A 72,089-nucleotide genomic window follows, 5' to 3' on the forward strand; every position below is an offset into this window, starting at 1 on the left:
ATGTTTTGAAATAATAGCCCTGAATGATTGCCAAATTTAATTTATTTTCATTTTATAGTATCAGAAAAGAAGGTTCTGTCGAACTGATTTTGTTCTACTTGAAAGCAGTTTTGTCTGAATGCTCTCATCGGTATTCAGTAAATCATGAGATTCTCCTCTTCTGTTTTGGAAGAAGAATTAAGTACAGCTATAGATTTCCAACCCACTATTTTTTACATTCCGGTTCAGTGCTTCTGTCTCAGGATAGGGAAAGTGCTGTCATGCGCACACTCTGATTACTCCAGTGGATACTGGAAGAGATACAGAGGTCTTCTGATGATGCCTGGAATTCTCTGCTTTCCCGGTCTTCGCTTGATATAGTCTTGCTGCTAGAAGGTTCAGATGCACGTTTCAAGCTATGACTAAAAGACAATACTTACTATTGTATTAAATAACAAAAAATAAAAATAGACATTTGGAAAACTGAGCATTGACAGATACAGTTTTGTGAACAATGTACATGAGTAAATGCTCAAAATGAAGCAAACTCTACTAAAATAAATGCAGACTCAAAATACAATCCTGCTTTAAATCACAGGAATTAGTTTCTAAGAAAAATGTTTATGAGTCAAAATTATTAAATAGTGGTGTGCATATTTTGTTTATTTGTGTAACTCTATTAAAGAATACTGTATATGAACAGTTTAGATCTGCCACAACTTTAATCGCAGTGCTCAAGAGGCAGAAGCTGGTGAATCTTTATGAGTTCAAAGCCAGTCAAGCCATCATAAAAATTCCATGTAAGCATGGGTGACACGATATGATTTTGTTTGAAAACCAAAAATCAACCAACCAATCAATCAATCAATCAATCAAACAAACAAACAAACAAACAGAAAACTCAAAACACCACCACCACCAAAAACAGCACCACCATAAATTGAAGAGATTGGGATAGAGATGTTTAAACTGTTGCTTTTTATTTAACTTTGAATTGATCGGGATGATTTAGTAATGATTCCAAAGACACAGCAACCCTAATCTTTGAAGAATGTATGGAAATTAGTGTTATTTTAAATAACTATTAAAAGATCATATAAATGATGGATAATTATATTTTCCTTGAAACAATAATAACAAGATGAATAACATAGCTTCAAAGCATAATTTAGGACAATTCTTTTAAAATAAATACTTTGGCAGGATATAAATCAAACCACTATTAATAGCTTTATCTGTCAGATTTCAGTCTGGGGAATCTTTCCTAGGAAAATAAACTAAAACGAAGAAAGACCTTGATGACAAACATTATGTTTATTGCTAGAATGTTGTTTTATAACTGCATAAACTCAAAGATTCTGCCTCAAGAAATGCCATGAGTTAAATTAATTGACTCATTCATCCATTTGAAGCTTGTATAATTACTGAAATATTTATAAGGTAACTGTAACATGAAGGCCTGCTTGTTTGTGTTTTCTGTCCTGTCCCATTCCCCACAGCCAACTTGTTGGTGTTTTCTGTTTTGCCTGGTTGCCCAGCTGTTTAGTCCCAGAGGAAAATTACACATAGATCTCCATAAATTATAAAGCTGATTGGCCCATTAGCTCAGTCTTCTTATTAACTAATTCTTACATCTGTTGGACTAGAAGTCTAAACATCAGGAAGGAGTTGCTCCAGACACCACTCTCATAACCACAATTGATGCAAAAGCAAGAGAATTTTTATTCTGTCATGACAGGGCCCTTCAGGTTTGGGATATGAAGGACATCTGATAACTGTTACAGTCCATCTTTTAAAGCAAAAAACCACAGACACAGGGGGGAACCTGTAGGTTGTTTTCCAACTTATTAGATTGGCTTATTTAAAAGGTCACTAGCAGTGATTGGTCTATTCCAGGGCAGGAGAATAGCTGCATGGTCAGGTGAGATAAAGGGAGCATCTATGGGCCATCCTATCCTTGTTCTAGTGACTAAATCAAACATCAGGAGCTGAGTCAACATCTGTGGGTTGTCTTTGCCTTAATTCCCAAAATGGAGTTATGTTTGAAGATTATTCACAAGGACACAGGAGGATGAGCAGTCCAGCATGTGTATGTATGGGGGGTGGGGGGTGACTTTCCCGTTTCCAAGAGAGAGTGAGTGTAAGGTTTTAGAAAAATGTCTTAGGGTTGAGGGGGCTTACAAATGCATTTGGAGTCTTTCACATCTTATGGTAACCCATAATTCTTGTCTGTGTTAGCCATGTGGCTCAGTACCTTTTCCACTGGGCAGGTTACATCTTGCCTCTCTGTGATCTGGGCAGGAATGGAGAAGGGAGCTTCCTGCTTCCCAGAATATTCCTGTTCTCATCACCTCACCTCTACTTCCTGTCTGGTTGACCCACCTATACTTCCTGCCTGGCCAATCAGTGTTTATTTAAAACATGATTCACAGAATACAGACAATTCTCCCGCACTAGGTAACCACTTTGAAAATGTTGGTGAGATAATACTAAGTCAATTAAGAAGGATAACACATTGTCTACTATATTATGTTAATTATATATTTGTTTATTTATGTGTGTTTGAAAGAAACAAAAAAGTAAGGAAGGAAAGACGGAAGGAAGAAAGGAACGAAGGAACAAAGGAACGAAGGAACAAAGGATGGCAGGCAGATAAATAGATCATGTGAGCCCCAAAGTGCATCTGTTCAGGAGAAAGGACAACTTGTACAACTTGGGGAACTCAATTCCCTTATTCTACCATGTGAAACGTAGGCATCATCACAGGTTGCTAGGCTTGATGGCTGATGCCTTTACCCAATGAACCCTCAGGCTAACCTACTATAACTCTTAGTAAAAATTGTGCATAAAAGGAGCCAGCAAGCAAACATTAAATCCACACATACACATAGATCTTTTAAGAATGATCCAGTGATGGATGAAAAGCAGAGTTAAGAAGTTTGACATAGACTCTCAATGAGTTTGCATATCCTGGCTGTGTCTTTGTTAAATTCAACTGATGTGAATTAGCTATGTGATGCTCATACTTACTTAACTTACTTAACTTTGAAAAATGAGGAAGAGTATCAATATTACTTCATCAGATGGCTAGTTTGAAAAAATGAACTCTCATATACCATATACAAAACAATTAGGGTATTGCCTGGGAAAACTCATGGTTCTTTAAAGAGTAGCTATTAATTAGATAATGGGTGATCTAGACTGAAGCCAAGACTGAAATAATTATTTTTATCATATTTGTGTCATGGATTCTCAAAAAGTAAATAACTGAAAGACTCACTAGTCATAGTATTTTTTCATTTTACTTTCTATTTTCAAATCAGTGGGCATAAAGAAGCTGGTAGGAAATTTTATTTTCCCAATTTAGCCCCCATGGTATGAAGGATGTTGAAATTTCATGCTCAACTTGATAGAATTGCCACATGCTTTCTTCCCAACTCACATGAGGTACTTTCTTTCCCCATCAGCCTGCTGTTTTGAAAAGCAGCAGAGTTTGTGGATTTTCAGTGTCAATTGTTTACTTTATGGTAAAATAAATCAAACATCAAAACTGTCTTTCAGTGTTAGGAAATCAAATTTTGATTCATCAATTTCATCAATGTGTATGCTAAATATTCAATAATCTAACAGTGACTTTTCCTATATTATGAAAAATAATATGATCTCCAAATAATTTTTCCCTTTGAGTCCTAAAGTTTGACGCATGGGATTATGACCTTAATGACTAGGCAAGGAAAGCGTAGCTTTTAAAAATAGGCATGTTTAGATACGTTACTGTGACTGAGAAAAAACATTCCTTCAAATCACTAAGGAATTGGTCTGGGATCAATTTATGAATCAAACTATCCATCTTATTTACAACAGTGTACCATTGTTTAATCACTTTCTTTCCACTAACAACATTTACTTGGAGCTTTTCAATATTTATAGAGAATGTAATAATAATATATAGACACACATATATATGTGCATAAAATGGAAATATATATTGTAGGTGGGAGGATATATTATTTATGTCTATTGTAAATAAGAAAATACTTCTTCAAACCCTTCTAAAAAGAAAAGTAACACATCAGTTAATGTAACCTAAGTTACAGGAATAATTCAATTCCCAGTATAATGGAACCTAACTATCACCAATAATTTCTTCTTTCCTTAATTTTAATATTCCTAGCTTTTAGTTATAACTATTGTCATTTAGTAGTCCTTATGTGATAACAAGATAAATTCTCAGTATTTCCAAGCTAATAGGCAATCTCCTGCAAATATATTGGGCAAAAGTTTATGCTTCCAGAATATCAGAAATTGTCTTATGCGTAGTCTTACTTGGGACATAAGTATCCTACTAAATAATTACTATGAGCAAAAAAATTAAGGAATATTTGAGACAGAAATTTGTCAATGTTTAAGTTAGAAGAGAGCCAACTTATTCAAGCTCTATGGACAGAATGGAGATAACATTTGCTTCCCAGTGGAAGTTAGGTTACAGTTGGGAAGTACTGTTAAAAAGGGAACTATAATAAGTTAGTGAAATAGGTTTACATCATCTGTATTGATAGCATTCATTTCTACTAAATAAATTGGTAGACTTCTAAATATGTTAATGCTCTATACTTAGATATATACGAATGGGACTGAATTTGGGATCAGAGGGTATTTTAAACTTTGAGTTAATTGGTCATTGAAACAGAACATTTTTGTCAAAGCTAGCAAACTTAAACACACACACACACATTAAAAGGTTATGTAACTTGGCATTATCAAGTAGTATATATTGTAATCTTAGATATAATTCCAGAAGATTTTTTCTTTTCTTTAATCACTACCTTCAAACATTAGCTGTCACATTCACTTCTGTCTGTTACTATCGTGGAGTCCATGAGTTTCTAGTGTTGTTTGTGTTTAATGGTTTAATGATGTCTCAGTTTAAGTTTTGAAATCTAGCCTTAACTATTATGTATGTGTGTATACGTATGTAAGTACATATTTAGCACACACACACATATATACACACATACTGTATGTGTATATTTATGATCGTGTATATATGTATATTGTATCCCAGCTCAGGTCTAATCAATGACTTGAATGTCTGTGTAAAAAAGAGAACTAAAATATTAAATGACATTTGCTCTTCAGCCTTCACTTCTTACCTCCTGGTTAGGTATCATTAGAGTCAGGGAGATTAGAGGAAACGTGTCTCATTGGGAGGACACTCCTCGGGTAACATATCCTCTGTTAGCCTCCTGGTTGACTATTCAGAGGTTCTCTTTGGAGAACACCAACTCATGCTATATACTTCACAATTAGGAGTGTCACGCTTTAACTAATATTCTTTCTAAAAACTCACTTTATTATTGCAGTACATCCACTCATAAGCACTGGATCTATGTCTGCCTACTTCCTGCTATGGCCGCTTCTCTATGAAGTGGTTGTAACAACCATTCATATCGCTAAGAGCAATAGAGATTGCCTGGTGTGAAGGACGTACTAAACATGCCCACTCTGACTAAAGGTATGGACTGTTCCCTTTTTGTCATCCCAGCTCTTTGCACTGTCTTGCCGTCTGTCCACTCCATCCACGCTTGGCCATTGGTTTCTCCAAATGAAAAGCACCAACCCTATCTCTCTTCTCTCGATTATTTTATATTTGAGAGCAGTCACTACAATCCATTCCTTTAATATAATATGTGCTCATGGTTATGCAATCATAAAATGAGGTGGTGTTACAAGGAAATACTCCATCTCTAAGACTTTTGCTTTGTGAACTCTGTTTTGGCTCTGAGTACGAGTGGGTCCTGCTGCCTTCTTCGGCTTGAATGAATCATTTACCAAATATCTCTTTTATTTTTTCTTTTCTCTTTTAAATAAATGTTGTCACCAATGTTTTCAAGTTTTTTTAAAAAATATTTCTAGTAAGTATAGCCTGAGTATGTTTAATGCATTTATTTATCAATAAAAATATTTATTATTGATTGCTTCTGTCTCAGGTTAGAAGAGAAATTCTGAAATAATATAAAAAAGCAGTTTTACACCAATTTATTTATGTGTTATTTTATTTCTATTTAGTAACATATTTAAAACACATGATTTTCTTCTGTAGGCTTATTCCAAAAGCAGTTTGAAGCAAGAATTCTATTTCTATCAGCAGATTTTTAAAAAATGAGCCAAAAAAGAGTAACTTAGAGAAGTGTTTTTATATTGCTGCCTCTGGGACCAGAGCCAAAGCTATGACCTCCTTACTTCTAAATGGTACTTTTCTCCATTCAAATATTCCTCAAATATTTCATGCATGAGTTTGTTGATAAAGTTTAAGTGATGCAAAATTTACACCCATGTTCATTTCTACAATCTTGCCCTTTAATCACTGTCAGTTCTAGGTGCATGTGTTGTGTGCGTTTATGTGCATGTGTGAGTGCTCATGTGTGTGTGAGTGTGTATGTGTGATTGTATATGTGTGTGCTTGTGTATATTTTTATGCAACTCGTTCACATTGTTCTGCTTTTATTTCTGCTGCTCAGGAAACGTTTAGCCACAGTAAAGCTGTCAGATATGTGATAAGGACTCTGACAAATCATTCACTTATTTTGTAACTAACATTTAGATTTAACCATTGTCAGATCTTTGGCAACATTTTAATTAAAATTCACGAGTGAAGATGGCAAGTAAAGAAACACAGACCAAAAAGAGACATGACTAATGCCTGGCGGGTTTAGAGGCACGGCAGAAAATGAACTACGTTTTTCTGTTTGCGAGGCAAAGCAGATGGGAAAATATGCCCAAAGTAGTACAGAGCAGGACCTTTGCTAATCCCTCCCTCCAAAAATCCATCCAAGGCTGAACTAAGTCAGCAGAAGCCAAGCTGACTGGGCAAGTCAGCTCTCTGGCAGGTTACAGAGTCACAGCACCGGGGTTGATGAGACATCTCAGGGGAGCTTGTTTGGAAGGGCGGTGTCAACCTTGCTGTCACATCAAAGATCTGTCAGTCACAAGCATTGCTAGATACCACAGCCTGCATCCTCACATTCTTGAAATTCAGGGACTGCTGCGGTTTTACTCCATTGAAATCCTTCTTCCACTTGTTTGTTAATGGAGCAATTGCTGGGCCAAAGAGAATCCTGAAATTCTCGTCATCATTTTGTGTTCTGTTCATGGCATCTAAATTGAGAAATGCATTGCTGTTTTCACAGCTACAGCTTACCCTGCAGCCCATACTAGAATTTTTACTATTGTACTTTCTTGGCTTGCTTCTTTTCACAGTGATCTTTGGAACTGAGATGTGTATGGTTCATTGTCTTCTCTGCTGGAAAGTGATATAGCTCTGTGGGAAATCCTGGAAAATATTGGATATTAGCTGTGTCCTGTGAACCATGGCACATATAAATAATATTTTGAGTGTATTGGTAATAATTAGAGCAAGAGGGAGCACAATCATATGCAAAAAAAAGAAGCAGAGAAGGAGTGGTCGCATTATTATAATGCAAATTGGAGACTAAGGAAGTCTCGCAACTGTACTTCAAAGTTAGCGATGGAGAAAAAGCTGAGTTGGATAAATGTAGAAGGACATAAGAGATATATTGCAAATGCTGAGAGAATAGATATTAAGTTATCTAATGGAGTATCCTGATGCCTTATGTTGTGAGATATCATGGGACAACTGTGCAGTTCAACAGTTTGTAATTGGGGTGGGAGTTTAGGAAATACTTCTGGAGTGTGTGTGCACATTTTTCCTGAATCACATTCTGCTGAACCAGTGAAGCATCTTTAAGTCTGTGTAAAATGACCTAAAATTCGGAGATGTTCAGTGTATCTGCAACTATGCTATCATTAAATAGCTTTGAGCAGGAGTATTTTACATACACATGTATACTATATATTGTTGACACTATCACACTACATTATAAAACATATGTAATATACATGATATACATACTTATATGTTCACATTATTACATATTTTCTTTCAAAACCTACCATCATTCAACTCAATTCATTTCAATGATCACTGATTTATTTTCTCATATCAATAAAAACCATCGTCTCTAATATCCATAGTGGCAGGCAAAACATTAGGCACTAATATTCTTCACAGGAGAAAATGAAACTAAAATAATTTATATCTAGTTTCATGAGTAAAACTGGCCTGTCTACTCAGTATTACTCTGGAAATGGAAGAGTCAGTTTGGGAAACATTGGATTTTGACCGAACAGCTCATGGTACTCATTTCTACATGCCATCTTGTTTGCAGGGGAAGCTCGCACTCCCGAGTTAGCTCCATAGATTGAGAACACACACACATTGTCTGTGTTTTTTTTTCTCAGTCCTTTGGTGTTCTGTTCTGTGTCACAAAGTCAGAGTAGAGAGTTATTAGTACAGTATGAGAAGCATTTGTTGCTCATGCAAGAGAACCTTAGTTTGGATGCCCAGAACTAGCAAAAAATCAGGCATGGCAGTGTCTGTATGCAACCTTGGAGAGGAAAATGAAGATGACAGATCCCCGAAGCTAGCCAGCCAGTATAACAAAACTTTTAAAGTTCAAGGCTTAGTGAAGAGATGCTGTTTCATGAAGTAGGGTAACACATGATTGAAGAAGATCCCATCACATGGACCTCTATCTTCTACAGGCAGATACATATCATGTGCTTCTGTACATACATGTATACACCCAGGAATATATACATATACCTTTATCATATACACATATACTCACAGAATTAAGTACAGTTATGAGTGTGGCAGTTTTGAAAGACTGAAATACTCATTCTTTGGTTTTAGCTCTGAATTAACTGATCACTTATGAATATTAAAATTAGTTGTGTCGCTGTGATGACTAAGTTTTATTTTAACTTGAAACAATATAGAGTTATCAGAAAGGAGGGAACTTCAGTTCCTCTCTTGACTTTCTTCAGTGATGAACAATGATGTAGCTATGAGGCAAATAAACCCTGTCCTTTCTAAGTTGCTTTGGTCATGGTGTTTCAATAAAGCAGTAGTAACATCAATGAAGATAGCTACATATCTCTCAATTTTGGAAAAACATCTTAAAAAGAAAAAGATAATCAAAAAATTCATTTGTTGATTAAAGGATATTTAGGTTGTGACTCCTAGTTAAGAATATCAGAAACTACAACCATGAAATCTCACCAATATGTTTGACTTAGGGTTTCTACTGCTGGGAAGAGACACCATGACCATGGCAATACTTTTAAAAGAAAACATTTAGATGGGTTACTCACTTACAGTTTAGAGTTTTAGTATATTGTTGAGTCTCCATATCTGATGTTAAGATGCTCTTCAGATCTCCAACTCCATTCAGTTTTGGAAGCACATTTCTTTTTGGGGGGGCTGGTTCTACTCCATATTAGCAACTTTTCTTAGAAGACATCCCATGGCCCTGATATCTCCAGGATCTTAGGGTCTCCATGAATATCCAGGCTAAAACTTCACAGCTTTACTCAATGGCCTCTCTAGGCCTACATTCAGGATACCCTAATACATGGTGGAACTCAGTAGCTTTCTTTAGTCCAGGTGGAGGAAGGTTCGATAACATCTTCCAGTTGTAGTTCACTTTGAAGCCGAAAGCACATGGTTGAAGATGCCAAGGTTTTCTGTTTGTTGGAGCTGGACCACAGCCTGATATCACTCTCTGTACTGCATTTCTAAGTCTGTTTATCTCCTTGAGGCACAAGCTCCATTCCACTTTCTGGTGCTTCAGCTTACTACTTTCCATTATATATCTTCATTAGAGCTAACACTAGTAACCACCCAATAGAGTTATACTAGGCTGTTTTGATATTTCTTCTGCCAAAGGAATTAATCCAAAAAATATTCACGTTAGCCTCAGGCAAACTTTTTTTAGATAAGGGCAAAAAGCAGCCACATTCTTCACCAAAATATTACAAAAATGATTTCTAGGTAACATACTAAAATTCGTCTTCTCTGAAATCTCTTGAGACAGTGCCCTCCCCCATCCACCACCTGAGTTCAAATCACACTTAGCAATACTGTTTTCCATGTTGCTACTTACATGGCCCATTAAGCAGTGCTTAAGGCATTAAGCTACTGTTGCAGGGAGGCCACTTGTTTGTCCCAGCCACCCAGAACCAAAATAACTACACAGAAACTAATTAATTAAAATACTGCTTGGCCCATTAGCTCTAGCTTCTTATTGGCTAACTCTTACATCTGAATTTAACCCATATCCATTAATCTGTGCATCACCATTAGGTTGTGGCCTACCAGCAAAGTTTTAACATGTCTATCTCTGGCTGTGGATTCATGGGATCTTTTAACTCTGCTCTTCTTTCTCCCAGCATTCAGTCCAATCTTCACTGCCTACCAAAGTACTGCCCTATAACAGGCCAAGGCAGTTTCTTTATTCTTTAGTGGTAATTACAGCACACAGAGAGGACTCCCACATCACCTCCCCTTTTCTGTTTAAATAAAAAGGAATATTTTAACTTTAATGTAGTAAAATTACAAATAACAAAACAGGTATCAAACAAGAATTACAGTTACAATATTTATACCTACCTTATCTTTTATCATAACTAAGGAAAACTATAACTGTAACTGTCTATCTATTCTTCAACTCCATCAAAGACCATAGAAGGATATAATAGTTTCTAAGTAAACAGGAAGTACATTGTAAGTGACTTCCAAAACTCTAAAATTGACAGAGACATCTCACTGCCTGGACAGTCAACCAAAGGTTTTCTGTACTATTAGGGCATCCATCTTTAGCCTACGGGCCCATAGTATCAAGTAGACTTTTCTATGAAGCAGGAAATTTCAAAGACAGTTCAGTCACTTTCTTCTGTATCTTGCAGAACGTCTCGCAGACTCTTTCATGAAGCAGGAACCCCAAAGGATTGTCTCACCTTTAGGCAAGTTGAGCAATCATTTCTCTGCCGGTTCTGCATGTCCAGTCAAGCAGTCCAGTCAAGAGCAGTTTCTTGCCCAAATGGCTAACCAGCTCCATAAGGACCCTCTTCAATGTCCATCATCCTTTTGAAGTAGCTTGGTGCTGCCAGGAGCAGATGTATCTCACTTTCATGGAAAGTTTTAAGTTCTTAAACATTTTAAATGCCATATTCTGAAGGTCTCTGAAAGATTTGAAGAATACCTAACTGAAATGCAACTCAATACATCTAGAAAATCTAACTAACCTGACTGCAAGCTTGACTATTATAGATGATTATCTATTAACCTATATTTCTTAACTATACATTACATTTTTTTAAATGAACTACACAATCACAACACCTTAATCAAGATCAGAAATATACATACAAGAAAATTGACCTTAAATTTGTATCAATAAAGCAAGACCCATACCAATGCAAATCTCTGTAGCATATGCCCTTTAAAATGTAAAGAAACATTTATAAACAATATTTGGGAATATGAACATAGTATTCTCCATACTGCTTCCTGCTGTTTGGGGGCATTGTTAATCAGGTCTTTCATGGTATATCCTGTGTGCTAGGTTCATCTTAGTCAGTAGTTGGGTGAAGTAATTTTTCAGGGGTGATTCACTGCGACCTTTGAGGGGCGGGTCTTGTTCCATCATACCATATTGGTCTGGAAGCAATCCACAGGTCTTATCCTCTGTGGAGACAAAAGAAGAACCTCTTTTCCAAAGCAACATATCCCTAGATTCAAATTTTGGAATAAAGATAGCTTTATGTTGGTTTAACTTAGCAATCCATACAAAGAAATATCTCTCTGTAATTAACTCATTCACTGTGAAAAAATTTAAAGAAGACACAATAATATACATAATCTAGACTCTCTGTATATAGTTCATCTTTATGTGGCTTATTTTTTTTTACTCCTTTTAATCCATGACTGTCTGTACTCTGTCTCTTTAAAAACTTTAAAAAAACAGTTTATTTCTTTCTCAATTCTCTATACTCTTTTTCTTCTCTCTTCTAAGCCTACATACATTTATTCAACACTGTGACCCATTTAGAGTTCTTTTATGCATGAATCTGTCTTTACTGCATTATCTGTAAATCCCTACTATCTTGAAGAGCTTTTAAAATGGTAAGCAGCTTGGTTGGAGCTGCTCTGGATGCTGGCTCCACCTCTCTTCAGTTTTAAAATGGTGGAGGCTCTGGGGCTGCAGGCAGGAGAAGCACTCAGCAGTCCAACCCTGAAAATGAGTGTGCAGCACATAAACCCTATTTATCTGAGTAATAGCTAAATCTGTCATACAGAGCACTGCACAGTCTGGAAATAGCTCTGTGTATGGTGACAAGAATCCACAATGTTCTCTTGTCCGTGCAAGCCTACTAGACCTGATTCTGCTAGGGAGGGCTAAACCATGAGTATGGTCTCAGCTACTTTCCTCCCAACCCCAAGTGGTCTCATAAATACCCCAGCCCACAAATGCCATTCAAATGCAAAATAGCCGGAGTTTGAACTGGCAGCACAGCCCAGGAGGCTGCATTTTAAAACTGCAAGGTTTTTTTTCCTTCTGTGACTGAATCAGGAAAACCTCTCTTAAAGGAACTGCAACATGCTGCCAGCAAACAGCAAGAAGAAGTGTTAAACTTTATATTTGTGTGTGTGTGTGTGTGTGTGTGTGTGTGTGTGTGTGTGTGTAGAATTAAGATCTATTAGGTTTTTAAGTGGATTTAGTCTACCACATTGACACCAATTCACACTCCAAAGTCTATATTCCATCAAACAAAAACAATATCTGGCCTATCACTACAATATCCCAGTCCCTGGTAGGCCATTGAACACTGTTAGTTCCAGGGTGCTGAGAAGTCAGGCAGCAAGGTCCTGGGCAACAGGTATAAATGACCCAAAATACTGTTTCAGTGGACAGTTTGTTTATTGAAATGGTATGAAACTAGCTTATATAGATTGAATCATGGGGGAGGGGATGGAAGAAGTCAAGGGGTGAAGTGCTATAAGGGGAGAAGGGGCTCTCTAAGCCTATCAGTCGTATTAGCAGACTTCTGGTCACATGATTTCTGAGAAACTATTTTCCTGAGCTGAGGCAGAAGCTTGTGTGACTTTACCATAATGTAGCCTTTTTCTCTATGGAATTGAGTGGCCCTAAGCCTGATTTGGATAGGCAGAGGCTCTACTCCTGCCTTGTTTCTCTGAGAGATATCTGGGTATGGGTGATGCTCTGTGAAGAGACACCATGACCACAGCGACTCCTATAGAGAAAAACATTTAATTGAGGTGGCTGGCTTGCAGTTCAGAGGCTTAGTCCATTATTACCATGAATAGAAGCAAGGGAGCATGCAGGCAGACATAGTACTGGAGCTGAGAGTCCTTAAATCTTGGTCTAAAGGCAACAGGAAATTAACTGACTGACTTACTGACTAGGCATGGCTTAAGTATATAATGAAACCTCAAAACCTACCTCCACAGTGATACACTTCATCAAACAAAAACCACACCTTCTCCAATGAGGCCATACTTCCTTTGGGGACCATTTTCTCTCAAACCATCACAATGACTCTCTAAAGAATACCTGAACAAGGACAACACAATTAGGCATACTAAATGAATGAGGAAGGCTCAGGAAGTCTCAAACATAAACAAAGAACTATGGGCAACCAAGGAATGCTGAGAGTAGGAGAAATAGTCTTCCCTAGAGAAGAACACAACAATTAGTTCAATTAGTTATCTAATACCCAAGAATCAGTACTGAAAGCATAATAAAAGTAATTATATACATACTGGACAGAGTGTATATATGCATTTAGGAATACATATGTATATACATTAGCATATTTAACAACAATTATTGAAAAAGCAAGTCAAATTTGATAGACAGCAGAGAATGGCATGTGGAATAGCTTGGAGGGAGTTAAAACATGATAGAAATGATATAATAATATTATAATCTCAAAAAATAAAAGAAAAAGGAGAAGCAATAGCAATTTTTATCTATCACAGTATAATAACTCATTATTAGAGACAGAATACCTTTGAAGCTATTTTTAAAGTCATGAGGTTAATGTGTCTTCTTAATTTTGCATTGTCAAACATTTCTCAGAGTCCATAAGAAAATGCAGTAACTAAATTACTGGAAATTAAAGGTTATAAAGATTAGATTCAGTCCCTTAACTCAAGAAACCTGCTGGATTTTTAACCTTTCCTTGCTACATTTAATGTCACTGGGATGCTACCCTCAGTTTGTTATTAGAAGCGTTTTTTCTAGTCCATCGTGTTTCATCCTCAATATCTCTGCTATCAGGTGATTTTCTTCATGCTCCTTTTGACTTGCCGCATATCTTTCTACTAATGTTCTTGTCTGTCAAAGGGTAAGGATCACTTTCTTTTTCTCTGTCTCTTCATATTCTTTATAGTGGTTAACACAGGGCTAGGCATGAGTAAGAGGTTCTAAAATCTGTCAATTTGCTGCAATTGATTTCAGTAGTCTTTGTGGAAGGCTAAGTGGTCTGGGTCTTAGAGTATCCTGTTGAATGCTGGCTTTGAGATCACAAAATTCTGTATCTCTTGGAATTGTTTTATTTTAAAAAATTGTAGATTACAGAGAAGGCTCTCAAAGGATGCATTTAGCTTTAACTATGCTAAATATAGATAAGCATAGACACAAGGGATGAATGTGGTGACATGTGTCATTAACTTAGTGCTTGGGAAAAAAAGGCACATATAACTTTGATTGTGGAAGCCCAGCCTGGTCTAGAGGAAGAGTTCCAGACCACATAGTGAGACCTTGTTAAATCACAGTGGCCCAAAGTATATGAATAACTAATGAAAGGAAAGCAAAGACAGTAGGGTTTGAACAGTATGTATAAAGCCTGATTTTACATTATAAGACAGGACTTCCTAAAGAAGAATCCTCCAAACACTGATTGTGCACAAAGGATATACGCTTCTTGTAAAATTTTCTAGAGCATTAACTTTATCTTTACAGTTACTCTGAGAATGGTAAATTCCTTGATGTTGATACTATAAATCCTCAATAAAACAAAGGAATTTCAGTCAATAAATACTTGTCAATGGTATAAATTATGTATGAGAGAAGAAATGAGTACTGTGGAACATCACACAGTATAATGGGTATGTTTACAAATGACATAGAGACTAAACTTCCTGATCTGCAAATGAAGGCTGCCCCACATGAGATGAATAATGCTTACAGAAGGTACCCTCATGGGTTTGGGGGTGATTGTCAGAGAGCTGATGGGTGATACGTATAAAAGCCATATGGTAACTGTAATTGAGTTTTTCTGAAACAGATGATCTAATACACACTCTTAATCCTAACTCAACTTTAAAATGTAAAGCAATTGCAGTACAGGAATTTTAATCAGAGTCTGTATCTTATTCACTATTTGAAACATCTTTAATGACTCTTACTATTGAGATTCCGCTAGAAGTTATTCATTTGTCTTTTAATACTCAGACCCAATTTACTGAATAAAGACTACTAATTGTTTCCTGGAAGCATTATTTTTAGTAGTTTAGCCGCAAAGTAATACAGAGATAAAATTGTAAATAATGTGTGGTTTCAAGAAAGAAATGCTATGGAAAGCGCGCAGTTACTGTTGTACAGCCTGTTTGTCTTTTCTCTGTGTTTGCTTCTGAGAGATGCCAAATTATGAACTCTAAGAAGAAACATTACCAGCTATGATCAGTTTCTTAATGTGGAAATTTTTCACTGAGGATGCAAAGTCAGCTTTCCCCTAACAGCCCCTAATTCTGTAGTGTAAAAGTCATAGGGAAAGAGTCTCAGGGAAGACAGGGTGACATGAAAATGGTGTATTATCCCTAAGTTGAAGTGCCAACCTTAACCATTGTCAGCTTTAAATGGTCATAGGATAACATATTTTTTTTTTTGGAAAATTAACTTTAGCAGGATGTTGTATTCATATGAATTATATACATTGATTTTATGTTCTAGGCAATTGCTCAAATTCCCTTTTTACTATGAATGCTTAAAGGTAGGTATTGTATATCACTGAAGCAGTATCCCAATAGAAACCATGTTGATTCCTCTGTGGCTTCCCTTCTCTATATATTGGCAGAATCATTCAGCCAGAAAAAAAAAATAATATCTTAAAAAAACTAGTGTAAACCAAATTACTAAAGGGTCTTATCATAAACAAATTGTGATTCTTAATATGTATAAAGAGTATGTGGAATTCTCCTTTGTCTGCTGTGAATGAAGAAGCTGCTTTGGCCTACAGCAGGGGCATAGTATAGCCAGGCTGGAAGAAATAGAGAGAGCAGGTGGAGTCAAAGAGATACCATGTAGCTGTTGAAGGACAAAGATACCAGTATGCTGGGATCTTACTGGTAGGCCATGGCCTTATGGGGATGGATAGATTAATAGAAATGGATTAATTTAAGATGTAATAGCTAGCTAGGAATATGTCTGAATCATTGGCCAAGTAGTGTTGTAATTAATATAGTTTCTGTATGATTATTCAGGTCTGGGAGGCTGGAAAATAAATGAGTAGTTTTTGTTTACAAGTTATGAGTTCATTCACATTAGTTATTTAATTCATATGTACGTCCATAACAAATAATTATATAATACACGATCGAAGGCTAACAGTATTGCAGTATTAGCTAGGAATTGTTCAACTGCTGCCAAATTCAGTATAGACTGTTTTTGAAATTTAGTTCTTGAAAAACAGGTATGCCTATCAGTTGATGTGAGGTCTGCAGCTGCTGTGGGTATCCAATGATAGAGCTGTATAGTGGCTCCATCTTTAATCATCTCATCCTTTAACACTCACTCTTCAGGACTTTGAACTGTTTGTCTATATTGGTATGTAATAATGAATTTATAGACTGTAAGGGATACAGAGACGGGAAATGGTGGTACTACAAACAGCTTCCACCCAAACAAGAGAAGACAGGCTCACAATAGTAATTTGTTTAATGAAAACAAGACTAATTATTCATTCACTTTGTCTATAGAACAGTTTCTACTGCCTAGATCTGGAATCCTTGTCTCCTTTTTTGCATTGTGAGAAGTCTGCTTTTTCACTCAACTGAAAATATGGGGGTTGCCTTTGTGGTTAGCACATGCATGAAAACTCACAGAGACTAATGTTCTTGCAGAGTATGATGCAGCATGCCAATGACATGTTTAATTATAGTAATTACATCAATTCCTCTAAGCTTTGTCCTCTTCTCCTTTGGATGCTTACTCCATGCTTCCTTTGTTACAGTTTACGTGCATATTTTATGTAAGTTTCTTAGTGTCTTTTTTTTTTTTACAGAAGAAAGACCAAGTTATAAGTATTTGTACTGCTAGTGAAATGTATGCCACTATATTTCAAAAAATGATTTCCAGGAACTTCAGAGAAACTGTGAACATTGTTTTTCTGTCATTTCCAGTAATAGGTTAAGTGTGATGTGGGAGAGACACGTGGCTCTCTATGAGTTCAAGGTGTGGTAGCAAACACCTTTGAGCCCAGTACTGGAGAGGCAGAGATGGAAGGATCTCTGTGAGTTCAAGGACAGCCTGGTCTATAGTGTTATTCCAGGACAAAGATATACAGAGAACCTGTCTCAAAAAGTAAGAGTAAAAATAAAAGAAATAGAGGTTAAAATAAAGCCACATAAAAATAAAAAATAAACAAAAAATCTTGATACTATATGCTATTATTCTCTCTTTAAATTGTTTAAATGCTAAGAAAGGAGCAACAGCTACTAAAAGACTTTTATTTATAAATGCTACTAAATTAATCCAATATAGATATTTTAAAAATACCTTGGCTTCAAAATTGAAGTCAAAAGGTATGCTACTTTGGAAAAGAGATTCTGCTTTTGTTTCCACAGAAAAGGAGAGGCTCTGGATTTATTCAGAGTTAAGAAAAATCATCTTTGACCAAGGGAGGCCACCTAAAAAATCTCTGACAGAAACAGATGGCCCAGATGACAGAATTCTACTTCCAAAACAGATTCAAGACTACTACCTGAGATGATCAAGACTCACAGGATGCTCCAGTCTGACTTGATTATAACTCTAAATTTTATTTAGGTCCCCATAAGATCATCAGCGCCCCCAACCAACAGGAAGTAGCCTAAAATACTACGCCCACATTCCCAACAAATGGACTATGGATATTTTCCTTTGTTTAAAAAAAAAAAGAGGGAAATGATGTGGGAGAATTGTCTGTATTCTGTCAATCATATTTTAATAAAACGCTGATTGGTCAGGCAGGCAGGATAGGCGGGAAAGCCAGACAGGCAGTAGAGATGGAGCAAAGAGACTGGGAGTATTCTGGGAAGCAGGAAACTCCCTCCGCATTCCTACACAGACCACCAAAGAGACAACATGTAAGCTGTCACACTGAGAAAGGTACTGAACCCATGTGGCTAACATAGATAAGGATAATGGGATAATATATGTTATAAAAGTTAACAAAAAACCTGACCTAATGGGCCAATCAGTTTATAACCTTATGGAGTCCTATGTATGATTTTTCTTTGGGCTTGCAGACTGTGGAATACTGGGTGGGACAAAAACCCCAACAAGCCGGCCCCTCATGTTACATAAGTGGGTATTCATCTCAATCTACTTTTTAAAACAAGACCCCAATCAATGTTTCATGAGTTAACACTTACAGTCTTCCCATTCTGAATGGACGTGCAAGACTCCTTTAATTAAAAGAGTCAGTATCAGAAATTCTTTTGTATACCTTTCTAATAATCATCATTGATTTATTGCTGCGGGAGCTCCTTCTGCTCCTTCAGCCAATAGCCTTTAAAATAACAGCCCACTTGGGCGTGGTCTCTTTTGCTTTAAAAAAGCAGTGGTAGCCCTGCTTTCTCTCTCTCCCTCCCCCCATCTCTTTCTCTCTCTTTTTCTCTTGCTTCTGGCTCCACTTCTGGCTACTAGACTCTGTTCCTGGTCATGCAGAGGGCTGTTGTCTAGAACAGTGATCTGTAAGTTTTCCCCTTAAATAAATAACCCTTTTATTAATCATAATTCCAAACTGGTGTAGATTATTTTGTGCCTTATGTCTACAATTTATGCAGTTCTTGTCTTTGTAACTCCAACATACATAATGATTTGCTTTGAAATTTTTAAACCCTTAAACTTTGGGTAAGTAAGAAATGGGTGTGCTCTAGGCAGCATTAACAGGTGGGAAAAAATGATACAGGTTGCTTTGTTTGACTCTTTTATGGTCAAACTGAAAAACCTACAGCAGATTAGGCTAAAAATGTATGACTCCTAAATTAGACTGCCTATGTTTCAGTTACATCTGTTTAAATTCCCAAACAAAACATTATGGTTTTAAAATTTATTTGTATTTGGTTATCTAAATAAAATAAAATTAATGTTTACAAGGTTTTAATAAACTACTTGAACTAGTAACTTTTATTCAAAGAACAGTCATATCTCTATAAGTGCATACTCTATATATGAACTAATTACAATAAGTTTAATTTGTTTTACCTGTTTATACATAGAACAAACATGCAGAAAAATCAATACACACATGAACTGACATAGACATTATTGTATACAGTTCAGTGATTTACCACATAGTCTGACATCATTCTAGTACCCAGAATCTTTCCCATTCTCCAATTGTAGATTTAGGTCAAGCAGAGCATGTTGTTGGTTCCTCTTTGGTTTGTGCAGATGACTTTTCTGAATCAAGGACCAAATGGGTTGAATTGTTCTGTGAAAGTCAGTGATGACTGCCTCTGAGGTGTGCTGTCCCAGGACTGTGAGGAAAGTTTTTCCCATCTTCACTCATCTTCCAGGGAATGCCCACCTTCGAATAATTGCAGAACTAGTCCGAGGCAAAGGAACTAAAATAATATGGGGCATGAGACTTTCTAATCAGTACATTTTTTTAGATTTGCAAGAGTCAGAATATCCACGACCTATCCGTAACAGAAGCCTATGCTTCAGAAAAGTCGGATACCCATGGTCTGCACCTGTGCTGTTATCTGGTGTTCTGATATTCCTTCCCTCCACATCCCATACATTCCATGTGAGTTCATCTCCAAGGCAAGATGGTCTTTGTTGAAAAAACCTCCATCCTTTCCGATTTGCTGGCTTTCCCGATTTGGTTTTTGTTCTTCCTACAGAAACTTCTTCCCCAGTCATTGACCTTTCCACGTTGCCACTCCCAATGAGCACGGGTTAACTGTTACACCAGGAAGCTGAATTTAATAGCACATTAAAAGGATCATAGACCAAGTGGAATTTATTAATGGGGTACATGAGAGCTCACCATGAAATTCAGTTAACATGATATACCACATTGATAGATTAAAGGATAAAAGTGCACATGGACACCTTAGTAGATGAGGGGAAAGCATGTGATATAGTTCAAGGTCTTATGATAAAACTCTCAACAGATCATTAAATATAATCAAGGATATAAATGAAAATTCTGCAGATGACATCATATTCAGTGTGGAAATAACTGAAAACCAGAGCCCTAAATTTGAAGACTAAGCAAGGGTTCTACTGTTGCCTCTGTAGTCTCTATGACAATGAAAACATTAGACTGAAAACGTTTGTCTGAGTGGATGCAGACAAAAGGCAGCAAAACAGAAGAGAAGGCTCTGAATTAAAAAACAAACATGCCGGGACTACTGATGTCTCACATGTGTTCTAAGAGTACAGTGAAGGAAGGTTAACATCTTAATGGGAAGCTTTGGGAAACTTATCTGCGTACAAAAAAGAATTGAATTTGTTTTCCACTGCATGCACAAGTCAACTGTAAAACCCATAGAAGAAAATAGAGGCCAAAAATTTTATGGCATTGGTGTCAGCCACAATTTCATAGGCAAAAGCACAAATAACAAAAAATGTACTCAGCAAAGAAGACTGTGCTAAACTGGAAACTTTTCCATACAGAAAAGATACAGTTGTTGGGCGGTGGTGGCGCACACCTTTAAACCCAGCATTCAAGAGGTAGAGATCTGGGCTGGAGAGATGGCTCAGCAGTTAAGAGCATTGCCTGCTCTTTCAAAGGTCCTGAGTTCAATTCCCGGCAACCACATGGTGGCTCACAACCATCTGTAATGAGATCTGGCGCCCTCTTCTGGTCTGTAGACATACACACGGACAGAACACTGTATATATAATAAGTAAATAAAAAAGAAAGAGGTAGAGATCTCTGTGAGTTTGAGGTCAGGCTGGTCTACAAGAACTAGTGCCAGGACAGCTAATGTTACACAGAGAAACCCTGTCTCAAAAAAAAAAAAAAAAAAAGAAAAAAAGAAAAAGAAAAAAAAGCACAGTCAGTATAGTGAAAAGGCAACATATACAGTGAAAGGATAGTATGTTATCATCCCTGTCACACTCTATGGAATTGCTCTCCAGTTATTGATAGTACCATCATATGATCCATCAATCCATTACTACATATTTTTCAAATTAAAATGTTGAACAGACAAGAGTACACCCATTTTGACAGAAGCATTATTGATAATAGCTTAAATAGCCATCAAAGATAAACTTATTTAAAAATATGATGCTTGTGTGTGGTGTATGCACACACATTCATGTATGAGTTACACACCTGTGCACTCTTGCAAAGTCCAATGTAGGACATTGACATTGTGTGTACTGCTCTTTCAATTCCTGCCTTATTTCCCTGTGACAGGGTCTCTCGGTGTATCTGAGCTATACTGCTGACCAGCAGGCCTCAGAGAGCCCCACAGTCCCTTCCCTGGGCCCAAGCAGTGGAATAAAAGACACATGTGGCTGTACACACTTTACATGGTGCTGGGATTTAAACTCAGATCTTCATACTGGTACTTCAGATACTCACAATTGCTAAGTCATCTCTCTAGAATAGTTCTTCCATCTTTTAAAAGGAAAACGCCACAATAGGTAACAAAAGGGAAGAACCTTAATGACATCGCGCAATGAATACACTAAACTAGCCAGGCACCGAGAGACAAATACTACAAAACCCTACTGATATAAATCATCTAAAATTATCAGATTCATAAAAGAGTAAGATAGTTGTCAGAGACTGAGAGGGTAAGACCAAGAGGATGTTCTAATTGGTGTACACAAGGCTTCTATCAAAATGCTTATGTTATATATTGTGTATGTATACTAAAAGTCTTGTTAGACTATAGAGTTAATGGTATATATTCTTCCCATGGTAAATTCTTTCAAAGTATCAGAAAATTGTCTTATATTATTTCAAAGCACAATACAACCTTACAGACTTTGCTCTAAATAAACTTTCCACTGAAGTGTGATTTGTGTAAAAATAAGAACAAAGATTTCATGTAGATTTGTTTTTACCTGATGAGTGGTCTCAATTAATGGATAGGTTGGGAAAACTGAAAGAGCCCTTGTGGCCTAGCTAGTTATTGGTATCCACAAAGGTAACATCTTTTCTTGTCCATATCACTGCATCTTTAGCTTTTTCTTGAACCCTGACATGGGTGTCTGTGCCTTGGCACTACTACCTCTGAATTTTGCCTGGTTAATATCTGAGCTACTTTGATTTGTGGGTGGATGCCTGTGGTCACATTTGGAAAAACACCAGCCTTAATCTATTAGCCATACAAACACTTAATATTCTTTGAAATTTTAATATTCATCAATGTACTGTTATTCTTGCTATGTCTCATATGCTTCAGTTTTTAATCACTCACAAAACCAATCATTCTCATCTCATTTATATATAGCAAGTTCTGCTCTATTGCTATGGGTTATCATTTATATTTTAAGACTTCTAAATGCATAGTTGCCACTAAAATCTTTCTGTGGGTTATATTCATTTCTAATTCATTTCTTGACATTTTATCAGGCTATATCACAATCAATGGGATTTTAGTTTGTAACAAAAGCAAAATTATCTTTCTTAGTACAAATGGCCTTCTTTGTACAACGCTTAACTTACATTGCAGAACTATAAAATCAAGTAAAAGAGGTACACACAATGTTAAATCTCCTCTGCCTTATACCAAATATATTCACTCAGGCTTCAGGTTCTGTTTATTTTATCTATCACTAGATTTTTTTTTGAGTCAGTTTTCTTATCTGTATATCTAGTGAAAATAACTTGTTTGGGTAGTTATAGTGAAGAAGGAACAGAGAACATCTTGGCAGCAAATGTTCCACGCACATCTTCTCATGGAGCCAAAAAAACCCACAGGAAACCTTGAATGTTGTTATAAATATGGTCAAAATACAAATAACGATAGTTATATTTTACCTTTATTAATCTTATACAACCATACAGAAGTCCCAAACATCAATCAAATATAAAGTAAAACCTTGACGAACATGTTGACATTTTAATGACAGTTTCTTACCTAGCTATTGTCCTCCATGCCTTACTGTTACCTTGATTTTGTTTAAGCATACCAACATGGTTTGCAAACTAAGTGTTCATGTTCTCTCTTCATAGTATTAAGTTTACTTTCTAAATTGTGGAAAAAAATAATTGACTGTGCTTTACTTTTTTAGAAGTCTCTATTCCTTTTGATATTCTTGGTAAGTTCTGGGTCATTAAGCCTTCTTCCTAAATCCTGTTCACTGGTATCCTTTTGACTCTTTCTTTACTTCACATCTTTCATCAATTTTCTCTTGAAATTACTTTGTGTTCTCACAAAACAGCAAATAACAAAGTACAATTTCTCTTCCCATATGTATGTATTTTCATGGAAAAGGAAACTAATTATCCTTTCTTCACATAAACGAATAATTAAGAGTGCACCTTCAAAATAAACTATTCATTGTTATTTGATTTATATATTAGTCTTATGAAATAGTTTAAATCTACACCCCCACACATATACACACACAAAATCCTGGCATGGAATTAATTGCCTATACTCTTAGCACTTGACAAGCTAGGAAAAAAATGTTTGAGGCTGGCCTGGACCATTGGGCCATATGATGCACTTCTCTCGATGTCTGTCTCTTGCTCCCTAACTATCCATCTGTCTGTATGTCTGTCTATCATCTATCATCTGTCTTTCTGTCTATCTCAAACAATAAGGGCTGGGAATATAAGTCAGTACTATAGTCACTGCCTAGCATTTGCAGAATATCAAAGAGACAGATTCACCCACTACTATTTTAAGACATTTAGCAATAACACCTTGAACAAGCTGGTCTTCAAGAGATAATGGTTAATTCAAAGTGGCGCATTTTCTTATGTAAAACCCAGAAAGGTGTTCATCAGGTGACACAACCTCTTTCCTTGGCAATGATTCTAATGGCATCACAGTCCCCAGTGATTGCTAAATTAATCTGAAAAGTAAGGGATATAAGGATAAGAAGTATGGCATTAGAGATATTGTCTGTTAATGGATCAAGAATGTGAGTGAAAGACACCTGTAGTAATGAGGAACGGCGGGTCCTTTTTGTTCCATACTGCCCGGCTAACTTATACCTGCTGTCCATCTAGGTTAACCCAGAAATAATTACACAGAAACTGTATTCATTTAAAATACTGCCTACCCCATTATCTCTAGTCTCTTTTTGGCTACCTCTTACATTTTAATTAACCCATTTCTATTAAATCTGTGTATCACCACGTGACTGTGGCTTACCAGCAAGGATCCTAACCTATGTCTGACTCGGACTGGAGATTCATGGTGTCTGCCACACTGCCTTCTTCCTCCTAGAATTCTCTTCTGTCTACCATGCCCATCTAAGTGCTGCCCTATCAAATGGCCAAGGCAGTTTCTTTATTTGGAAAATGAAAGCAACACATAGAAAGAAGACCCTCCTACACCAGACACCAGTTCAATATGAACTAACTTCACCAGAATTTCACAACTGACAAGTGGATGTTATTTCATTCACATCAAGAGAAAAAGGGAGCAGGAGACCTAGCCAATCTCTGCTATGGTGACAAAATGGATGTTTGTAACCTCAATGGTGCTAAAACACCCCCATCTGTATATTATAGGCCAGAGTTTTCATTTAAATCTTAACATACATGATATTAACATTTTCTAACTCTTTGGAAATTTCCATGGGGCTCATATATTAATATGAGTACAATAGAAGAAAATAAGCAATTTTCCAGTGGATTTGTATTCTTTGTTTATATTTTTAAACTTAAATGTACTTCTGATCTATTATAGTTTCAAATATATTTATATACATGTGTGTGTGTGTGTGTGTGAGATAATGTGCAGCAGTGTGAGATATGTATATGCAACATGGAATGATTAAACCATATTAGTTAACTTATGCTGTTCCTCTTTTGTGTTATACTTCATAGCATATATTCTTGTTCTCGGACTAGTTAGTCACTTTATTAATTGCTTGCAAAATTGTGTTAAAGATTGGATTATGATATTCTGTTACTTTCTAAATGTTATTCATTTGGAAAATATGTTTATACGTATATATAAAAATATCACATCACCACTCATATCCATATGGTGATGTCTAGCTGGAAAAGCAGGAGAAGATTAATAATTCAAGCTTTTAAAAAAGACCAAGAAAACACTGAGCCAGGAAACTGAATTATTCAGTCTGGCTTCCACAACGATCTGTTCGACGGGCTCCTACAATTTCCCTTTTCCTATGTTGACATTGCCTCACCCCCTCACTGGCTTTGGCTTATCAAATATTTGCATGTGCATAAAGACTTTGCAGTCTGTGAGAACTTAAAGCAATTGAGATAATTTTGGTTGGTTATGATTGTATGTTCAGTGAGTCTATTCTGAGAATAACACATTATTTCAATAAATCATAGGGCAAACCCCAATGTGTTATAAATAAATCTGTGACATGTCTGGTATTTCATAACTTCTTTTTTTTCTCTCTCACAAAGCTATATTGTTAAGAGAATTTGCCTCTCACATAATCCCTGAGCATGCCACAAAATTGATGAGTTTAGTTCATGCATTTGACCATGTTACTCTTCTGCATAGCATTTTTTATTAGCTCTTCATGATGAGGGGATGACAGGTGGCCTCTATAATACTGACACCTGACAGTCTAGCTTGCATGTTATATGCCACTAGTATTAAATTACTTAAATCAGAATGGGTATCCTGTTGAGCCTCTGCTATTGTTCACACTGTTGCATTCAAAACCTGCAGTCCACCTGACATACTTCCTAATTCCTTCTCATCTTCCACAGAAGTTTTATTGCATTTTCCTCCTCACACAGGTTGAATGCTTTCTTTTATGCATGTTTCCTGTGCAATACATCATACTCCTTTGAAGTTGCCTTTGAATGTGCATGTTGTCCTAGACTACACTCTCTTAAAGTTTTGCTAAGGGTAATTACTTCATTGTTTCTTATACATGGTAACATTCCAATGCATAGTGGGAGCTAGGGTTATTTATTCATTTCAGCTGAATTAATAGAAATAATGAACTATAAGACAACAAAATACTGTTAGACATTATAAAGATTATTGTATCCTCTTTGGTTAAGTGGGAAGTGAGTTACTGTATAAATATCAGTTATTATTAGATCCAATTACCTGATGCTCTTGCATCAAAGCCTGATTTTAAGAAGGGGAGAGGGAAGGAAGGGAGCAGAGCAGAGAAAAATGTACATCACAATAAAAACAATAAAAATGTTTTACATAAAAAATAACAGCAAATCTTCAGCAAAATAATTATTGTTTAATATATATAAATTTAAGAGATGTTTAGAATCATAAGAACTAATTTTTAAAATGTCTCTGGATTATATATTTTATATACAAGATCTGTTATTTTAATTTATTTTCTTATCTGGTGTGTTTTATACATGTGTACCTGAGCTTGTATTGGGCAGATGAAGATGTTGTGTTCTTTTCTTCAGACCCAGGCATATTCTAGTAAGACAAGATCTCTCACTGAACCTGACCCTCACTCTCTATGTCAAAGTGGACAGGCCAGAGAGCCAATAGGGTGCACCCAGCTCTGCACTCAGCACTGAGGTTACAGGTGCATGACCATGCTTAACTTTTTAGATGAGAGCTCAGGTTTCAAATTCAGGCCCTCACTTTTGAGCAGCAAGCACTTTTAACCAAAGAGGCATCTTCCCAGAGCCTCAAGATCTTTTACTTTGCAAGTTGTTGGCTGTCAGCTGGAACCTTGCTGGTAGGCCACGAGCCTCATGATAAAATATAAAATAAAGGAAATGGGTTAATTCTCAACGTAAGAACTAGCCAGCAATACACTTAAGTAATTGACCAAGAAGTGATTTAACTAATACAGTTTCTGTGTGGTTATTTCAGAAGTCTGGGCGGCCACAAAACAAACAAACAGCCTCCTATTGCATGCCTGCTTCTGTCTCCCAAGTGCTGGGACTAAAGGTGTGTGCCGCTACAACCTGGCCCAGTCAAATTTTTTGTTTGTTTGTTTGTTTGTTTGTTTTTGTTTTTTCGAGACAAGTTTTCACTGTAGCTTTCTTGTAGACCAGGCCGGCCTCAAACTCACAGAGATCTATCTGCCTCTGCCTCCTGAGTGCTGGGATTAAAGGCATGTACCACCAGTGCCTGGCTCAAAATTATTTTTGACGATGAAAATTAATTATACAAATTGGGCAGAAGTTTAGATGCCTAAAATCACTTCTTTATGAAAAAGTATGATATTAATAGAAATATTTGTCGTAAGATATTGCATTTCAAAATACGAAGTTATGTAACACTGACTATTGATCAGTATTGTGGCAGCACAGATTAACTTCAGGAATCAGTGACTCCACATAGAGTGTCCATTTCTCATTCACACTACAAAGTGTTTCTTCCTCATAGCCTTGAGCCACAGACATCACAGCAGCGTGTGCAGTGGGTGATGCTTTGCATATGAAGTGCCCTCCACAGCTTGTGTTCTGAATGGCCCCCCATAGCTTCTGTTGCTCTTTTTGAGCATGTGGGTTTTATGAGCTGCAGTTCTCCCTGGAGGAAAAGGGATCCTAGGGGCAGACCTCTGAAGACGATTCCTGCTGGGTTCTCTGCTTTATGTTCTACTACCTTCTGTAGAGTTTGCCACAGGTTCATGTGGCCAGGGCTGGGACCATGCTTCCTCCTGAGATCGGCTAGCATTCTGTGAAAAAAAGGAACAGAAACAAAGCTTCCATCTCAAGTTGTCCCTCTCAAGTATTTATATCACAAGGACATAAAACATAACACCTGTCTTCCTCTGAGTTAGTTTTTTGATGCGGAGTTTCATGCTGCCTTTAAACTTACTATGTAGTCAAGGATGACCTCGAACCTTTTTCTACCACATCCGAAGGTCTAGAATTACAGGCTTGTGCCACCACATCTGGTTTGTGTATTTTATATGGGGCTGGGGCTCAGACTCAGGGCATTTTGCACACTAGGCAAACATTCTACCAAATAACTTACACTCTCAGCTCCTATAATTAAGTTTTTCAAAACATCTCCTCCAAATCCTTCAGAATATAATGCTCATAAAACAGACTTACTCATAATAATACAAGACCATCTTTTAAGTGTAGAGAAAAGTCCATGATAAAGATGAACAGCAGCAAACTATATTGTCTATTTATTGTTTCCATGGGGACTAAAATGATTCAAGGGGAAAGAGCTGACCTAACAGTCTTTATACAGGAGAAGACTTTGTCCATATTCCTGCTTTTATCAATTTTTTAAAAGCAAAAACAGTACTGGATGGTTAGAGGTTATGAAAAACACATTCACATTCAATCAGTGTGCAGAATTATATTTTGTGGTGTCTCTGCTACTTTCCATCTCAGATATTTACAAGGTGCTTAAACATTCTGAGTCCTAGTTTTTAAACTATTTACCCAGACAAGACTTTTAGTGTAAATGCCTATGCAGGTTCAGTAGAAAACAGGAAATTTCTTGATGACTGCTCCCTTTCTTCTTGGCAATATTCCATTACGTTCAAATGTAAATCTCACAAGGGATATTGCATATGAAAAGTGGATAAAATGTGCATATGGGATAATAGGATGAAATGTAGCATTAACCCTTTCTTAACTTTTCAGACCCTCTTCCAAGAACAAGTCACAGGGAAGCTCAAATGTGAAAGATTGGTAAATAAATAACTTCCCAGCTTAGACTGATGGAGAGAGGGCAGTTTTACCCACTGAGACTCTGCAGCAGGCTGAGGGTGTGTGTCTGTATTCCCAAAGCATCCCAGCCAGATACTCTACTGTAGTAAGTGGAGGTACGCTTAAACAAGAACTATTGGTAGACTTTGTCATTTCACACAGACCAGGAAGCAGGCCTTTAAAGTACCAAGCCCTAAACAGAGAGAGCTGACAATAACAGTCTAGATCCTAGGCCTCCAAAGATTGGAGGTATTCTGTCCACTGTCATGTAATATGAGTAATATATTAAGCAAACCTCTTTCCACTTCTCTTCTCAGAGAAACACAACATTCTTTTTTGTTGTTGTTGTTTTGCTTTTTAGGTTTTTTATTTTTGGTTTGTTTGTTTGTTTGTTTTTTGCTTTTTGCTTTTTGTTTTTCAAGACAGGGTTTCTCTGTAGCTTTGGAGCCTGTCCTGGAACTAGCTCTTGTAGACCAGGCTGGCCTCAAACTCACAGTGATCCGCCTGCCTCTGTCTCCGGAGTGCGGAGTGATAAGATTAAAAGCGTGTGCCACCACTGCCCAGCTAAACACAGCATTCTTACACCAATTTTATTATAAATAAGAAAGACATGATCTTAGTCACTTTTTCATGTGTGTTTTTATTGATGATTGGTTGACTGATCATTATATGAGTATCTAGAGATTAAACATAGGCCTTGTATGTATAAAGAAAGCACTCCACCACCAAACCACCCCTATCACATGTTTTGTGACAGAATTCATATTTCCAACCCAACGTTGAGTTTCCTATGTGGCTCATGTTAACCTCAATTTCAGAATCTTTTTTCCTATTCCTGTCAAGTGCAATAAATATAGTCCTATACTACCATGCCAGAGAGTCATTTTATTCAATGATATATCTGAAAATGATGTGAAATTATTTTGTTATGCTTAATATAGCATATTTAAAAACGTTTCCATTTTCTAATTGTCTGCCCAATTCCTCTTTGAAATATTACATAATTGCTATGTATGTTCCAGGTATAGACTTAGTATTATTTATAAATTATTGTCTTCTTTTGTTCCTTTTGAGAATATTTGCCTTTCTTCCACCGATGCAAATTCACACATAATTTCTCCTCAAATGCTCTGTTGAATCTTTTATCAGGGCTTTATGAAAATTAATTCAAATTATTCTTATTTTTCACTGTCTTCTAAGCCTGTTAGTCTCCTTCCGTGCTTACCAATTCCTTTTTCTGTATTCTAGCTTTTTTGTTTCAGTTTTCTAATTCATTCAAATTTTCAACCCATTGATGAACCTATGGATTTTTCTTGTCTGTTTAATTTTCTGTGAAAAGAAGAATTTACTTGGGTTCATTGTTTGAGAGAGTAGTGTCCATTGTGGAAAAGACAGAATGAGGTATCTTGTGGTGGCAAGAGTACATGGATAGGATTCCTCACAACTTAGCAAATCAAAACAGAGAAAGCAATTCTATGACCGCAGGAGCTTATGTGACTTCCCCCATTTTTCTTTTTCACTCTTGAGGAACAGGGATGGAAAGTTATGGTCCAAACATTGTGTAAATGAGTTTCTAGTTGACAAAAGGTAGATTTGTGATGATTGATCTTCATCATCTAACTTGTTTGAACTTGGTCACTCCTGGGAGACATAACTCTGGTTGTACCGTAGAAAGGGATTCTGGAGAGGTTTAACTGAGGAGCTGAAGGCCCACCCTGAATGTAGATGGTATCACTTCATTGATTGGCCCTGAAACAATTCCACAGCCTGAATTATATGCTGTCTTGAAATTTACTCCACCAAATGACTTTGTTCATTAATTTTAAATTCAGCCTTGATTTTCTATATTGAATAAAACAGTTATTGCTTTCTCTTGTCCAAGGAGACCACATTTTTGCAGATTGCATTTGACTCAAACTTAATGATGGAGGATGGCCCTTAACCATGTGTTCACCACCAGCTGTGTGAGACATACTCATTAGTAACCTCTTTTAAAAGTACAAAGACTTATTATAATTTTTTTCTAGGTAAAATAAGATTGAAAAAGCACATTGGCATATTAAAGTACTATTGATAATACTAGTCCCAGCAAGTTATCAGAATGACCAGACTGAGGAAAAAATGCGACCCCCACTGGGCGGTGGTGGTGAATGCCTTTAATCCCAGCACTCAGAAGGCAGAGGCAGGTGGATCTCTGTGAGTTCAAGGCCAACCTGGTCAACAAGAGCTAATTCCAGGACAGGCTTCAAAGCTACAGAGAAACCCTGTCTTGAAAAAAAAAAAAAAAAGAAAGAAAGAAAAAGCTAAAGAATGCAACTCCCTAATCTGAAACCTATAAAGAGGCCACAGAAATACTTTCTTAGTAACAGCTCCACTGACTTGTCATGTGACCTCCCAATGTGTGGGCATCACAGCATGACAACAATCTATGGCCCAGGTATTTCAGCTTGGGTCTACCCTACTGCTGTCACAATCTTCTTGACATGCCATCTGTCCATCTCTCTGCTCACCAATCTCCATCTACCATCCATCGGTCCTCCCGTTCACTCATCTGAGCCTTGCCCTGTCATTTGCTTCTGGAGTCACCACTACACCTTCATCCTGACTCTGGCATGCAGTTTGACTCTACAGCAGCAGCAGCCGCAGCAGCAACAGCAGTAACAGTAGCAACAGCAACTCACCAACAGCCTCTAATAGGCTCATTATCTTATTACTGGGGCGATCCATTTTGCATTTTTGTCAGCTTCCTTGCATCTCATGTTGATGATTACTTTTTTCTATTTACACTTACTTAATTGTGTGTGTGTGTGTGTGTGTGTGTGTGTGTGTGTGTATGACAGTGTACAGGTAGAGGTCAGAGGACAACTTTCAGCCATTGCTTCTCTCCTTCTTCTATCATGTGCGACTGGCGAATTGAACTCAGGTCATCAGGTTCCCCTGAGACTGAACTCTGGCTTAAACACATATACACCTACACACAGTTTCATACACTTATACACATGCATGCAAGCACACACACCATAAGAGTGTTCTTTCCAAGAGATGATGTAACTTCAAAGATTCATCGTTTGCATGTTTACATATTTCATCACACTGTCTTCAGTTAGCATGAGCTATGTATTTTCAAACGAGAGGTGTAGTTACTAGAAGAATAACTTTGGTCTGGCTTTGACATTATTTTCCTTTAAAATCAATCATTCTGTGTTTGGACTCGTCTCCAAGTTGCAGAAGCAGATTACTGCTGCAATTATCTGTATCAGTAATTGAACAACTATGATGACAAATCTCAGAAGCCTTGATTTCCAGGCTTTTCTTAATAAATATCCCCTTTCACCAATCTAAAATAAAAATTCATCTTCTGTCTTTCACACTTGATATCAACAGCTTTTCAGTCAGGAATTGAAGAAAGCAATGAAGACACTTGCTCATTCCATCCTTATTTAAAAATCATTGCTCCAATTGTTAACTACTAAATCTCCTTCATTTTTAAAAATTGCATAAAGTTCAGGCATCTTATCTAATTACATGATATCCTTCAGGGTATCTCTTTCTGCCCTACTTTTACCTGACCATTCAGACTTCATAGACTTCCACAAAAGAAGGAGCTAAATTTTTTATACCAACTTACCTATGGATAAATCTAAATATCTTTAATGAGCAAGATGACTATATAATTTATCAATTAAATGAGGGACCTTTTGAGATTAAATGGGAGCATTAACCAAATGGAACACTAAGGAGAAAAGAACAAGTGACAGTATCCAAGAGAGAGAGCTTAAAGTCAGCCTGCTTGTACAGTGATGGGACTTCCCTCTAATGAAAGGGGAACTAGAAAACACAAGTGTTCGACTAAAAAACAATTACAGTTTCCAGCTCTTGACTTTCAGTTAACAAGCATCACAGTATTAAACTGTAATTTGCCATATCAAAATGATGTCTTACCTAGGCTTCTAAAAGGAAGTCAATTTCAGTCATTTATTTTTAAAGAACTTTTGGTAATAATTGTTAGTAGCAAATATTTATAGAATAGTTGGCATGAACATTCTTTGAAGTTTTAAACTACCGCCCTTGCTAACATCTTAGCTGACAGTGGACGGTCTCTAGTCTATTTGTGTTCTTAATACTATTCCTTTTATGAATGAGACACTGAACCCAAATTATACATTACATTGCCATTTTATCTCAAAGTAATTTTTTAAAGAAAAAAGTACTGAATACCTCCATTGTTGGGCCATGCACTAAGTATTAAGGTGAATATGACTTAGACCTTTTTTGAAGATGATTATTTTATTCTCTTGTGGGAAGAACAAGATGGGCATTGCAGACTTGTATCTGGCCTGTATCCATTTACTTCACTGCATATCCATTTACTTCATTGCATAGTTCGGCAAGTACTTCCAATCTCACTCCACTTATGCCTGCTATTCTTATTTTTCAGTGACTTTATATCCACTGTCTAAAATCCTATAAATAGCTGGGTTTGGGCTCACTTTTTTTGTATTCCATAAGAGGCCATTTCTGTCTCCCAGGAAAAAAATATTGTAGACATAAGTTTGTAAATGAGCTCCCATCAAGAGAAAATATCACAGTAATGAGTGTAGAGTAATGCTAGAAAATTGTGGGCATGTGTGATGGCTCAGGAGTGTGACTCATCAAAAATAATGACACAAAATAAAGGGATTAATCTTGAAACCCTTTGGGTTAATGCAAGGAGAATTGAATTAAGTCATAAGAATCAGGTGACTCTTGAATGGGTAAGATGATCTTCAAGATAGTTTCAAAAACATGTTTCAAAAATAAAATCAAACAAGATAGGTTATCTTAGTCTAAAGACTGTCATAGTTTGTTCATAGAAAAGAACTACTAGTAAGTAAATGTGTAGAATAGCCATGGTCTCTCATGCTCAAAATTAGACACATGATCCAGTATTCCAGGCAGCACTAGTGAGCTACTGAGAAATACTAAATCTCAGTTTAACCAGCTGCCCAGATGATCCCCGCACAGAGACTGTAATAAGCACAGTTCCCTAAAGATCTTGGCTTCAGTGCAAGACTCTGTCTAAGGGCTGTAAATTTTCACAGCTGATGTGTAGAGGACCTACTCCAAATCTGTATGACAGAGGTATTATAAAGGAAGGTGTTGACTTTTCACACAAAATAACCCAACCACATCTGATAGTATGCTCTGACTCACAGTGAGTCAAATCCTACAGTGCTTTCTTTTCATGGTTACCAAGTAGATATAACTTTCAGGTTTCTTACTGTACCTGGCAGTGGAAATGCTCAGTGTTCACTCCCAGTGGAGACAGGTCATTGTTTGATGTAAAGTTTAAGGCTGATTTACTGGTTTTAGATTACAGGTACTTTTGCACTCAACATGGGTGACATGTCAATCAGGTTACCATTGGAAATGCCACGTGTTGAAACTTAATTGAGGCAGAAGTTGCTGATTGTACTTTTCTTTCACTGCTATTATTTAAATAGAAGGTACATCTTTGGAGCAATGTGGCAGGTACTAGTGTTAGATTGGGACTAATCAAGGAGATGTGAAAATGAAAGAAATAGTAAAACTGACCTCTGTAAGTATAGATTGTTCTTTAATCAGAACAATGAATGTCAGTAGTCTCTGTGGGAATAGAACAGAGCAGTTTAGGAAGCTTGCTGTTTTACAGGGCAGAAACTAAAACTTTGTGCATGGATGTTGCAAGGGAGAGAGACGCTTGTTTGTCCTGGCCACCCGGCTTCCATAGACCCAAAAATAACCACACAGAAACTGTATTAATTAAATCACTGCTTGGTCCATTATCTCTAGTCTCTTATTGGCTAACTCTTACATCTTGATTTAACCCATTTCTTTTAATTTGTATATCACCATGTGGCAGTAGCTTACCAGGAAAGAATCAGCATGTTTGAGTCTGGCAGCTTCAAGTCAGCTCTCTCTGACTCTGCCTTTCTTCCTCTTAGAATTTAGTTCTATCTTCCCTACCTACATAAGTTCTGCCCTATCAACTACACCAAGGAAGTTTCCTTATTCATTAACCAATGAAAGCAACACATAAACAGAAGGATCTCCTACATCACATGGAAGATTCCATCTATAGGTCAGTTCCCCTGAAGTCTCAAAGTAGAGAGAAACAATGGTAAGTTGTGTATTGATCCTCTTATCAGGAGCTTCCTGGATCCCTACTGCATTTTTCTGTCCAGAGATTCTCAGCCCACCTGAGGCTTTTCAGTCATTAATCCTTCAACTTTTCTTTAAGAAAATGACTCCAAAGAAAGACATTGGTAGATGATTTCTAAAAACCCTATCAGTAATGATGCTCTAAATGCAGCATGGTGTAAGATAAAAGATTGTGGAATTAGAATGTCTGGGATCTAATTGTCTAATCCAGGCCTTAGGAACTAAAATTCAAGTAATTTACTTAGTATGTCCAAGTCTCCACTTTATAATTTATAAGATAGATACAGATATAGTTTCTCCTTACTTGAAGAAGAGAGGTTTGAAATACTGGATTATGTTACAAAGTGTTGACCACTGTTTAGCCCTTTACAAATGTTAGAGATCTTTGTTTTCTGCCTCTTATTTCTCAAAACTGATATAAGTATGGAGAGTAAGCCATTTGAGCTGTTTTTTTTTTATTATATCATCTTGGAAAGTACAAACATTCAGGGAAAATGAGATTGCATAAATGGAATGAGTATTACATTTTAAACATGATGGTATCATGCACTGAAAGAACTTTAGAATCTTATTAAACTGGGGGACATTATCATACTGTCCTTAAGTTCTCTGGTATGAAAATACCCAGTATGCTAGTTAATGAAACCTCAAAACAGCCCTCTACACATTTTCAGGGAGCACAACATATCTCTCCAATCCACCATCTGCTTTGAGTTTTATTTTATAAAGTGGATCCCACAACATGTGCCTCTCCTCCAGAAGCACCTCTATTAGTTACCAAGTTGTCACATATGTATACACACAATACTGCAGTTTTGTTTCCCCATTACTCAATCTCTATCAACAGTAGTCATCCAGAGCTAACAAGATTGCTCAGTGTATAAATCACTTACTGCACAATCACATGGGCTATAGTTTGGCCCCCAACTCCTAAGTAAAAAGATGGATGCAACATCACATTTATCCAGATGTACCATCTGTAAGAAAATAGATACAGGAAGATCTCTGGGAATTGTTGAGCAGACAGTCTAGCTGAAATGGCCAGCTCCACATTCAGTAAGAAACCCTGGCCCCAAACACAGGATAATTCTAAAACAGAGAATTCAGAGTCATGGAGAAATTAAAAAAACAACAAAATTCCTTCACTCATTAACTTCCATATTTGCACAAAACCAATGAATCAGAGATATGATCATAGTAACAACTCAGTCTGATCAAGTGAAAATGACTCCTGGGAGGAAGAGAATTAACCTCTTCCAGCGATGAGCCCTTGATTGTTTACACAAGGCAGAGAGGTCAGCGTTGAAACAGTTTATATGCAACAACAAAAACAGACTCAGCAAGTTCCATTTCTATATAATTGTGCATATATATATATGTATATGTGTATACATATATATATATATAAGTATATAATAATAATACATGAAAGAGTCTGTCAACATGAGAGTTGGGGAAGAGAGTGAGAGGGTACAACGGATAGTGGCTGGAAAAGGCTGAAGGAAGAGTAAATGGAAGTGGAAGGAGATGCCAATACTTAATTAAAAATCTATTGTAAAATTAAAAAAATAATAGAAAATAAAAGTTAAGTGCTAGGGTGAACAGTATACTTGGAGCTACACCCTTAAAGATTGCTTAAAGAGATGTGTCTGTTGTCATCACTGCAAGGATTCATTTCTCATCTACATTTTTACAAGCCAAGAAGATCTTCAAAATAGTGATTCAAGTCAACGAAGCGTCTTTTTTTTTCTTGTATCAACCACTCTTATACAATGTTCTGTTCACTCTCTAATATGGGATTCCCCTCTGTGAATACCACTGGCTAATAAAGAAGCTGTTTTGGGACTGTGATAGGGTAAATCAAAGATAGGCAGGGAAACCTAAACTGAAGGCTGGAAGAAAAAAGGTGGAGTCAGAGAGAAGCCATGTAGTCCTGCTAGAGACAAATCTGGAATTTTACCCAGTAAGCCATAGCATTGTGGCAATACACAGATTAATGGATATCAGTTAATTTAAATATGAGTTAGCCAGAAATATGCTTAAGCTATTGGCCAAACAGTATTGCAAATAATATGGTTTCTGTGTGGTTATTTTGGGGCTGAGCACCCGGGAACAAGTATCCTCAATACAACAATTCTCTACTTATAGAACAGCTGATACACTGCTTGCAGGGTCTGACCAAAAGTTTTTTGACTTTCTTATTCTTCTGGTTTCATTGATCTTTGTGGAATGATGAAAGACTGTTTCCCCCCAGAGCTCTTAATTACTGCATAAGTAGAATTTAGTACCACCAATGAGAAATAAATGGACCACCTTTACTATGATTTCCATGCTGAATTTGATTGACTCCTATTGAAAGGCATTATTCTAAGTAGAAAACTCAGAAAGTGTCTTTCCCAAAAATGTCATTGATTCTCTGTGCTAAGTAGACTCACAAGTATATAAGATCAAAATACTGTTACAAGAAATAAATTAAAAAACCAAAACCCTTCACAATAACCACAAACAATATAGAATATTTTGGGGTAATTCTAACCAAACAACTGCAGGACTTGTATGATCAAAACTTCAAGTCTTTGAAGAATTAAATTGAAGAAGACATCAGAAGATGGAAAGATCTCCCATGCTGATGGATCAGTAGGATTAATAAAGTAAAAATGGTCATCTTACCAATAGCAATCTACAGATTCAACACAATCCCCATCAAAATTTCTACACAATTGTTACAGATTTTGAAAGAACAATACTTACATTCTTATGGAAAAACATAAAGCCCAGGATTGCTAAAGCAATCCCCCAAAATAAAAGAACTGTCAGAGATATCAGAATCGCTGATTTCAAGTTTTACTACAGAGCTATAGTACTAAAATCAACATGGTATTGACATTGAAAAAAAAACAGGTTGATGAATGGAATCGAATTAAAGACCCAGGCAGAAATTCAAACATGTATGTACACCTGAATTTTGATAAAGAAGTCAGGAATACACAATGAAAAAAAGAAAGCATCTTCAACAAATGGTGCTGATCTAGCTGGATGCCTACTTGTAGAAGAATGTAAATAGATTCATTTTTATCACTCTGCATAAAAATCAAGTCCATGTGGGTCAAAGATGCCAACATTAAACCAAACTGAAACTGACAGAAGAGACAGTAGAGATATCTTTGACTGCGTCAGGGCAGGAGACAACTTCCTAAACAGAACACTGATACTGCAGGCAGTAAGATTGACAACTAGTAAATGAGACCTCATGAAATTAAAAAGTTTCTGTGAGGCAAAAAAAAAACCACCTTCAATGGGGCAAAACATCTGCTTATAGAATAGGAAAAGATTTTTAAAAAATTCACATACAATAGAAGACTAATATTCAACATAAATAAAGAACTCAAAAAATAGGCATCAATAAACCAAACAATGCAAATAAAAAATGGGGTGTAGTGCTAAACAGAGAATTCTGAACAGAGGCATCTCAAATCACTGAGATACATGTTTTAAAAAATTCAACATCTTTAGCCATCAGGGAAATACAAATCAAAACTACTTTGAGATTCCATCTTATACCTGTCAGAATGAATGAGATCAATAACAAAACTGACAGTACATGCTGGAAAGAATGTGAAGCAAGGGAAACGCTCCTCCATTACTGAGTAAAGTGCAAACTTGTACAGCTACTGAGGAAATCAATATTGCTGCTTCTCAGAAAATTGGAAATCAATCTACGTCAAGACCCAGCTATATGACCCTAAGACCATGTAAAAGATACTCTATTCTACCAAAAGGAATAGTGGCTTCATTCATAATAGGTCAAATTGGAAACAACCTTGATGTCCCTCAATTGTAGAATGGATAAAGAAAATGTGGTATATTTACGCAATGGACTATTACTCATCTGTTAGAAAAAAACAACATCATGAAATTTTAGGCAAATGGATGGAACTGAAAAATATCCTCCCGAGGTAGGCAACCAAGATTCAGAAAGACAAATATGATTTGTACTCTCTTATGATGGGTATTAGCAGTTAAGAATAATTACCCTACAATCCATAGAGGCTAAATAACAAGGAGGGCCCTAGGGGGAGGCACATGGATTTCCCTGTCAAGGGAAAATAGAACAAATTTTGATGATAGACCATAGGAGGATGGGGATGGGAACAAAAGGGATCACGTAGGGGAGGGAAGGACAGAAGAAGAGAGTACTGGTAGAGCAGACTGGAGTAGGGCTGCAACGAGGGAGCTATGTGGAAACCTAGTGCATTTGGAAACTTCTTGAAACCTATCTGGGTGGTCCTAGTGAGGACTCCTAACACTGTAAAATGAGGAACCTGAACTGGTTATCTTCAATAATCTGTCAAAGCTCATAGTGGTGGGACTGGACACCAACCTAGTCACACAACTTTCTACCAATACTTCTCTTGTTTGCAAGATGTGTTGGCGCAATTGTAACTCAGAGCTTCTGATAGCAGCCAACCAAATGACTGGTCCAACCTGAGGCCCAAGTCATGAGAAGAAGCCCATGTCTGACACTACCCACATGGTCAGGGACTAGAATCTGGATGGTTCAGAGACCTCAGGCAGAACCACACATGCACACACACACACACACACACACACACACACACACACACACACACACAGTCACAGAGAAAGTCAATGAAATGATTTCTAATGATATTCTGATATTATATTCATAGATCAGTGTCTTGTCCAGTTGTCATCAGAGAGGCTCCTTCCAGCTGATGGGAGCAGATGCAGAAACTCACACCCAAACATTAGGTAGAGCTCAGGGAACCCTTTAGAAAAACAAAGGAAGGATTATACTAGCCATAAAGGTCAAGGACATCAGGAGAATAAAGCTCACAGAATCAACTAAGCAGGGCTCATAGGAGCTCACAGAAACTGAGGAGGCAACCATGGATCTTGCATAAATAAGTAGTAGGTCCTCTGAATAGATTCTGTGGTTGTTTATCTTAGAGAGTTTATGGGACTTCTAAGAGTGGGAGAGTGGGTGTCTCTTGCTCTTTTGCTTGCTCTTGGGACCCTTTTCCTTCTGCTTGGTTGCCTCCCCTCATCTTGATATGAGTGTTTGTGGCTAGTCTTATTATAACTTGTTTGCTGTGTTTTGTTGACATCACTAGGAACCTGCTGTTTTGGGAAATAGGAATAGTGGATCTGGGAGATATGGGAGCATGGGGGCGGGGAGGAATGGAAGCGGGGAGTCTGTAGTCAGGATGTATTATATGAGGGAAGAATGAAAACAGTCACAAGTGTCCAGTTACTGACCACAGATTTCTTTTTACACTAACCAATTGCTCAAACACAAGCTTGACAAATCTACCATGTTAAAAACCAACAAACTCAAATCAATGATGGAGACTTTGTAGTCATATGTATGTAGTTTTATTTGTAGTTCAAGAACCTTAATAAACAAATTTATATTGGCCAGCTTCCAAAACAAAAATCAAAACAACAACAACAAAAAAAAATGAGATACAACCTTTTTCTTTCAGGATTTACAGTCTACTGAGAGAAGTTGATAGGTAATCATGTGAATCTATGTTCAAGACATAGTGGGAAAATTTGCAAAATGAAATTGGTGAGGAAGACTTGAAAGACAAGTAAAATACTCATTTGTAAACAAGGAAGTAAATATGTGCATGAAATTTTCCAGGAATCCAGTTGGATTTGGTTTTGTAGAGAAAAAAAAAGATGGCTTGTATTAACATTTTCCTTTGCTCAGTAATCAAAGAAAAACACATGCATACAGAAATAAAACTATTAGGTTTTACATCAGAGAGACCTGGCTTTATCATCTATAGACTGTGCAAATTTGGTGAAATTCATTAGATTTGAAATTTAGTTTCCATGAATGCAAAGTATACAGCATAATATTTATTAAATAAAACACCAGTTGTTATAATTAATTTGAGATGATTAACAAGTAAACTAGTATTTATATTGCAGTTAGAAATTATACTGGCTTAAGAAAGGGGTAGTAGTAGATTCTCTGGTAGGGCTCATGAACTCATCAATCATAGGAATTTGGATAGATTTACAGTGTAAGACAATAATTTTCTTCATTTGAGGAAGACTTGTGGAAAATCAGATAACTTTTGGCTGCCCCCATGAAATGTGTATTACTGCACGGTTGGGGATATCTTGCCAGAAGACTCATTGTTATGGTTCACAGGTTTTACAGCTGGGTCGGACTATTGATTTCTTTTCCCTCTTGACATCTTGCACAGAACCTTCAGATACTATGAGCAAGTCCTTTGAGAGAAGGTTTCCGGGTCAGTTCCATCTGTGTTCATCCAAGTCCTGTGTCAAAGGTGTATGGTGTCTTCAGCAATAGGATCTTACCTTTAGGTTCTGGGAGGCAGCAAAAGGTGATGACAATGGACTATATTATTTTAGGCATCCCTTGGGGCTATAGGCTATATTGTTGTAGGAGTTCCTTTGACTTTCCAGACTATTTGCAGGTAAATGGAGAGAATTCAAAGCTATTACAGTGAGTGAGGTAATTTTGACATGGAAAGACAAAAACTGCACGTTCCCTTATATTTGCCCATATGTTATGAATTTTTCAATGTGAACATATAACCTGGAGTACATTCAGAAATAAGGCAAATAGGGGCATGAGTGATTGTCCTACCTGTGTGTAGGACACAGGTGTTATGAAGGGGAAAATGGGGGGAAATAGAGTGGGAAGCTTCATAATCTGAGGAAATAGAAGGAATAATACAGAGGAAGAAGAATGGATGGATAAACACACTAAGAATATTTGAAAAAGCCAAAATGGAACATCTTATTTTATAATATATATATATATATATATATATATATATATATATATAATTTATATGAAACTATGCACTTGGGTTTTAATTTATCTCCAAGAACCATAGATCATCTACCAAAACTCTCAGTGCCAGGCATAGAAAACCTTTAAATCATTAAGTCATTAAGTATTTTAATTAATTTATTCTTCTCTGTGAAGTATAGTTTACTATTTTCCAATTAAATAAATGTTATAGGCATACTTGCATCTCACAAAAAAATTCTATCTTCTTGGACCCCAAAGCCCCCAAAGAAAGTTACTATTCAGATACTCTGAATAAAACAACATTTTAGATCAAAGAGAGACATCTGCACATGAGTGTGTATCCAACAGAAGAAAACCACAAGGGAGAGAGCTCAACAAGTCGAATATGTATCAGTTGAAAGGGTCCTCAAGTGGGACCAGAGATGAGGATCCCAAAATTCCATGTTTGAACATCCATAGCTGTGATAAAATTAATATATGCTACTCAATCCACTCTATATTTTGTTTTATCAATTTTATTTAATACATACAACAGGCGACTAGTAGGGACAGAGAAGCTGCATGTGCTTCGCTTCTAGAACACAGTGGGTTCAAACCCAAAGAATCTTACACCAGACCCCATGTCCTTAACTTCCTCAGATTGCTACCTCTCAGAATATAGAAACTGGACCCACCAGAGGAAGACAGATACTCTCACCTGCACAATTGACAGTAGAGGAGGCTTCAAGTTCAGACCTCTTTGATCCTCCACTTCCTAGACAATTTAAATTGTTCTGTGATGCCTCAGAGAAGAGTTTTTTCTAAAAACTGCAATTCATTGGCTTCAACTTCCCTACACAAGAGAGTTGAGGCATCACCAGCTTTGACTCATGTGTGCAGGCTGTAGAGCAATATTCAAGGGTGAAAGAAGGTAAAATTTTGCAAAAGGGCTCTATAGTCACTTAAGACATTAGAGACCTATTCTATATCAACTTCCAAATGCCCTGGCAAGGTTTACAGCACATCATCCTTTACAATATCAGTTCAAACACAAATCCTTTTTGTCATACTGATGTTGAGAGTCTTTTAGTGCCTTCAACAGATACCAGAAGAATCATTAATGTAGATGCTCTAAATTAGAATGGGTTTCTCTGGAGTCTGACTATTCACACACTTTAGTTAGTGGACAAATCATTGGACCAACTGTCAATTATGAGATAACTCCAGTCAGAGTTGCTTCATTTCTGATACTAAGAAACATGTGGGAAAAGAGTCCTACATTCTAAGGACCAGGAAAAAAGAGAGCTTTGGCCATGCCAATTTAAATTCTACATTTCAAAGCTCTCTTCCCATTATGTTGTATATTTAAATGTTATTCCCTCTGATGCAATGAGTGTTACTACACATTACTAAACGACCAACATCATTCTTCCACGGGGAATCTGATAATGGCACTTAAAATAAATATCACTGAGATTAAACATTTTGACAAAGTACCGTATTATAGACCCTTAATAGTTTGTTTTACAGCTCATCTAGCATTTGAACATCTTAGCATATCACAGAAGCAGCTTTTAAATGAAAGTTTTTAATGCAGTAAAACTGAGGAAGGCAAACAAAACATATTCACTCACTTACTCATTCTTTCATTCACTATGTGTGAGGGGTTTGCTTGTGTGTGTGTGGATGTGCGTGTCTGCATAAATAATGTGGAAATCAGAGGTTACCATTTGGTAATGTCCTAGTTTGCTTTCTGTTGTTGAGATAAAACATTAACCAAAAGCAACTCTGGGAGAAAATGGTTTGTTTGGATTAACGGTCACACTCTCTCATCAAGTGCAACAAAGATAGGGACTCAAGTCAGGAAGCAATAGTTGAGTCCTGAATTGTATTTTATAGATGAACATCAAAAGGATATTAATGGTTGATATGAAACTAGGAAATGGGAAAACGGGCGTGCAAAGCTAGACAGAGTCTGCCCCAGGTAGCAGATGCTCTCAGAAGAGTTGGGGGGCTGGTGTTGCAAGGTGATGCTCTCAGAAGAGTGAGGGACCTGCTGTTGCAGGGTTATTTGCATTAGAAGCTGTGGCAGTGCCAAAGCTCAGTCTAGTAGGTCAGTCAGTGTTTCCAGAACCCAGGCATTAGTACATACTGCGTTTCCTATGCTATCAGCATATCCAGACTGTTTACTACATAGTCTGCTCATTTTTACTAACAAAGCATATTTTAAAATAAGATGCTTTAGAGGTTCAATTTTAGTGATATTGTTTGGTTAACCAAGAAATTTAAAATAAACTATGCTTGAAGAGACACTAGTCCACTGGGCGAGTAGCACTGGCAGGCCTTGCCCTAATCTCCCATTCCCTCTGCTGTGTCAAAAAACTGTTAGATTACATTTCTTTTTTTCATTGATTTTCTTGAGCTATACATTTTTATCTGTTCCCTTCCCTTCCTCTCCCCTCCTCTTCAACCCTCTCCCATTTCTAAAGCTGACTACCAAGTTCTATCTCTTCATTTGACCACGTTTTCTTTCTGAGGATGACTACCAAGGTCCATCTATCAAAGTATTGAAGTCTACTAATAAAAAGCCTTCTTTTGTTCACCTAATTAATGTGACTAATTTAGATCAAACACTTCATCTTAATATGGGATTTCCCCCTTTACAAGGTGAAATTTTCCTATGGGCCATATCTGTCTCCTCTCTATCCAGAGGCAGTCCTTTGCCCTCTGGGACATATATTCTATCTCCTCTCTTTGTCTCTTATCCATTGCCCTCTGACCCTCTAGGCTAAATAAATCTCTTTGTGCTCAAAATGGTCTTGGGGGTCCTGAGACATTATTTCTCCTCTCCAAGCCAAGTATCTATGGGTTTCTAGTCTGTGTGTTGGATAAATAACTTATAAAAATGATACAGGAATATCCTGGTGTCTTTGAGAGTAATGGATTTATGTCCTGAAAATTCAACAGCCACCAAAGCTACCTCCAGCTAGGTGGCTTTTTTTTTTTTTGGAGGGGGGAGGGAGAGGGAGGTTGTTTTTCAGATTCAAATAATGAAATTTCTGGGCCATGGAGGATGAATTTTAGAAAAATAGTATTCTGTTATAGAGAACTTGAGAGAGAGAGGACAGAATGCCAGCATAGTAGAAGGCGTCTTCAGGAGTGGGATAACACTGAAGGTCATTTCTTTGGAGTCAGTGACCTTCAGTTTATTCCAGTCTTGGAGACCCCTTGTACAAACTCTTCACCACCAGCCCCATGCAGTTGCTGAGCAAGACACCAGGGTGTGGTTTTGTCCTTAGGAGCCCCTTTCTCTAAAGATTTGGGACTACACTTAGTTCTTGAAAACATAAATGAAGTCCGAACTGGCTTCAATAAAGATTTTTAATTGACTGAAAACTAACTAGTCACCTCTGGTGGGTACCCCATAACAGTACTGTTGGGGGGGGTGCAGTCTTGCAGGGGAGGAAAGTGTCATTTGACCTGGGCACGGAGAGCTCATAGCCTCACTTCACTTCCTGTGTTCTCTCTCTCTCTGCTTCCTCCATGTGGGTAAACCTGTGATCTCTCAACTTTGTGCCACTTTTACTGTCTAGGGATCTTGATTGGATTCATTTTCTCTGCCAGATGAGGAATTTTAAAAGCATGGACTATCTCAAGTGCAACAGAGAGGAGTGGAGAAATTTCTAGCATTGCAAACAGAATCAGCAGATGAAGGAAGGCATTTTTATTTTGTTGGGGGGTGGGGCAGTGAGGAAACACACACTTATAGCAGACCCAAAGAAAAAGACGCTCTGCAAGGCATAGGCTGGATTGGAAAGCCAAAACTCCATTCTCTTCTGCAGGGCTGGGACTCTGAAGAGTTTCTCCCTCTAATTCAGGGTTGGCCAGTTTGTTGTTTTGAAGAAAGATGGGATGAAAGGCTGATTGGCCCACAATTATTTTATAAGCATTCTGATCCTGCTTTGATTATATTGAGCCAGTTCATCAGCAGAGACCTATGGCCAGGAGAAAAACCCCATGAAGCCATTGTTTTAAGCAACAAAGAGCTCAGATGAGAAGGATGAGATAGAAGCCAGCCTTCTTGGCTGTGGTCCCTCTTCCTACCTGTCTGCCTGCCTACCAAGGTCTTCTGTCTAATTCCTAGTTTCTCACTACCATGCCTCCCTACCATGACAGACGTGGTACCACAACTATTAACCAAATTACATTTTCTTCTATAATTTGCATTTGATCATGGCATCTTATCATAGTTATAGGAAATTAACTGATATAATGGATTATCACAACTTTAAATTAAACGATCTTTAGCTCCCTAGGAAAGTAATAAAAATGTATGCAGTGTATTGGAGTTTTATAGAGTAACAATGACAATAGGGATGGGTAAAAGGGTTGTATTACATTGGCTCACAACAGAGACTGAGTATCCCAACAATGGCCATGTATACACCAGAAATCCTGAGACCTGGTGGTTACTCAGTCTATTGAGGCTGACTGTGTCAGCAGTCCCAGGAAAGACTTGGGAATTTTTGGAGGGCCACTCATCTTCAGAGCTGCAAGTCCAAAGATGCTGGCTTGGGATGTCACTGAAGGATGACAGCAGCAGCTGCAACAACAAGAACACACTAACCAGCAAGAAGCAAAGGGAGGCAAGCAGCTTTGCTCTTTCTTCAGATCTCCAGATATCCAGGCTATGCCTGGGAAGGTACTGGCTACTCTTCCCTCAGGTAATATTTCCTGGAAATGTCCTCACAGACCTTCCCAGAAGCACATCTCTTTATTGAACCCAGATCCAATCAAGACATCAACCAGAATTAAAATCAGATATACAATTCGATTTTAATGTTACTAATAATCAGTATGATTTTATTTTATGTTATTTATATATCCACTAACTTATTTGCTTTCTTACAAACTTTACTGGAATTGATTTTAACAGGGAATATTCATGCTCATTTGGTATGTTATGCTTAGCAAACATTTTCTCACTTTCTTTGGCTAGCATACAATGCGTCTTTCTTTAGCCCCAATCCCCACATAGACACAAAGCGGTAAATACCAAAGAGCTAGTGATTAGATGCATGCCTTTGTTTGCTTGTTTTGTTTTCACTTGGCCTATTTCAAAGTCTATTACCTTCACACTGGGTTATGCAGAAAGCTGCCAAGAAGAGACAATCATCTTTTGTGCCTGTAATCAACATTAGAATGGGTATGCAAATTCTTACTTTCCATTCTGTGATGAAAGCCTAAGACTCCCCTAGTACTTCTCAGGAAACTAATTGTTAATAAGTGGTTTAATCTCTCCCCTTTGACCATACTGCACACCCTCCAATTAAGGATCTATTTAAATGATTACTCATTTGTTCCTGGCAGTAGATCCTAATAGCATAGCATCTCAAGTGGTGTGATGCCACTCTCTAGAGACACTTTCAAAGAGTTACCACAGTATCTGTTCACCAGGTATTAGGGCCAGGACCATGGGAACATTGTTTCCTTCGATAAAACACTGATTTCTTTTCTTCCCATTTAGTCAACCAACTTCCTTTGGTCCTCTACCCTTGCAATTTATATTAATGCTCCCGTGAATGGCAGCCAACAGGAAACCTACCTTTATTCTGTTTACATGCTTCTCCGCTGAAGTTAAGAAACAGGGTGGAACAGAAGCCACAGAATATATGTATGGAGAGACCAAATAGTTCCCATTAATATGAAGGGCTAACTGGGTCCCTAAGATTTCGTCATCTGGTGAAAATACAAGAATGAGTTTCCATAAATGTACCATTCATGGAGTACATTTGTCCTGTTAATTTTCTCTGATTTAGATGAATAGCCATCCCTTTTCTGCAACTTCCATTTCCTGGCTCTTCAAGTCCCTCATAGAAATGAAGTGGTCTCCCCTTTAAGTCATTCGTACAACACAGATTGCTCATGTTGCTTCGTGGTCATTCTTTTAATCTAAAAGTCAGATGAGAGAGTCAGGTAAAGGCTCCGTCCTCACAAAGGTAAAATGACATGCTATCCTGGAAATGTAAAACATAGAGTGTGAAATTGCATATCATTATCCCAGTTTAGGGTCAAAACTAGGGAATTTTGAAAAGAGGGAGTAATTAATAGCAGAGCTAACCCTCTGTTGTCTCTATGGCATCTGTTAGAGACTCAATGTTTATGCAACTTTTCTGACCTTTACAGATATGTCAGTTGATGCCATGTGAATACTTACAGAGCTAAGGCAAATGCAGATGCAGAAACACAATTCTCCTATAAACAAACAAACAAAAACACAAAAGAAACAAAAACACAAAACACAAAACAAGACATAAAAATTCACAAAAGTTTATGCTGGAGCCAAGTGTGAATGATTATGGCCCTGGATAGTGAACGACCTGGATCCCCCCTAGCAGGAAAATAGAGCCAAAAATCTAGCAGGAAGAGAAGAATCGGAAATCTAGGATTAGCCAGTTTCAGGGTTCCAGGAACTAGCTGAAGATAAAGGTAGATTGTAATCTTGAGAAACAGGGAGATTCCCCCTAGTAATTATCACCCCCTAGTAATTATCATTGGTATTTTTAGAATAGGAATTAGCTGATTATGACCTTGAGAATGATCTTGAGAGGCAGGGAGTTGCCCCCTTGTAATCATCACTGGAATTTTCGGAATTTTCTGTGACACCCTCCCTGCCCCCCTTTCGGATTACTGGGCTGTGTGGTTTCTTCCTATTAAAAACTACTTCTACCGGTCACTCGTGGTCAAAACTCTTCCCCTGCGTGGGTTATGAGTCTTGGCCCCAGTGCACTGGTTCTCGTCTCATCGATTAAAACCTCTTCTGATTGCAGCAAGGACGGTCTCTCGTGAGTTACTTGGGGGGTTCGCGTCATCCCGAGGCTTGAGTGAGATTCTCCCCAAATCGGGGGGTCTTTCAGATAGCAGATACAGGTTATCAATGTGATAACAGTTTTATGAAATTTTTATACTAATGAAACACAGAAAGTCATAAATCAAGTCACCTTTTAAGTACATTGATGGAGATATCAAATAAATAGGTTATAGCAATTTAAGACAGTCTGTGCCATAGACGTCAGACACTATCTGACCACATATTTAGCCTTTTGGGAGGTGGAAATTAGTGATCTATTGTACATTCTGATGAATTTAGCTAATAATCACAAAGATATCAGGTCACCTACAGAAGAGGGTAAATAAATGGTTAATAGTGTAACAGAAAATGACAATGAAGAGGTTCTTTCATCTTGCATTCTTGCTGAGGTCATTTCAAGTTTAGCTAGAATTTGAACTCCTTCATGAGAAGTCCCCCACTCAAAAAAAATTACCCAACTATATATTCTAGAAAACTGAGGTCAAGATCCCCCGTTAACTTATGTTTTGCTATACAGCCTGCCGATGCAGACTTTTCCCTCCAACTAACTGCTTATTCATCTTACTTTATACTAACTGCTTGCACATATCCTCACCCCATACAGCCGCCTATGGGGTTATCAGGATGTGATTTTTGCCTTTAAAAATCCCCTTACTCTAAATGCTTGGTGCTCCACTTGGGTCCCAAATACCTGAATGAGTTCCAACTGGCTGTAATCAGGACTTTCAACTGGCTATGGAATATGTCTGAGTGGTCTTCTTTGGTGGGTACCCTATAACATTAGGGGGATAAATACATGGATGATATAGCTAGACTCTGGACTTACAGTATCCTGAACTTTCCACAATCATTGAAATTTTAATTAACCAGTTTTATGGAAAGTTCAGTAAAAAGTAGGGTTTTTCTAGAAACTTTGGTTTACACAAGAGAGGGCATATCAAAGGCTGTTAGCTGGAATATATTGTGCTTTGCATGACCTCTACTTCAAAGACCCTCATGCCCTAGTAAGGGTCACACCAAATTCTGCTAAATTATGAAAAGAATTTTTTTCCTTAAAAGAAAATTAAAAAAATCAGAATTTCTTTTGTTCGAAACAGCATAGAAATAAAATGTCTACAACCACCATGTTTAGACTGTTTAAGAAACTGTTCTCAAAGCAATGAAGTCCTTCCATGCTCTCAAGCTCGGAACTTAAGATGGCTAGATGTTTCAGCTTCATCCCTTCTCAAAAGTCTTAAGAACCATTTCCTGGGCTCCCTACTCAAATATTCTCAACATGCCCTATTTCTTATCCCTTTCTTTTGTCAATTTTTGTTTAATATTCATTGTTTGGATATCTACTACTTGTGAAGATCACGTATTTTTAGTGCTGGCGATAAACACAAGAACAGCAACAGCAGCAAAAAGACTAACAAGAACCTTGTAGAACTGAGGAAAGGTATAATAAATGGTCAGACAACATGTCAGATGACAACAAACTGTCAAGCAGAGAAATAAAGCTAAGCACCTAAAACAGAGATTGATCATGTGACTACTCTCTTATCAGTGACTAAAGAGCATTGTTATTGACCAAATGATACATAAGATAACATAAAAATTAAAGATGATCTTAGGAGATATTTCAGTCAGTACACAACCTAAAGGCCCAGATTCACGAAGTCCCCCCAAATCAACAAGGAGACTCAGTCCTATATGGAAAAGCAAAGATCCTTTATTCTACACAAGTTTGCAAACTCAGACTCTCCATGTGTCCAACATACTGGAATGATTGGAGAGCCCCGAGCTCAGTTAGACTTGGGTTTTTATAGCAGTAAAGGTGCAAGTGAGGGATTTCTAAGGTTCAGGACCCCTGATTGGCTGACATTTGTCTGGGGGTGTCCTGGTGAATGTGTGCAGAAAGGTTCTATATACAGCCTATCTACAACGGTTGGAATGTTAGTAGTTTCCTTTTGATGGTCTGTTCCTGGGTAATGCCTGGGTAATCTGTTTGTGGTCCTTCCTGCAATCAGCTATTACCTCAGGGTAAACTACTGAGATTCGGGCCTCTATTAAGTTTATCCTGGCTGGGTCCTCCACTGGCAGGTGATAATGGCTGGAGGATTAAGAACTTCCTTCGTGTGGTCTGTTCTTATTAAGCTTACCATCTTATCAAGGCTGGGTCCTACAGAGACAAGCAAATCCCAGGGGCTCACTAGCCAGACAACTTAGGTGAGCCAGAAATTTCCAGGCACCAGTGAGGAAAAAAGAAAGAACAACAAAAGTGTAGAGTCCTTGAGGAAGATGCCTGAGAGTGTTCTCTAAACTCCCTCTGTGCATGCACACCCAAACACACATATCTACCTTTACAGGTATTCACACCTAAACATTCACACAACAACTGTCCTGCCCCCAAGGATAGGAACAAGTCAGGCATGTAAGGTTGAAGGGGACGTCTTTTGAACAGGTGGAACAGGAAAAGCTAAGACTTCAAGGATGTGATAGAAAAGAATCATCATTCCTGTGGCTGAGGTCTCTGTGTTAAGGGAACCGAAGGAGAACAAAAATGTGTCAGTGTCAGAATACTTAGAACATCATGAGCCAAAGGAAAGATTATCTGTTCCACTGGTTGTATTCTGTCCGAGGTAAAATGTTATCCAAGACATTTTATCCGAAGAGAAGCAGATTTGTGTTGCTGATAGGCACTTTCCTCAATCACTGTGAACAGTCCTGAAATTTGTTAAAGATGTGAATTGATTCTTTAGGTCAAGGGTCGATGTGAGGCATCTAATAAGCTTCATTGATGCTGCTGCTGCTGCTGAGTCAAAGACAGTGTTTGGAATAAAGTTCTACATATTCACGAATGACAATGGAAAATAAAGAGCAGAGAGATAAGAGACCTGAAGGAAGACACTTGAAAAACTCAAGTCACACTTTTTGTGAGACCAGATACTGATGAGAGTGGGGAGAGCATCTGCTTTCAGCCTACACTATACAAGTAAAGGGACACAGGTTGATAAGTGGGTGAAGAAGGGAGAGGAGAGAAGAAAAGTTAATGAAAACCTCTAGAAATGGAGCTATACAAATTATTCAAATAGGTGATGATGTCATTTGAAGCAATAAGAAAAAAAGGTAATGTACAAGACTAATGTGGAATCAACTTTATTGAGCCTCCATCCTACACTAGCCTAAGACCTAAATAAGAAAAAATTCACGAAATATTACTTGTCATAATTGTTAAAGGTGTTAAAGATAAATGTGTATGCTAACTATCTTATCATCAAGCAATGGACATTTATAAATAATGATGTCACTAAGTGGGAGAACATTTGAAAGCTGCGTTTCTCCAAATTCCACAAGCATATAAAATGCATATTTTAATTACCTGCTTGGAGGAAGAATGAGAAGGAAGAATGACAAAGAAATTGGAGAGCCATACAATGAGGTCAGCTGAGTTTCATATTGTTAAAATTTAGCATTGGTTTTGAGACATAAACCTCACAGAATTAAAGAGGAAAACATTGTTTATGCATTGGAACAATCAGTTTTAGAAGAGTGTTACTACCCGTGGGTTGAGAGAAAGGTTGGCTGCTTCTGCTTCACTTTGTCAGAGGTGATTAATGCTGTGGAAAACTTCACCCTAATTGAAAAGTTGTTAAGAGTCCAGGGGAATACTAAAATGTATTCAGGCAGTTAGAAGCCAGCAGGCCAGCAGCTTTGGGGATAAGGGGCCTGGAGTTCACTCTTGGAGCTATGTTGAGGGATTAAAAAATTCTGTCTTGAGAGGCTATGTTGGAAGATGCTGCACTCGACATCACAAGCACAAACGTCTGAAATAAGAACTATTCCCGAACACTTGCAGTTATATGTGAATCTAATCAAGAGTAAGGCAAAAAGACCGCAAACAGTGGTGGTTATGGTTGGTCGTTTGTTGGGTCGCAGATCTTTCCTAACCCTAATGAAGAGGCTAAACTCCATCTTGCACTTGGTATAATTGGCAACAAACCATCCTAATTGATAGCAAAACCCTGACAGTGAAGCAATCATCCCCATTATTATGTGAAACTGGCCTGGTTAGAGGGAAATGGGCTTACAGATGATTTTGGTTTTTTTTTTTTTTTTGAGTCTACTTTTATAAGTCATTGGATAGTGACTGAGAGCCACTCTGTAAGTAACAAGAACATTTCAGACAGAGGAATGAAGTGGAAAAGGATCTAGGAGTGTGTTCCTAGGGAGAGGCTGGGAGTAACAGCTTTTCTGTCAAACTACTTAAGAAGAACTGGAGGATAAAGATGAAGTATCCTTAGCAGAATGTAAAACATTATGGGGTTGTATTCATGGGCAAATTTGTCTTTGATAGAGACATGGGTTCAGTTAGGTTAGAAAGAATATATGATATGGTAAATACTTAGGCAGCTCTCAAAACCCTGTGACTCATAGCATGCTATATTTTTAAAACTTTTACATGAAAAACACTTCAATTTTAATTGAAATACTTGTTATTATGTATTATTTTGAAAATATTATGTCACACTGAAACAAAGATACAATTTTCCCTGTTCATATTTTAGCATTTTCAAGAACCTTTCTACGGATATCCAATACATCTCTTAAACTTGTTCCTTCCTGTTTGAAAGTTTGTATTATACTGTGTCTTAAGGCAGTTTTATTCCCTCAGTGGTTTTCAACTCTATAACCTAGACATTCTCTAATAAGTGCAAAAATAACATTCAATTATATGTAAGAAAATGAATAGATGAAAGCATTGTCGAAATTACACTTCATCTGACCTCAGTGTGTTTTATAAGGGCACACAAGCATGTGTGTACATGCATGTACATGCACACATACATACACACATATCATTTAGCAAGAAAAGGAATATAACCAACTGTTTAAGTCAGGACACTGGTTTACATGGGTCACATGGCTCATAAATGTCTGTTGTTGTAGAGTCAGTCTAGAAAACAGCTATTTTGACTTAATACCATTTTCTCTCAGTTTCCAGGCAGAGCATCTGAATAGAGTTCTTTAAAATAGATAGGACATAGTGGGACAATCATATTATCACCCAAGTCGACCTTGATAACCCTAGCGCTGTACTCAGAAGGAACTTGTACTTCTTTGAGGTCCATTCTTCTTTCCTGACTGTCCTCCGGGTTGTCAGTAGTTCCCTGGCATCTGCACTAGATTCCAAGCATCCTTAATAACCTTACATCAAAGAAAATATTATACATAGAAGGCTTATGGTTTGACCTGGTCTCTTTTTATAAACTATCTGCATAGTGTGGTTTTCTTATCTTTAAATGAAATGCATTGAGAATAGAAGTTCACTCATTACTCACCGCCATTTAAAATACGTACAAAGCAGGGCTGAGAAGTGACTTAGTAATAGACTGGCTGCTTAGCATACACAAAGTCCCCTGGTTTCAATCCTTACCATTCAAAGGAAAAAAAAAGCAAACAAATATAATTACAGAGTAAAGTATAATTCAAAAATCCCATCCTGAGGTTTCTTTAATCTGATTCTACTCCCAGTATGATTTACCGTATTGAGGCATTCCATGTATAGACAGAAGACATCCTACTCATCTTTGCCTATCTTCTACTCCCATCCACTCATAATCTTAAAACAAAGTAGGGATATATTGTTAGACATATTCATCAATAACTTATTTTATTTCTCATCCAGTTATCATGTACATCCTTGAAAATATAACACAAATTTAAAGATGAATTATGCTTATTTTTTTTCCAAAATTTGTATAAGGAAGACCATAGAATTCAGAAATTTTGCCCAGACCAACTGAGCAGTGACATGTCAGGAAAAGGACTCTATTCTACTGTATTTCACAGCTGATAATCTTTGAGCCTGAAACTGGAGGTCTAACTGAAACAAGACAGGAAAAATTTGTCCAACCTCTTCATTGTTGCATGCACAATCTGCTGATGACCTTCAGTTATATAAAGTCTATCTAGCATTTGGTTCTACTACACAGAAATTTTGCATTTGTATAGATTCTATGTGGTACTGAACCCTCTTCCAAAGCAAAAGTGGACAAACGTAGCCTGCCATAGCAGCTTCAGGATTAATGTGGAATGACAGCATCTTCACAGTTGGGAGTAGTCACAAGAAAGTTAGGAAGATGTGCATGGCTCCTTAGCCAGCTCTCTTTCCTGTTGCTGGTATCAGGGTTATTCCAGACCTGGCCTTGTACAGCCAATCATTGTTTGTTCAGCTTTGTGCTAGCTGAAAGAGTGACATCATAACTGAACCTTCCTATGTGATTTTCTTATATATAAAGTGCTGCATGCTATAGTTGAGATTTTCAAGTTGGCTCTGCCAGAATTGTGAAGATGATAGGATATTCCTCTGTCTTAGCATGTCACCTGATAGCCAGAAAGTAAAGTTTTCAGCCACTCATATCCTGTTTTATGCACAGATATGTCTTACTTGATTTTGCCTGAGAGAATGAATGGATGGATGGTTGGGTAGCGTTGTTGAATTTTATAGTAAGGATTGTCTGCTCATAGTGGCAAACGTAGGGTGACACTTCAAACCAAAGAACTTCATCAAAACTCTGTGTCATAAGGCAATGAGCCTTCAACTTAAAAAACTACAGTGCTTTCTACATGTATTTATAGCTATATGAATATAGATGAGTCACACACTCAATGGGTGGGTGTACAGTTATCACTCTGAATCAGAGTTCTTTCATGTAATGATGAGACTGATGTCAAGGTAGTTTCCTAAAATACTATGTAAGATAAAACAATGAAATACTGTGCTTACAAAATATTTTACTTAATAGTTAGGGACGACACTAATGAAGAGACAAAGCCTTTGTGTTCAGGTAACTTGCAAAATAATCATGGCAGGATGTAGATGTGTATGTACAATTTTTGAGCATACAGCTCTACCAACCATGCACAAGAAGCCCAAGGAAATTTGTTGGAGTACTGAAAGATAAATTGGATTTTTTGGAGAAGTCCCCTAATGAAGACTGAGTTAATAAAACCTAACTGTTCCTAAAAGCTTTTCCAAGTTTGTGCAAACGTTTGGATTGATTTATCTTAGGAATTATGTTCTCAGGGACTCTAAACTTGGATCTGCTCACATTATTCCTTTAAACACAATGATATTGTCAAGGCATAGCAGAAGAGACAGAAAAGAGAGTGCCAATTATTGATTTGAAACTTATCAATGTATTTCTATTGCAGGTTCACTGGCTCCGTTTACATTTCTGGAGATTTGGGTTCAGCTATTTGTCACTGAGTTCTGCCTATGTAAACTTAACACCACCCAGCTTCCTGTGACCCAATTACAGCTTTTATGCCAAGTCCAGCGAAGTCACACCTTGCTGCTACCCTCATTATTACAAGGTTCACAGCAGGTAGGCAAACTTCACCCTCTGCCTCTCACACTGACCCTGGGTCTTGTCCATTCCAAGAGAGAGAGAGAAAGAAATTTCTAAATTTTGCTGAGTGAGTAGAGACTGGAAGAGAGGTATGAGAGTTCAAGATCTATGCCACTGTTTGCCATCTCTAAATATTCCCGTACTGCCAGCTCCACATTTTCTTCTTTGCTTTAGCTGCTAGCTTCCTGGATGAATAATTCAAACTTCACTTGATTATTTATGCTAGGCAATAGGAGAAATCTCACACACATACATACAAAACATAGATACAGTGAGACTAAAAAGCTTTTTGGGGAAAGAGCTGGAAATATCCTAGTATTCTAAATAGAGGAAAGAGAAACAGGAATTTGCGAAATGTAAGTCTGTGTGGAATTAAAGAAAATGAAGTTGTCATTTACATTTCAGTTTCTTCTAAAGAAAGGAAGAAATTTAATGTGTCATAAAAGTACCATAATATATTAGCAGAAGGCAGATAAGTTCATAAAATATAAACTCTAAACATACTATATTCTGTTCTGGGCTCTTAATATTAAAGAAATTTAAGACTTTCATGGAAGACATGTTTAATTGTAGTGATGGTTCAAAATTGCATAGTTTCTTTCATTTTACTAAAATAATGCCCTGTTATCTTATATGTGACTATGTCAACAATTGAAGCTCTAAAATTTCTGTAACTACACTTCACTCTTTGAAGCATTAATATAATTAATCTTTATCAATAAAAGTCAGGAGTCAGATATCAGGGTAAAAACCAGAAGAAACAGATAAGCAGCAGAAAAGCCATCAGTGACTTTCTACCTCTTCTGTCCCTTCATCCAAAAATGTCAAGATCCTGTCTGTGCCCCCAACTTACCACTTCCTGTCTCCTCTACAGACCCCCAGACCTCTATGGTTAACTAGTTTCTTAACTCTGCCTTCTGACTTCTAGCAAGCTTTATTTGTCAGAGCACAAACAAAATATCACACATCTCTCCCTTTTTGTCTAAGTAAAAATTGAAGGGTTTAACTAACATAGAAAAGCTATATACAAGTACAATCATTATATACAAATTTATACAGATAAGAATTACATTAATGGTGTCCAGTCCATTTGTGTTTGACAAATTCAGAGAAAATACTCCATTATCTACCCAATCTTTGTGAGTTCAAAGTGTTGTACCTAACTAATTTCCTTTCTATCATATATTACATTACCAATCCAAAACTATCATATAATGTCTCTTAACCTGATATGCTTTCGTCCTCTTTTGTGAGTCTTTTTCTGAATTTGCTAACAAGGAAAATTATTATTGTAATTATATCCTTCAACACCATCAACGACCTGAGAAGGCTATAATGCTACCTCACAGTAAACAGGAAGTTCAGAGCAAACAACTTCTAAAAATTAGGAAATGGCAGAAACAGTTGACTGCCTGGACAGTCACCCAAGTTTACTCTGTAACATTGGGGCATCCATATTTGGCCTACGGGTCTAGGATATCTGATAGACCTCTTTCAGAAGTAGGAAATTTTGAAGGACTTTCTAACCCTGTCTTAGAAAAGTTCGGCAGTTGTTTTTCTTCCTGTCCTACTTGTCCAGATAGGACAGCACACTTACTGTCAGTAGTCAAGGCAAGGGCAATTTCTTGCCCAGTGACAAATTTTTGCCACAAAGAAGGTAAACTCCATATGAAATTTCAATGCCCAACAGCTTCTCTGAAGAAGATTGGCTATGCCAGGAGCAGGCAAATCACATTGTTATAAACAAAACCCTTAAGTTTTTAAAACATCTTAAATTCCATATTTTGTAGATCTCTGAGTTATTTGAAGACCACCTTTCTATCTAAAATATATCTATATTTGACCTTGAAAACACACCTAACATGATTACAGGTTTGATTGTAATAGGTGACTAACTACTAACCCATATTTCTTTATTATCCCAAATCATTTGTAATAATAACTTTCAATGTCTAGAATCTGTATTTCATTGTTAAAAAAGCTGTATAGGTACAATGCCTTGTACAATATATTCTAACAAAAATAACTTTAAATTTGTCTCAATACAGAAAAAATATCTTAAGAATATAAATATATATGCAATATAACAAAAGTAAACTCAAATTTGTATCAATACACAAAAATCCATTCCATATAAAATATTTAAGACTGTTAGTTGCATTTTTGGTTTCAAAGTAGATTCAATAATATACCTTTTTATACTATCATTTCTATATCATCTCCCCTTTTCAAAACAGAACAAGATCCATAAATACATGTTGGGTTCCATGTGAAGCATTGATCTAATTAATCTTTATCAACCAAAACCAGGAGTCAGATAATGGAGTAAAAACCTGAAAGATCAGAGAAACAGCAGAGCATCCCTTAGTGAATCCCTACCTCTTTCTCCATCCTAAAAGGCCAAGACTCTGTCTCTGTCCTGCCTTATCACTTCCTGTCTCCTCTCTATACAGACCTCCAGTTAACTAGTGTCTAACCCTGTCCACAGATTTTAAGCAAGCTTTATTTCTCAGAATACAACAAAATATCTCCAAACAACTCTTATTCTACAAAGATAATTATATGCATGCCGGAGAGAAGGGATGTGTCATGAAATAAATGATGGTTAAATTGAGAATTCCTGGACCACATGGACCCCTTCCAAAACCTTGGGACAGTTTTGTGCTTTCAGTTTGTTTTGTTTTTCTTCTTTTTATTGTTTTTAATTTTTTATTGTTTTTAATTGAACTATATATTTTTCTCGGCTCTCCTCTCCTTCTACCCTCTCCCATGGTCCTCATGCTCCAATTGACTCAGGAGATCTTGTCTTTTTCTACTTCCCATGTAGATTAGATCCATGTATGTCTCTCTTGTGGTCCTCTTTGTTGTCTAGGTTCTCTGGGATTGTGAGTGGTAGGCTGGATTTCCTTGTTTATGTATAAAAAACATGTATGAATGAGTACATATGATATTTGTCTTTCTGGGTCTGGGTTGCCTCACTCAATATGATGTTTTTTAGATCTGTCCATTTGCCTGCAAATTTCAAGATGTCATTTTTTTCATCTGTGTTAATACTCCATTGAGTAAATATAGCACATTTCCCTTACCCATTCTTTAGTTAAGGGTCATTTAGGTTGTTTCCAGGTTCTGGTTATGACAAATAATGCTGTTATGAACATAGTTGAGCACATGTCCTTGTGGTGCAATTCAGCATCCCTTGGGTATATACCCAAAAGTGGTAATTTTAGATCTTGAGGTAGGTTGTTTCCTAACTTTCTGAGAAATTGCCATTTTGATACCCAAAGCAGTAGTACCAGTTTGCACTCCCACCAGCAATGGAGGAGTGTTCCCCTTACTCCACATCCTCTCCAGCCTAAGTTTTCTTCAGGGTTTTTGATCTTGGCCATTTTTATAGAAATAAAATGAAATCTCAGAGTTGTTTTGATTTGCATTTCTCTGGTAGTTAAGGATATTGAGCATTTTCTTAAGTATCTTTCAGCTAATTTAGATTCCAATGTTGAAAGTTTTCTATTAATGTCTGTCACCCATTTTTTTTTCTTTTGGTGACCAGTTTCTTAAGTTCTTTGTATATTTTGGAGATCAGCCCTCTTTCTGATGTGGGATTGGTGACGATCTTTCCCCATTCTATACGCTGCCTTTTTGTCTTGTGGACCATCTTCTTTGCATTACAGAAGCTTCTCAATTTTTCCCATTTATTAGGTGTTTCTCTCTGTCTGTGCTACTAGGGTTATATATAGGACATGCTTTCATGTGTGAATGTGTTCAAGTGTACTTCCCAATCTCTCTTCTGTGAGGGTCAGTGTGGTTAGATTTGTGATGACATCTTTGATTAATTTGAACTTGAGCTTTGTGCATGACAATAGATATGGATCTATTTTCATTTTTCTACATGTTGATATCCAGTTATGCCAGCACCATTTGTTGAATATGCTTTCTTTTTTCCATTTTATATTTTTTGTTCTTTTGTCAGTAATCTGGTGTTCATACGTGTGTGGATTGATATCTGGTTCTTTGTTTCAGTTCCATTGGACTTTTTGTCTGTTTTTATGCCAATGCCAGGCTGCTTTCAATACTGTAGCTCTATAGTAGAATTTAAAGTCAGGAATTGTGGTGCCTCCCGAAGTCCCTTTATTGTATAGTATTGTTTTGGCTATCCTAGTTTTTTTTTCCATCTGAAATTGAGTATTGTTCTTTTGAGGTCTGTGAAGAATTTTGTTGGGATTTTGATGGGAATTGTATTGAAAATATAGATTGTTTTTGGTAAGATTGCCATTTTCACTATGTTAATTCTACCTATTCAAGGGCACAGGGGATCTTTCCATTTCCTGGTGTCTTCTTCAATTTCTTCAAAGATTTAAAGTTCTTGTCATATGTGTCTTCCACTTGTTTGGTTAGAATTACTCTAAGATATTTTATGTTATTTGTGGCTATAGTAAAGGGAGATGTTTCTCTGATGGCTATTGATTTTTTGTGTTAATCTTGTATCTTGCAACATTACTGAAGGTTTTATAAGTTGTAGAAGTTTCAACTTCCTTGTGTTGGAGTTTTCCTTCTAGTACTTTGTGTAGGACTGGGTTTGGGGCTATATATTGGTTAAATCTGGTTTTGTCATGGAATATCTTGTTTTGTCCATCTATAGTGGTTAAAAGTTTTGCTTGGTATAGTAGTCTGGGATGGCATTAATTGTCTCTTAATATCTGCATAACACTTGACCAGGACCTTCTGTGTTTAATTGATTTCATTGAAAAATCAGGTGTAATTATGATAGGTCTGCCTTTGTATGTAATTTGGCCTTTTTCTTTACAGCTCTTAATATTCTTTTTTTAATCTCTATGTTTACTGTTTTAAATATTATGTGGTGAGGGGAGTTTTATTTTGATCCAGTCTATTTGGTGTTCGGTAAGCATCTTATATCTTCTGATGCATATCTTTCTTTAGGTTGGGAAGTTTTCTTCTATGATTTTGTTGAATATATTGTCAGTGATTTTGAGTTGGACTTCTCATTCTTCTATACCTATTATTCTTAGGTTTTATCTTTTTATGGTGTCCCATAATTCTCAGATATTTTTGTTAAGGTTTTGTTAGATTTAACTTTTTTTTTCACTGATGAGTCTTTTTCCTCTATTGTATTTTAACACTCGACATTCTTTCTTCCATCTCTTGTATTCTGCTGATTATGTTTGCATTTGTGGTTCCTGATCATTTTCTCAGAATTTCTATTTATATAATTCCCTCTGTTTGTGTTTTCTTTATTGTCTCTATTTCAGTTTTATAGTCTTGAATAGCTTCTTTCATCTTTTTATTGCTTTTTCTTAGTTTTCTTTAAAGGATTTATTAATTTATTCCAATTTTTTGTTTGTCTTGTCCTCCATTTCTTTGAAGAAATTTTTTATTTCCTATTTAAGGACCTCAAATATTCTCCTAAAGCTATATTTTAGGTCATTATCTTCTGTTTCATCTATACTGGGGTATTCAAGTCTTCCTGATGTACGGCTACTAGTTTTTGTTGGTATTGTGTTGCTTTTTGTGGTATTGAGTATGTTCTTACCTAGTCTACCTATCTCTTCCTCTGATTGGTGTAGTTGGGAGCTGTGTCTTTGGTGATCATTCTTCCAGGTGCCAGTGGATCCAAGGATCAGATGGTTGCACCTCATGGTGCAGTCAGGGCCACAGTTCTAATCACATTGGTGGTCAATCAGTATTCTTGGAGACTGCTCAGCGCTCCCAGGGGTTGCTTTGCAATCCCAGGAGTAATTGAGGACTGCTCCTATGGAGATTGTTTGCTTGGGGCTGCTCCTTTGATTTTAGCTCTAGGGAGGAATATAAGGCTGGATGAGACAGGAACTCACTCTCTTTTCGGGCTGAAGAATTTGTTGAGGTAAGGACTCTCTAGTGTCTTGGCTCCTTTGTTTTTCTGATCTTGAGGTTGAACCCCAATATCTGTCTCTGGGTTTTTATTATCTGCTACATATTCTCTTGTTTATTTTGGAAAGAGGGTCTATCATTCAAACCAGACTTAACCAAGTAGCTAAACTTATTCACTGAGTTCCATGATCCTTCTGTGTCTCCCATTCCTTTACATGAGACCTGAACATGAGGTTCCCTCTTCCCATCCAATTGACTATAACTCAGGTCAAGTTAACATAAAAAGGGCCATCACACTATCTCCAAAAGTCCTCTTCTTTTGTTGATGTGTTCTCTAGGTGCTCTAAAATTGAATTTCGTCCTTATTGCTTCTGGGGCCAAGGATTGCTGTCATCACTAAAACCCGTACACAAAAGCATTATTACTTCCTCTTCACTTGTCACATTGCCGAGACAGAAGAACTATGTGGCTAAACTTGATCATGTTCTTTTTTTGCACGGCATTTCATGGAGAAAATTGTCTTGTCACCATAGTTCTTAAAGGAGAAAACCAGAATAAATGCTTTGAGGTTAAACACAGTTATGAATGGTTCCTACAGAATTTTCTTCAATATATTTTTCTGTATTCATTCATGCACTCATTTTCCCCAGACACCTATAAAGTTGTGAAATACAGGGTTGTTCTTCTCCATCATACACTTCTCAGGGTAGGCTCTAGCCTGTTGACTCCAACTTTCCCAACACGTGTGGTGTTATGGATCTCAGGAGCTCTGTTTACATTTTCTTGTATATGGATCTTGGTTAGGGAGGCTAGAGGCTTGCTGGTATGGAGGAGTCTATATCCTTCTTTCCTTTAATTCACTCATAACAGCTATTCATTTTCTCAGCAACCTGCATGCTTTTCCTATCAATAATTTACTTTTCTGAAGAGAATGACAATAGCTAGTTTCAGTCTCACCACATACGACTGCAACTCAGGTGCCTATTTGTTTATATTTGGGAAAGACAAGGACATAAACCTCAAGGGGGCTGGGGCTTTATGGGAGAGCGAATGAGAATAAATATTTATGAAATAATGGAATGCAGTATAGAAATTTTAACCAAAACAATAATACACCCAAGTCTTATCAAAATAATACCTAAAGTAAACACAGAAAAGAAAAAGACCAACCTGTAGTATACCTTCCTAAACACCCTGCCTAGGTAAAGCACACAAAATGAACTCAGAAGTTTCTGTTTTCCAAACTGGATTTTCAAGTAATTTTCCCTCTCCACAGTATTTTAAAATGGAAATTTCTCCACCTCCACAAAATAAAAGTTACCACACATCTTCCCGTCTCAGCAAATTTAGTTGGGAAGTTGCCTGGATCTGAATAATATTAGCACATGCATTTTTCCTTTTAAGGAAAGAGAAAAAAAAGCCACTGAATAGCTCAATACAAAACTTCCCTGAAGAACTGAATTATTGCATTCCAATGACAAACTTATTGCGCTTTTCTTTTAAATTGGTTGATTAAAATTCAAGTGATGTGAAGTTCAACATCTTTCCCATAATGCTTTCCTGTGTTCACCTAGCAATCTCAGTGTTAACTAAACTACACTGTAATAATATTTAGTCTGACTCTCAGTTCTGTTTTTTGAAGGGTGAAAATGGAGTTAGCCCTATAAGAGTGATTCTGAATATTAACGATTTTTTAGGGACGTTTTAAGAATTCAAAGGGTTAATGCTGAAATTCCCCAACATATTTCAAAAATAAACTCAGATGTGCATAATTTTTGTAGCTTTGGTCTAGGAGAGAAAATAAATTAACTCTTACAAAAAACTTATAAAACAGAGAACATTTAAGTAAAGTGTAAAAACATTCAATTATTTTCTGTTTGTAAGTGAAACATGAAAGGCACAGAGAAATAAATCTATTTCTCAGTGTCATCAAACAATCACTACAATTATGTCAGCATGAACCAGTTTACTCTGTTCCCATGGCTTATTCTCCTTAATCACCACAGGTTTTATTTTCAGATACTATTTCATACATTCTACAAATATTGCCCTTCTATCCTGCCACTATTCTGTGCCTCAGATGTAATTATAGTACCCACCCTACTTTATTAAACAGATAGGAAGAAGGGGGAAAAACATCTCCTTTTGGCAATTGTTAATCAAAGCCGAGGTATTGCCCAAGCAATACCTTCATGCTTGGTATAAAGCAGTATCTGTCATTTCTTTTCATGTCAAAGATATTCAGTCACAAATATACTTGCAGTTTATCTGTAACAAATTACACACACACAGACACACGGATGCATGCACATATGTATTTGTTAGCACTTGTTCTGTTCAGAGTGGTCATGATTTACAGATTAAACTAGAGGATGAATAGACTTCTATGCCCTGTCGTTCATTCCCATGTGTTAGCAGGTTAAAATCTTCAGCCCTCCAGGAAGTCTCCTTTGACTTTTAGTCCAGGCTGAGCGACTAGGTGATCCCTAGTCTTCTCCTAACTATCTGGGTGATTACCTATATGAGTAAGTTACCTTACATATTGTGTCTTTATTTCTTATTCTATCTATAGGAACATCAAGCAGAAGTAACAATAGTAATACATCAATACACTTGCTTGTCAGTGTTGCTATAAAAGTACCACTCAACACTCTCAGCACAATTACTGGCACATGGAAAGCATCTAAATGGGATGGAATGGAACCTCTTATATTCTATTCATATGAGAATGACTGATAAGAAAGGCATTGGTGCTACAACAAATCAACATCTTCTGGCAATTTGATGATAAAGGTGTTCCATGCTCTCTAGTTTACAGTGCTTTTGTTTCATAATTTTGAAGATACCTGCATAGATTCCTAGTATGCTCATTTAAAATGCCTCTGACTCCTTGGCTGCTGAAGGATAGACATCATGGTGAATGACACAGTAACAATCTAGACCAAGAAATTTGCGACTAGCCATGTACTTCAGAGGGAACAAGTAGTTGATGAAGGACATTACTCTGGGAAGGCAACAGTACCAAAGACAGAAACTGAGAAAAGCTAGCTCAAAGATATATAACTACACTAAATTTGAACTCAGGGCCATTTTAGTGATAGCAAGACATCTGGCCTATGCACAACTTATGATTCTGCGGATTAGACAAAAAAAAATAGAATTCATGAACTTACAACATACTGATTCATAAGAAGAAAAAACAAAAAAACAAACAAGCAAGGAAACAGTGAAAGATACTCAAGAACAGAATGAAGAGGTCATCAGGTCTGAAAAGGCCAACCTTAGTGCTGACAAAAAGTGAGCCAGAGATTAAGTGACAGGAAAAGGAGTCAATATTCTGGGGTGACTTGATCTGCCACAATGGCATGAATTTCTAAGAAGTGAAACCAAAATATTTATGATATTCAAATAAATAATAAACACCCCCCAGTATTGCACATTATGAAAATAAAAAGGTCTAAGTTCATATCCAAATGTGACAGGGATGGACAGGGTAAGGGTTCTACATCTTGTGTTCTTACTGAGGTTAGGACTAGGAATTGATCATTTTTTGATGGGAAGCCCCATGGAAAATTCCTCAACTCTACTCTAGGAATCTGAAGTCAAGATGCTCAGATAACTTATCTTGGCTTCTGTTAAATGGTTCACCTACACAAAAACGTCCCCCTGCAGCTCTCAAACAAGAAAACAGGATTTTTTTTCTTTCTTTTTTTTGTTGTTGTTAAAAACCCCTTTCTTTAAATTCTCAGTACTACCCTTGGATCCTAAATACTTGAATGTAGTTCCAGACAACTGGAATAAAGATTTTTCACTTGGCTATAGACTGTATCTGAGTGCTCATCTCTTCTGGGCTCCCAGAAACACCCACCCTTACCACATCATTGGGTGTTTGAAATTAGACTTTCTATTTCCCGTACAAATCCAAGATCAAATATATTTGCTTCTCACTTCATCACTGAAGACACTTGTCTTTCTGTAAAGTTCATCTATAGCTATACAAACCAGTTGATTTACTTCAGTTTCAAGGAGACTTTTATCTTTAAATGAGACATTTTATGTTTACATGCTTCATTTAGAGAAAAACATGCCTAAAACTGAGGAGTTTTCTAAATTAGCAATGAATCAGAACAAGATCTTTTTTTCTTACAGGAAAGTATCAATCATTTGAGCAATGATATCAAACTCTCCAGTCATTAATTTTTCTAAGAAAAGATGTGTTTGAGAAGTGAATTTATGAAATAAACCAATAGGGTTTGTTTTATGTGTCACAGATTTATGTAGATCTTATTTGAAACTCAAAATTTTATACTAAAGTATTAACTACAAAGAATTTTCTCCATAAATAAAAGGTAAAGCTGGCCCATGAATGACTGAGTAACATTTCATTGCTGTTACTGATTCCCCCATAATCTAAAAATGCCAACATTCTGATTTTAAATAATTGTCCACTGCACACTGGTTACTGTTTTTTTCAGATTTATTTATTATTTAATGTGTATAAGTATTTTGACTGCGTGTATATATGTACAACAAATGTATGCATACTACCCAGGATTTCGGAACAGGGAATCGGATCCCCTTGAAGTGGAGTTACAGATTGTTTGAGCTGCCATATGGATGCCGAAAATTGAACTTTGCTCTCTTCAAGGGCAACTTATGCTTTTAACTGTTGGGTCAACTCTACAGGCCAGGTTACTCCTTTGCTTGTCTATATAGTTTTGTTATTTGAAATAGGGATCCCTATGTAGTACACATTGGCATCAAATTTACCATGTAGCACAGATTGATCTAAAACTCTTGATCGTTCTGAGACTGAGCTAGAATTACATGCACACTGTAGCATTCTCAGCTCTGTTTGATTCTGTGATTAGATTATTCTCTGAATCCATTAAACAAATGTGTTTGCTAATCCTATCACAAAGTAGTGAAAATTCTTTGAATAAAATTAATTTGAAGGATGTTTGAAGCAGTTCTCATCTCAGTTATTAATATTTTGTGAGTATAAAAGGAAATAGAAGCCATGTAGAATTCCTTTGCAAGAAGTCTCAATAAAAAAAAAAACCAACAAGACAAACTGAAACCAGAAAAACAAACAGCTGTCACTCTGAGAGATATACGCATTGTGAAAGAGACACTAATGAACTCTGATCAAACTCAAAATGAAACACATATTATTTGAAGTTTTGACTATGGAAAACTATTTATTCTTAAAACTGTAGGTGCCAGTTTACTGCAACCCCATGCATCTAGTGGTCTGTATTATTATATAATCAATGGTCTATATTAGTCTATTAGCTTTTTGTTGCTGTGATAAAATGCCATTATCAGAGGGAACTTATGAGAGAGGAAGAGAATGTCTACTATGCCTTATAGTTACATAGAGATAAGAATCTATAATGTTAGAGGGTGGCATGGCAACCACTGGCAAGCATGGCAGACGAAACAGGGAGCTAATTAAACACTCACATCCTCAACTGTAAACATGAAACAGGGAGAGTGAACTGCAAGAAACATAAGTGCTCTTAACTGCTGAGCCATTTCTCTACCTCACTCGTTTTTATTTCTTCTTCTTCTTCTTCTTCTTCTTCTTCTTCTTCTGCTTCTGCTTCTGCTTCTGCTTCTGCTTCTGCTTCTGCTTCTGCTTCTGCTTCTGCTTCTGCTTCTGCTTCTGCTTCTGCTTCTTCTTCTTCTTCTTCTTCTTCTTCTTCTTCTTCTTCTTATTATTATTATTATTATTATTATTATTATTATTATTTATAGGAACTCACAGTTAAGTGATTGCCTTGGGTCTCAAAAGAGACTTCAGTTGTTTGTTTTGTTTGTATATAACATGAAACTTTTAGGAGGTAGAGCCTTGTTGGAGGAAACATATCATTAGGGGTGGGCTTTGAGGGTTTATAGTTCATTCATTTTCTGCCCTCTTTCTGTTCTGTAGATAAAATGTAGTCATCTAATATTCTGTTTCTGCTGTCAATCCATACCATGCCTTACTCACTTTTATGGACTCTTTTCCTCTTCAACCATGAGCCTAAAGAAACTTTTTCTTCCTTAAACTACTTTGGTCATGATGTTCATCACAACTGCAAAGTAATTCATATGGGGCTGGGAGTGGGGAGTATATTAGTCAGGGTTCTCTAGAGGAACAGGACGTGTAGAATGAATATATATATTAATAAATCCAATATTATATGGTATATTATTGTATTATAGTTTAATATATATATATATATACACACATACACATAATGGGATTTATTAGAATAGCTTACAGGCTGTGGTTCAGCTAGTCGAACAATGGTTGCCTAACAATGGAAGTTCCAAGAATGCAATTGTTCAGTTCAAAAGGCTGGATGTCTCAGTTGAGCTGTAGAATATGCCATAATCCCAAAGAAGAAGGCTCTAATGCCAGGGAAAGAATGTACTTGTCAGTGAAAGCAAGAGCAAGCAGACAGAGAGAGCAAGCTTTCTTCTTCCATGACCTTTACATAGGCTGCTAGCAGAAGGTGCGGCCCAGATTACAGGCATATCTTCCCACCTTAAAAGATTCAAATTAAAAGTGGGTCTTCCCCCTTCAAATAATTTTGCTATGGGATAAGGCTTTTGTACACTGTATAGATTTGTCACACATATTGGCTTAACAAGATGATGACTGTCCAATAGCCAGGCAGGAAGTATAGTTGGGACAACCAGATTAAGAGAATTCTGGGAAAAGTAAAGGCAGAGTCATCTTCCAGAAGCACAGGAAGCATAGATAAGAATTATGGGTTAATTTAAGTTGAAGAGCTAGTTAATAATAAGCTTGAGCTAATAGGTCAAAGAGTTTATAATTAATACAAGCCTCTGTATGATTATTTGGGACTGAATGGCTATGGAACCAAGTGGGACAGAAGCTTCTGTTTACATGATTTAATTTTTAGAAATCCTTTATAGATGTACTCATGCACTTAATTCCAGATGTAGTCAAGTTGAAACCAAGAATAGCCATCACAGAAAGGGAAGATTTCTTTATCTCATCAGCAAATCAAACTTCCTCTACTTCCAGTGAGAGACTATACCTCAAAAATACAGAGAATGTTTGAGGAAAATACATAACCTCCATGTACACACACATGCAAGCAGGCACATTTATACTCACCTGTGTACACACCTAACAAAACGGTAGTACACAGAACTCACATACACACAAGCATGTGTAAAAAAATGCCCTGGGAGAGTTTATTATCACTACATTGACCCGTTGACATGAAGCGAGAGAGAATATCAAAAGATGGCATTGTGGAGCAAGATTCTGGAAGTTATTTGGTAGGGATGGGCCCATATGTTTATTGTTTTTGGTTTAATGTAAAGCATCCCCCATAAAGTCATGTGACACAATTATCCCCAACTGGTTGTGTACTTTTGGAAATTTGTGGAATTTGAAGGTGGAGTCTGACTAAAGGAGGTGAGTGAGTTATGGAGGGTTAAGGAGTAGCCTTGAGTCATCCCCCTGCTTTCCTGACTGAGAGCACAATAAAACCAGATGCTTCTTGCATCTAAAGCCATGCCTTTCTTTCCAAGATGAGCTGTATCCCCTCAAACTGTAAGCCAAAATGAATCCCTTTTCTCCTCTTTGACTTCTTTCTGGTCAGGTTCTTGGTCACAGTGACAAAATAGCGCCTAATCTGTCACACAAAAGAAATGGTATGGAGTCTGTTAAGAGGCATGAATTAACCTGCATATTGATGTAAGAGTGTGACAGAGGGCACTCGAGAGTACAAAACATGCCTGACACTAGTTACTATAACTTTAAGTGTGCATAGACTAGATTAAGATAGTATATTGAGGCTAAAAGAGTGGGGAAACTAGTGATAGGTATCTATACCTTTAAGATGATGAAGTCAACCTTGAAAAATTTCAAGTCCAGAAAAGCAGTTCAAAAATTCTTTAGGAAGATACTATGAATACTGAATTCTATGATACTAGTACAAAATCATCCACAATTGTCTGTTGAAACTTGGGTTTGGGCCTTCATGTAGGTAGAACTGTTGATAAAAGTAGACAAATCTTCCATCCGGAATTCATGAGCAATGTGAATAAGTAGAAGTCCCTTCTCTGTAAAATAAAATTATATTTGTGGCTGCAAAGGTCCTTGCAAGAATTATAAATGAATAGATCTGGTGAGATGGTTTGGCAGTAAAGAACTCCTATTACTCTTACAGAGAAATCATATTTGGTTCTTAGCACTCATGTGATAGATCACAATCTATAATTCCATTCTCAGGAGATCTGATGGCCTATTTTGACCTTCGTAAGCACTACAAGCACACAGTGTATAACATACAAGCAAACTAACTATAACTACACATAAACTAAAACTACTTTTTTTAAAAAAAGAAATGTACAAGAATTATAAAAGAGATTCGAAACAAAGGAGATGATTTGAGACTCCAGTAACTGGAACAGTGTAATTGTTAACAGTGATTTCTGCACATTCAATTTTCACACTGTGTGTGTGTGTGTGTGTGTGTGTGTGTTTGTATGTGTGTGGTGTTGGTAGGTATGAATACAAACTTGCCTTTGCTTTGATTGCTACAGTTGTTCTAAATGTGAATGCTCAATCCTTTCTAGACTAACAATTGGTTCAGGACAAAAGTCATGGTGTCCTTTCTTTAGGTTTATGGCTTACTTGCTCTATGGTGTTAGATCTAGACACCCCTTTTTATGTGTTATGAAACCTGAAGGATGAATAAAATTCAGGGACTTAGTTTTCATTTCCCATGGACTCACAGAACTAAAAGTTTCCAATCACAGAAAAAAAAAAGGCAGTAAGCAAAATAGCAGCTGGAAGCAATGGAGAAAATCTGCCAGAACTTTATCTCTGTTTCTTTCAAGACATAATCCTCTTTACTAGTTTAGATTTAATACATTCTTTATGTTTAAGACAGTTCAAGCAGAACTTTTGTTTGGTGCAAATAAAAGTCTCAATGCATAAAATCGCTAGCATAGTATTTATTGGGGCACCCTACTTCATGCTGACTGCTTTACTCATAGCAGTACAGGATGTCTGGTAAATACAATTATCTCTTTACATTTGATTCCTACAATGAGTATCATAATCCACAGACCCCTATAGGTGATGTTTTATTGATACCACAGACATGCATGAGAATCCACTCCTCATTCTCAGCACCTGTTTGCTCTCTTTGTAGTGTCTCTACCGCACACCTACTCCAAGATGAAAACTCCTTTGATGTTTGCCACATAAAACTCAATCACGTAGTTCCAACCTTAAGCAACTAAAAGGAAAAGACACAAGGGGAAATGCATGGAAGTAAATTGCATTAAGTTCGTGAGAAACAGCAACAGTGAATGAATGTCTTTTGAATATTTCAGTTTTCAATCACATTGGATTAGACCAGTTATTATTTCAAAGTGAAATTGTACAATGTCTACCACTGCCAATCAGTATTGGATGATGAATTTTTATTTTGATAAAGTTGAATATGCTAAGATTAAAAAAAACTATCAACTTTACAAAGGATGCTTAGAGAATTATATAATGACCAGCCCTGCTAATATTTGTGTTCCTTCAAAAATGAAATTATTGAGTTAAAAAAAGCAGATCTTAACATTGTAATTACATTAGTGAACTCCTAATAAAAGTACTTTTAAATAGCAATTCTGACTGCACTGTCTTTATAACCATGGAGAAAGATTTAAAATTAATTTATTTTTCCTGTTGTCTTAGGACAATATTTCCTCAGGGATTTCTGTGCAGAGACTAATAAAGAATTTTTGAATCTTCAAGAGGACACAGAAAATTATTGGACTTCTTCCACATTTTCAATATAAACTGCTTTACCAACCTATGAAACACATTTCACCAACAAAGATGCATTTGAAAACTATCTTTTAAGTCTAAATAGTATATAACATTTGATGCATTATCTGTAATTTATCAGAATTCAGGTGAACTGAATCTTAAAAACTGTCCAAAGAATTTGTAATTAATTCAGATTGTGAAAGGTAAAATTCATCAGAACGTGGGCCCCGTACCTCTTCT

The sequence above is a fragment of the Myodes glareolus genome, chromosome 9 (assembly GCF_982192425.1).
Source record: "Myodes glareolus chromosome 9, mMyoGla1.1, whole genome shotgun sequence".
In the NCBI taxonomy this organism is placed as follows: Eukaryota; Metazoa; Chordata; class Mammalia; order Rodentia; family Cricetidae; genus Myodes; species Myodes glareolus.